This window comes from Amblyomma mixtum, chromosome 1, assembly GCF_055824585.1.
Source record: "Amblyomma mixtum isolate Tamu chromosome 1, ASM5582458v1, whole genome shotgun sequence".
Taxonomy (NCBI): Eukaryota; Metazoa; Arthropoda; class Arachnida; order Ixodida; family Ixodidae; genus Amblyomma; species Amblyomma mixtum.
The window spans coordinates 167,428,000-167,500,088 of NC_143012.1; the positions used below are offsets into that span (position 1 = coordinate 167,428,000).

The 72,089-nt window shown below is 47.0% G+C and overlaps 1 protein-coding gene across 1 annotated transcript; it reads left to right on the forward strand.

The window, feature by feature from the left end:
- Positions 1-3,352: 3,352 nt before the first annotated feature.
- Positions 3,353-29,951, forward strand: LOC149369710 (putative 4-coumarate--CoA ligase 1). The gene is made up of 9 exons (XM_089559302.1): positions 3,353-3,475; positions 9,885-10,086; positions 10,962-11,065; positions 13,745-13,947; positions 14,581-14,749; positions 17,295-17,576; positions 19,553-19,697; positions 24,359-24,628; positions 29,535-29,951. Exons 1-9 carry the CDS (start codon positions 3,353-3,355, stop codon positions 29,651-29,653), a joined length of 1,617 nt encoding a protein of 538 aa, XP_089415428.1. The 3' UTR covers positions 29,654-29,951.
- Positions 29,952-72,089: the final 42,138 nt, after the last annotated feature.

The following is a 72,089-nucleotide window of genomic DNA, read 5'->3' on the forward strand; positions in this document are numbered from 1 at the left end:
TAGGCCGACAGCTCACCAAGGAGAGCCCTGTACGGAGGTATGTGCTCTAGAATATCATTTTCTGTCATGCTATATGAAAACCAGCTGGGGGGGGGGGGGATCTCACAAGGGATTTATAAAGTCGCCGACAGTTACATGGCTACGGAGACAACATGAATAGCAACATTTATCTGCCCACCCACATTTTGGGTTTGGCCGAAGTCGATTTTGAGACTAGGTCAGGCCTATCTTCCACCCGAGCAAATCGAGACACCGAGAGTCGAAGTTAGCTAAGTCATTTCAACGGGAAATTTCATGTGTCCTAACCATATCTGGGACATGCCCCATGTGCCGCACCATATGTCGCCATTTTACCTTGCAGGGTCATTCCCAAATTAATCTATGTTTGGTGCCTCACACATCATTAAATCTTCCAAGGTCATTCTAATTCCAAATTTCTAGCGGCCCTACACATGTTTGGTAAATGCCTCATGTGACATACCATGTGGTGTCATCCTTACCCTGCTGGGCCATTAACAAATTTGGCTTCCCTATCCTGCAAGGCCATTAACAAATTTGGCTTCCCTTTGTCCATTGCCATTTGTACCCATTTCCTTAATGAGCCTCGCTGCGGCTTCATCTTTCTCGCGCAGAACATCGGCGAAATTGCTAGGTGTAGGCTGAAAGTGATTTGGCACTAAAAAACAAGCATATCTAAATACCCAGATGGGCAGACTGAAAAAGAGACTGACTTTTGAGCGAGAACCAATCTCAGCATTGAAGAACAGGTAGAGGCTATGAGAAAAGCAGAACCTCAAAAGTTTGGGATCGAGACATATACCCCAGTCGCAAAGGCAAATTTGCAGTCATTTTCTACAAGTGGCACTCGCGTTTAGAGTTACTCGTTAAATCGCACAAGATAAACTTCACTGACGCTCTTTTAACAACGAACTCACCTCAAAGAGCTACGTGAACTAACATCACTCGGTTTTCACACATTTCAAGCTGCCCACGTGCGCAGCCTCAGTATCCTAGAAGTGAGCTTCCCTCTGCGCTGAATAATCTTGTCTAGTGCCGGCGTAACCTATCCGTGTATATCTCCGTCCGCCGTCTGTGAAGACACCCGCCGTGCAGTAAGCTGCGAGCGGGGCCCTTCAGTTTATTCTTGAACTCACTGACGTTGGCGATCACGACCGTGTTTTTTCGCGTGAGGCGTATGCGCATGGGGATCCTGAAAGGGCCAACTTATACCAAGAAGGCACCAATACTGCACCTAAGTTCTGTTCCCCGCTACTGTATCGGAGCCATTGAAGGAGAATTTTCGGCACCCAGGAAAGCCGACGCTCCATTATTTTTTTTTTAATGCAAGAGGATTACTTGGTTCATTGTGCGAAAACTCCGCCGTCATGAGAGACCAGTGGCCGAAACGCCGAACAGTAAGCCGCCAGCGTCCAAGGCAACGCGAGTCTATAGGTTGCCCTGGGGTGTCTGTTACGGCCTTAAGACTGCTTACGTGGAGGAATGCGAAAGCATGCGTTTTCAGGAAAGGGCGCAGTAGCTCTCATATCTCGACATCTCGGTGTACACCTCAGCCGGGCCTTAAAGCATGTTGTTTTTGAGACTGATGGAAAGATAAAACGGAAAATGCGAGGGCCTGCCCACTGGCTGAAGCTGAGCCACAACCGCTGCCACGTGCAGATAGAGGAGTGTTGAAAGATGTGAAAGATTTTCTTGAAAGAACAGCCGCGCGTCGCAACAATCACGTCTGCCGAAGCGACGATACCCCAGTCCCCTTAAAGCATGCAACTGAAGGTGCATGTGTCATCGGTCCGAACCCCTGTCGCAACCAAGCCTCCAACCACGTATCGACATCTCGGTAGGCACCTCAACCGCACCTTAAGGAAAAATGCAGTCTCAAAAAAATTTAGGCGAGCACTTTGTTGACCTAAAGTGCAGTGAGGCGAAAGCCTTAAGCGCGGTGTTGCTGCTTGTGTCACTGATGTGTGGTTAAGATGTTAAGGTTAGCCTCTAAGAGTGGAACGCGACAGCGTCTTACAACGCCGCCAGGGAATCCACAGAACGGCATCGCCCGTTCGGCTGTACGCCTTGTTCGTCGGTAAATTGGTTTTTGAGGAAGGGAAATGTATCTGTCTCTCATATCTCGGTGGGCACCTGAACCTCGCCGTAAGGGAAGGGAGGAAGATGGCAGTGAACGAGGACACCGTATTGACTAGACGCGCCTTTGTTCACTGCAAACAATCTAGCTGGCATGGCGGAGTCGTTAGCGTGCTCGTCTCGCACTCCCGAGGCCGTGATTTTTTTCACAAAACTCGACCAATCTACTACTCGGTTTTATTATAATTTTTTTATCTGACTACAAAAGCGTGACACCTCTGCTGACAACATTTTGTCGACAACCTCCTGTCGACAACAATGACGCATTAAAGGCTTTCGACTTAAATGTCGTTGTTGCGACTGAAGCAAGAATGAAAAGGTAAGTGCACGGCCCTGCTCACTGCCTGGAGCAGACACAATCGCTGCCGCGTGCAGAGGAGAGTTGAGAGGGCTGAAGAAACAAACGCGCGGCGCAACAACCGCGTCCGCCGAAGCAAGGATTCCGGCTGTAACCGATACCCCAGTGCTCCGAATCCCTTCGTCTATATGTACTGCCCACTAGATGGCCTCAATGTGGCGTCAATTTTCGCGACAACATTCGTACCAAAACTGTGACAACCGTTTCTAGTATAGCTTACCGGGTGGTTCCGTTCCGGGTGTCGTTGCGTATAGCTTACATGTGCTAGTTGAGCTGGTGGATAGCTTACGAGAAGGTTTCGAACTGACCGAATATGCGCCTTCAGTTCTGTGCCGTCTCAGACTCGTTGCCTTTTCCACTAAGGCGAGGTTGTGGTGTGTACTTAGACATTTAGTGCGCCATTTCCCTTACTCAAAAACAAATTTTCATATCAAAATTGCCATGCAAAAGTTCGTCGTACAGCGTTCCACGTGGTGTTGTACGCGCTTGTGTGTCTCTGGGTGCTATTTGGGTGGGTGTCAATGCACCCAGGGACAGTAATGTTTTCGAATTCCCATAAGTAAGGCATCCTATGTGTCTTCTGAAGTTATTCACACCTTTACCTGAACAGCTACTGGACGGTCATAGCGCTCGCGTTTTTCATGCTCTAAAGATGTGCAGAGAAGAATGCGCTTACGCCACTGGTTTACATGCGATGCGTTATGTAACCCGCTATTGAGATACTAAAATTAGTTCTGCGCTTAACGCGGCCTCCCATTTCGGTCGCCTGTCTGTGGAGAAAAGCTAGAGCATGGCATGGCTACGTTGCAGAACTTTGCAGCTGCTCCTATTTCGGAAAAGATGAAGGTCCGCATCGAAGACGACGTCGTCTACTCTCCGTATCCGAGCATCGAGATCCCCGTGTGCTCCTTCTACCACCTGGCCAGAGAGAAGCTCCTCACAAATCCTGATAAGACAGCGCTGGTGAGCACGACCGTTTCTCTCTATGACGTGTGTCTATCTCCGCCATCCTAGAGTTGCGCGAATTCAGAGCTAGTTTTAACTGGGCGAGGTGGCGCACGCTATAACGGCGGCTTATGGGTCAGCTATCTACAAAAGTGCTCAGTGAGAAAGAGGCCCTTTATTTCAAGAGCCTTATTGTTTAAGTTTATTGGTTTATTGGGGTTTAATGTCCCAAAGCAACTCAGGCTACGAGGGACGCCGTAGTGAAGGGCTCCGGAAATTTCGACCACCTGGGGTTCTTTAACGCGCACTGACATCGCACAGTACGCGGGCCTCTAGAATTTCGCCTTCATCGAAATTCGGCCGCCGCTGCCGGGATCCAACCCGCGTCTTTCAGGTCAGCAGCCGAGCGCTGTAACCATTGAGTCACCGCGGCCTTATTGTTTAGTAAGTTCTGTACATCAACTGCCCCCAGTCATAGAAACCCGCTAAGCTACTGTTAACACCCTACGGTTTTGTAATCCCGAACTACTCTCTCCGTTTTTAGTTCACCCTTGTGCTGTACGTTTTTCTGCGTGCCTGTTCTTTTCAGCTGATACCGTCTGTGCGGCTGAAGCGTAGCATGATCCCAGACCCGACTGTTTCGTCTATTATCTATTTCTCAAAATTGCTCTTGCTTCCAGAACCGCTCAAGGTTTCTTAGTAATTAAGCCGCTGATTAGTGACTGGATGAGAACAGCTCAAGGTTTTTTAGTAACTAATCCACTGATTAGTGACTGGATGAGTGACTCTCTGAAGAGCACCAACGTGAAGGCTATAGTACTTCTGAGGCGCTAGAGTTTAAAAGGTAAAGTTAAAATAAAGCCAGCACAGTGCAACTTCATTAAAACATCTGCCTTGTCATAGTCAAGGAAGTGGAGCCTATAGGTTCGCCTTTTTCTTGGCACATACTGTATGTTTGCCTATTTTGAATGAACATTTTATACGATACGTATGAAAGCGATCACTTGTTAGTTGTATACAGGTGATCCTCAAAAGCATTGATGCGCATCTAACCGCGAAGTTAGAAGCTTTATTTAGTGACCAGGCACTGTTAGGAGCAGAAGCCAGTTTGGGCAACATAGTTTCTGAAAGTTTAGAGCAGACGAAGTCAATAAAATATTCGCGACTTTATCCCTGCTGCCGCGCATCTATCTATTCCCTGGTGGTCAGCAGTATTGCGACAGAACTACAAAGTGTGGTTGGCGCCAGAATGTCATCGTCATCATCATCAGCCCGGCGAGAGCACTGCAGGCCAATGGCTTCTGCCATGTCTATCCAATTAACCCTGTTTTTTGCAAGCTGCTGCCCCCGTATCCTTCAGGCTTCTTAATCTCCTCCGCTCGCCTAACTTCCTACCGCCCCTGCTACGCTTTCTTTCTCTTGGAATCCACTCCGTTACCCTTAAGGACCAGCGGTTATCTTAACTACGCATTACGTACCCTGCGCAAGCCCATTTCTTCCTAATGATTTCGAATAGGATATCATTAATCAGCGTTTCTTCCCTCGTCCGCTCTGCCGTCTCCAGGTCTGTTAACGCTACACCTACCATTTTTCATTCCACAGCTCGCTGCGCTGCACTTAAGCTGAACCCTCTTTGTTAACCTTGACGCTTCTGCCCCATATGTGAGTACCGGTAAGATACAGGTGTTGTATACTTTTCTCTTGACGGAGACTGGTAAACTGCTATTCATTATCTGAGAGAACCTGCCATATGCTCTCAACCCCACTCTTATTCATCTAGTTATTTTCCTATCATCCGCATCAGCCGTGACTACCTGGCTTTATAGACGTATTAGTGCACGATTTCCAGCATCTCGCTAGGAATTGTGAACTGCTTTTCCTTGGGAGACTGTTGAACATTACATTGGCTTTACACATGTTAACTTTAAGGCCTGCCGTTTGCAGCTTATCTCCTGAATGACTGAGCACGGGAATGTCAACAGCGAATGACAGACTACTAAGGTATTCTCCATTACCTCCTAACTCCAACTGTTCCCAATACAGGCCTTGGAATACCTCCTGTAAACAGGCGGAGAGTAGCAAAGACCAGATCGTGCCTCCCTGCCTGACATCCTTCATTATTAAAATTTTATTGCTGACTTCATGGAGGACTGTGATAGCTGTGCAATCATCATCGATAGATTACAGTGTTTTCACATAAGAATTTTCAGCGCCCTGAATCAACAATGCCTGCATGAGTGCTGAGGTTTCCACTGAGTCAAGTACTTTCTCGCAATCAACGAAGGCTACATACAGGGTTTGGGTATATGACACGCATTCCTCTTTCACCAGATCGATAGTGTGGATATGGTCCGTTGTCGAGCATCCTATACAAATTCCTTTCTGATTATTTGGTTGATTGAAGTCTGATGCTGTGCTGGCTCTATTAGCTGTTACCGTAGTAAATACGCTGTAGGCAACGGACCGTAATCTGATCGGTGCGTAATTTTATTGCGAAAGCAATACTAGTTCCACTTTCAGCCCGTCGCGTAGCGAGGCAGGTAGCTACCATATTAGCATATTGGATTGTATAACCGACGCATCGCCACAAGTCTAACCACAAGCACCACCACCAGCTACACTACCAGCTGAACCGGGGCGTAGCTACGGATATTGCTTTCGCAATTACCGAGCTTAACCGAGCTAAGCCACTGCCATTTTTTCAAGTCGTTGACGTCTCGTTGCCTAAGTATTAAGAAAATGCTGGCGTTCTTCCAAGATTCTGGTGCGTTCGAGGTCATAAGGCATCACGTATACATGCTGGCTACTTTTTTTAGCACAATCTTCCCTCCGTACTTCAACATATGTGATGTTGCCTGATTCCCATCACCTCCTTTCACCGCTTTGCATTGCTCCTACTTCCTCTTTCTTTACTGGCGGCATGTCCCATTGCTGTGCGTTACTGCCTCTCAAATTAACGTTTTGATTATACTGGCGACTGTATGCATTTGTGTGGAATTCTTCAGCTGCTTAAACTATATTATCCATATTGCTAAGGACATTGCCCTCTTTGTCTCTTAACGCAAACATCTGTTTTACCTATGCCTACTTTCATCTTCCCCGTCTTTTGGCTACCTCCGTTCCTAATAGCACGCTTGATTCTCACACGCAATATATTTCCTTATGTCGGTTACCTTGCGCCTATTTATTAACTTTGATAGCTGTGACAGTTCGATTCTAAGGTCTAAAGTTTGACTTTATAAAGTTATAAGTTCTAAGGTTAGACCCTCTCATGCTTTCGCAGTTCTTAATCAGATCTTTCGTCTCCTCAGATATCTTTCCAGTATTCGGTGTGGAATGTATGGAAGCAAAAACCTATACAATGAAACTCCAGCAATTTCTGAAGGTACTCCGCAATCAAGAACTATTTCAAGTATGGAAAGCAGAGAGCGAAAGTGCGCTATATTTTTCTGAACGGCGCAAAACACTATAACAATGTTATGTATCATCCACAAACAGCTCAATGAGATGTAAAAAAGTGTTAACATGTCAGTTACACCCCTTCACAGTTGCTCTTCAGACTGCCTGTGGGGTACAAAAAAAATATAGATGAAGAAGCATGCGTACTGGGGCATTGTAGGGACGTACAGTTTACAGTTCTTGAAGCAACATCGAATAGTTCTTGTTGAGCAAAACCGCAGTCGAAAAGCAAAGGTTTCCCAGAAGTGGCAGATTAAAACATCTTTTGATATTTTGCTTCTGCACATTAATAGAGCACTGCCTGCAACGAAAAATGGCATGAGGCCCAGACGAAAAACAGTAAGAAATGCTGGCCCATCTTTGTGATCCCTCCGTAGAAGGACATGACTTTTCGAGCGCAACGATTCAAAGAAGTTACATCACTCTGTGCTCTCTTTGGCTTCTGTGAGTGCTGGCTTCTTGATTTAGGAAATGAATGTTTCACAAAGCGGTTATATTCTTGCGCCTATACTACGTGACATATACCTAGCTCATGGTACAAGACAAGAAAAAGAGTTCTCAATCGGAGGTTCACTATTTCGAGAACTCCCACCAGTGATATAATAATGTTTTCGCAAAATAGGCTAAAACGGCCTACTCTCTCAGCCACTCTTTTGTAAAGAATTTGCGGACTGCCGGATACGCATTCTGAAAGCGGGAATTTCTTTCCTTGACGCCACTCTCATTCATTCTAGCTCTCCTCTTCGTTGCCATTGTTGCCCTACCTATTAGGGCAGTCGGTGGCGTAATATGCGCGGCAGGATATCTGTTTATGTTTACGAAAAAATAATACATGGAATGTTGTCCCCATATGAAGGCTGCAACTTGGCTATACGCGTTTTAGCACTGTCTTTCAGAGCGTTAGGATTTGGATTCGCTTCCAAGATTTTGCAAACTGTATGGTTAGAGTTGGTTTGGAATCAGGACGAAGATACGCGTTGGTTCTGGTCACCGGGTTCTGGTTAACTTGTTGTGGTCGGACTGCAACGGTTAGGCACGCTTTTGCTATGCCTTAACTGTGGAGGCGCTGATCTCTGAACAGAGCGGTAGTTTCCACAGAATCGAAGTAAAGCTTAATTTCACCGTTTTGTGGAGGAGGAAACCAAGAAGTAAAGCGGGCACGTATTTTTCTGTCAGAGATTCCTCTTGCCAGCTCCGCTTAGAAAAGCCATGGCTAAGATCGCCAATTCGCAAGCAGCGGTATTGCTTGCATTAGTGTTTTTCTTTTGGGGTGCCTTTCATACAGCACATCTCATTTTCCTTTCCAATGCTCGCTTTATGGTTAGTTTCATGTAGAATGTTTTGTTTAACACTTCATCTTGGCTCTATAGTTAAACAAGGACATGTAACACGGCTTCTTAATGTGAAAGAATTTCTAGGCTATGTCGGCAGGTTCGTGCCTCCAAAACGTGTCCGCAAAACAGTTCCGTAAAACGTATCCGCACCAGTTGTAACCTTCTTAGAAGAGGTAACATACAACGAGTGGTTGTAATCGAAAGAGGATGATGTGAGGATGCTGTGCAAAAAATTAATTATGTAGTTAATATATTCGAGCCAAAATGTCGAAAAAACTTCTAAATATCGTGGATGTCGATATAGTGAGTGGACGAGAAAACAGCCGTGGACGGCAGAGTAGTGCAAAAATAATCGAAGGAGTGAATATAAAGTTTGTAATGAACTGAGATATATTTGATGAGCGATAATAATTCGATCAAAAAGTTTCACTGACATGGATTACATAATTAATTATCAGCAAAAACCGTTGGACGGTTGAATGGGCTGCACGGGGATAAATTGGACGGGAAAGCAACCACGGTGCAAAATTTGGAAAACCGGAAGGGTTGATTTAGATAAAATAAGGTATAATGAGAGTAAATAGATCAACCTTTAATTAAAAATAAGATGATTGCGTAAATTCAGTACTTAAATTCAGAAAACAAAAAGAAAATGATAAAGAGAGGCAAAGAGACGCGAGGAGTGCCGGGGAGGCCTCAATGCTTTCGAATTCTCCCAGTGCGGGTCGCCCCAGTATCTCTAATTTTTTAGTTCTTTTAATACGAAAGCATTACTATTCCCATTACGAGAGAAACCGGCCGCGTCTGTGTGTGCGTGTGTACTTGAATATGATACAGAAAATCCGAGCGATGGCAAAAAGGGTGGCAACAGCAAGCGTCCGTATGGCGCACATATTAATCCGAGCACAGCGACTTGAGGCAACCCTACACCTGTCGTTCATTTATACAGTATATACTCGCCACTGGCCAAGCTCCATGTAGCGCAAGTTTTCCCAACATTCGAAGCAAAGTTGTGATGCAATCATTCATGGTAGTGCGTTCCGGGTGGCGTCAATGCACTAAGGGAGATCAATGAGTTCGCATTAGTGCACGTAAATGGTCGTAAGTGTCTCTGCCGAATTTTCTTCTTTACAGTAATATTACTATTGAAATAAAGGACGTCTTACAAGGCGCTGTGCCGCGAACGACTAGCAGTACAGTCCAGATCCAGTCCAGCAGCAGCGATCAATCCAGAGCACTCACGATGGCCTGAGCGTTCGGCGCTTGTCGTCGTCGTATTCCTTGAGCGCCAGCCACTATGGCTGTTACGGAGCCGAAGGCCTGTTTTACACTATGCTAATCGTTTGAAGCGCTGCCTTGCTGCGCTGCAAATATCTTCGTCACTTTCGGGATCTAGCAATGCAACATGGGTTGAAGAGATATCATTTGTCGCTACATGCAGTATTTGCTGTATCTGCATTAATTTCCCTTTTTATTTTTGGAGCACTAAGAAAGAGACGCTCAAAAGAGGTTGAATGCTTTTTCAGGCCGATGTATTAAGACTTTCGCTATCTCAGGAACCAGCGGTGGCCCCGCTCTAAGGGGAGAACATTGTATTTCTTGCCACTTTAAAGCTCCTCTGTCGCCGGTTGCAGGTGGATGACGTCACTAGCCTCACTCGTGCGGAGGTGCTGGCGCGCATGCAGCGGTTCGCCATTGGGTTCCAGCAACATGGCGTGCTCCCGGGTGACCGGGTCTTTGTGCATCTGAAGAACAGCGTGGAAAATCTGATCGCCATGTACAGCTGCGTTCTGGCGGGAGCGACGATCGTCCTGGCTAAAACATCGCTTACCGAAGGTAAGACGTCGACATAAAAACGTATCGTCTTTTAGGCCGCGTGAGTGCCAGGAACAATAGCATCTCGTGCCCAAGCAAAGCCCGGATTTAAGAGGGCGGGAAGACGTCAGGCGTGGAACAACGGTGCAAGCCTCCTGAGGCGTGTCCAAAAAAAATAGAGCGACTGTTACAATGGCGATGCAAAAAAATATTGTCATCGGTGATCAATATCCCAGGGCAATTAGAAGCATTCACTTATTCACAGAGGATGCCTTCTTTAGCTCCACTAGGTTGAGGAGGCTGGGTCTATTACAGTCGATATAGTATGGGCTTTCTTCGTCGGTGCTGCAGGACCCTTTTCGTTTCACAATGAAGCCTCCTAACCTCCAAAGGTGAGGAGGCTTCAGGCTTCAGCTTGCCCTACAGTACCTTAGAGACTTCCTGCGGACAGCTGCGGTGTATACTGCAGCCTGGCAAAGCGAAGCGTGCGCTTGATGGCGATAGTGAGCGGGACTGATCACTCGGCACATACGTCTCTCGACGTTGGTAGGGATCGGTTTACCGTGGTCGTCAGCCGGCACGGGATCGTAGCGCGTGAAGGCCAATACCATGGATTCGCATTCACCTGTATATGCACTGACGAAGGATGTGGTCGGCGTAGCCACGGTAGAAGCCAGCGGTTGATCGTCAGCTTGGCCGTTGAGCCAGTTTAAATTGTTTTCTGCCCTACCAGCGTACTCTGTTCCCGCAGTCACATCGCCTGCGCTAAGCTTACCACATGTTGTACCGCTGCGGTGAACGCCTTGTTTTACCGGAGTGATTTTTCCAGGAATTATTTTCATCTATTGCTCCTTGCCTTAATTCTCTTATAAAAGTGGCTCCACGTTCTTGTGCAGGCGAACTCCGCTACGAAGCACAAGACAGCGATAGCACGCATGTCCTGACGGATGAACAGTACACTGAGAAGGTGCGCAAAGCAGTTTCCAGCTTGCCGGTGAAGGTAAGTGACAGTATCGGATAATCTGCTGTATGTTGCGAGGCACAGGAAAAATACTAGAGGGAGTCTACGTAAACTATGGGAGAATTTTGTCACTACTGGCATCAAACATGTTCTTCTGTATGCCTTCCGGTATAGTGTGGAAAGGGCCGTAAGGAAAAAAAAGACGCGGTAATTGTTTAGCGGTAAACGTTAAGCTAGAGCGGGATCTATTTGAAGAAAGGAAACTAGCAGTGGGTGTCTCACGGCGGTGAACAGCCATTTTTGAGTGAACGCCTAAGCCTCGGTATGAGAAAAGTTTGGTTTGGAGTACGATGTAGTAATGCTGAACTTCGCAGTGATTTCTCATCGTGCCGTAAGAGAAAAGATGAATGAGGCACTCTAAGGGAGGAAGAGGCACCATAGAGGGCGGCGCCAGAAATATTTGGACCCCCTCGGGGCTGTTAAGGGTGCGATGACATCGTACCGTGCACGGGCGTCGTTATTTTCCACTTCGTCTTCATCTAAAAGTTGGAAAGGAGAGGACCGTTAAAAAAGACAAAGATAAAAAAAAGCGGAACAGTGTCGGGCTGCCCACCAATATCGAACACTTGTATTCCAGAACTTCCGCTGATATTGCGAGCAGGGCGCGAGAAATTTCGCATTACGCGTGTACGGCAACGAGTTTGCCTAAGCCAGGATTAGATCTCGAGATCTGATCAGCAGCCGATCGCCATAAATGCTATGCCACGTAAGTTTTGGCACGAGGAGCCTGGCTTCAGCGACAACGCAATGTGCAAGTAGTAAGCCGTGAGAGGAGATTGGTTGCCATAAATTATTGTAGGACGACAAATAGCCAAAGTTTTGTGTAACGATCTCAGCCGCCTTATGAGGCTATGAGACCTTTCCTTCCAAGACCTGCTTCTTCCTGAACGTAATCTCATAGCCGTCCAATTGCAGCTACGGCCGGCAAGGTCAAGTAGCTCATGATACAGCTAAGTAGCTAATGATGTTTGGTCCTTGCCAGTAGTACTGGAGCGCACGGCGTCGAAAGTTAATAGAGTTGTGCGTAGGGCAGCCATCTTGCTCTTCCAAGAATCAAAGGTTAGAGCGGAAGCCGCAAGTATTCCATGCTTTGTGCACTGGTTAAAGTAGTTGCTCGCCGAATTACCTTCTTTTGGGTAGCGAATATTAGTCATTCTAGAAATATATTGCAGCAGCCAGTGATGTACGCTGTCAGTAATGTGCCACCTCCAACAATAGGTACCTCAACGAGTTATAAATTCTCGCCATGTCGATGCGTGGCGCCACCTGTTGTGATCGACGTATATTACATGCGCTTTAATCGAGAAATACTCAGCTCAACTAAGAAGAGAACAATGTAATAATATGTGCGACCTCATGAATGGGCACTCAGGAAGCAAAAACGTCTGGCATTTATTAAGACACCTTATAGACCCAATTAGTATCAAATCAGCGGCGCAGAAAAATCTGCTCCGTATAGCCCAAGCCTACCAAGCAAGCCATGACGAGTTTCTACAAGAGCTCCAGTGCACATAAATTTACACGGACAAAAACGCTTCCTCATTTGGGGACTATCTGGGAGCGGATAACGCAGGCCTAGACGAGGAAATCACAGAACAGGATGTCCGGCTTGTGCTAAGTGTCATAAGAACTACCTCGGCGGCGGAAGAAGACGGGATCACTTATAAGATCCTCCATAACCTGGATGACGCGTCAATCACAGCCATTACCAAATATTTCAGTGAGTGATAGAACAACGGTACTGTTCCAGCCTCCTGGAAACATGCTAAGGTCATATTCATTCCCAAAGCGGGCAAGAAACTCGATCTTCAAAATCTTAAACCTATCTCGCTAACTTCTTGCCTAGGCAAGGTCCTAGAACACGTAATTCTCAACAGACCCAACGCTTATGTCGACAGCGAAAAACTCTTTCTTACTAACCAAATCGGATTCAGACCTGGCCTCTCGCACAGCACACGGGCGCCGTTTTAGTTCCGCCTCTATCGAAACGCGGCCGCTGCGGTCGGGTTCGAACCCGGGTACTCCGACTCGGTAGGCGAGCACCTTAACCACTGAGCCACCGGGTGTTTGCTCTAATTGCATCAATAGAAACAATAGGAGAAAACTTGCCGCAAAATTGCCTGCTATTAGTATGAAAAAAAAATTCACGGAAAGTGTGCACTCAGACAAAATGAAACACCACAAATCAAGAGAAAAGTAAGTAAACCACTTAACTCCGCGCAGCAGTCGAGTGCTAAACGCTGTGGAGATTTCGCCTGCTCTGTAATGATCCGTACTGCTCTGTAATGCTCTGTAATGATGAACCAAATGATCGCGCTTCACTGATGAAAGCTTGAAAGCCTAATTAAAAAAACAATATCTGATTCTAATCGTGAAGCACGCTGCGCGCACGGGGTTCGGAGTCCATACGTATTTCAGGGTTTGTGGGGCCGACCGAAGCAGATAACACGGCCCGTGATAACAGCTAGCCCCATGATAAGCTATGCGGAAAGGCAAACGTCGTCGCCTATATATTGTTGCCTTGCTGTATAGCTCGTACAATTCAACTCTGTGCGCCACCGCCCTTGATTAGTTGCTGTTACCTGGTACGCTGCGGAGTTTTAATTCATCGCGTTACGCTTTTACGAGAACGTCGTCTTGCCTGTCTTCTTGGTTCAGGGTCTCTTCTGCATGGGACACTCTGATGGCTTCGTGTCAGCCTCGACATTTGCTGAGCTGGACGAACGAGAGTTCCAGGAGAGCCCCGTTGCCGATCCCCAGAAAACCGTCCTTGCAGTGTGCTACACGTCCGGGACCACGGGCCTGCCGAAGGGCGCTGAGTTTACCCACTATAACTTCGTCTCCTGCTTCTACAGCATCAGGTAGAAACCTGTGACCGAATTGTTCTAGTAGCGTGCGTCTGTAAAGTTATAGTAAAAAAAATCACTTTCAGTTCGCCGTAAACTAGCATAGCAAATGTATTCAATAGCATGCTGTATGCAGGTGTTGTGATAAGAGCCTTCATCGTCAACCTGATTAGGCCCGCTGCAAGAAAAATGCATATCATATATCTCTCCAATTATTTAATTATCTACATGCATTGTTTTCTCGCAGAACAAGATATTACAGGAATAGATACATATAGAATCACCATGATATATTTATAATTGTGGGGATACGGCGGCTGCAGCCGGCACAGGGCAGGGCTAATTGGAGAGGCCTTGCTAGAGGCCTTTGTCCTGCCTGCATAGCACGCAGTCAGGCTTCTGTGATGATTGGATTGACGCACGCCAACATAAATTTGTCGTCAGTGTTTTTTTCAATAACCAGCGCATGATGAGCGTCGATGTAATGCTAAAGGTAAAAGCGTTCGGGGTTTCATGACTTCTGACTTCGTTACCAGGCCTCACTACCTCGGTATATGTGAGCCGTGAACGATGCAGTCGCCGCTTGCAGGAATATCTAGCTAACCGAGGTTTTGCTTTTCCGTGATGTCGTGCCATACTTCCATGCAGGCCACTTGTTCCCTGCGGAGAAAACGACATCATGCTGGGAATGAGCCCCATAACACACACGTCGGGGATGCTGTACACAATGACCTCCCTCCTGGACGGCGCCACATGTGTTGTGGCGCCAATGATGATGAGGCCCCTGCAGATCATGGACATTGTAGATAAGTACAAGGTATCAAAGCGAAGTTTGCTACTGTTCTAAGCCACATTATGCAAGCTGACGCGCCTATTTTCCTTATACTCAAAAAAGAAATCACAAGACCGGTCCCATTTGGCATTATTTCGTATGCATAATTTTCAAATGTAAGGTTATAGTCGCTTGCTACCAGGGTAACTATCAGTATCAACCGAGTCAGGTCTTCTAGGTGTCGGTAATTGATTTGCAATGAAATCTGTCCTTTGCTAGGCACGGCCAGCACATTCCCACAAACTTCACAATCTCATCTGCCACCTATCTACCTGCCGTCTTGTGCCACATCTATCTTCTTATGCAACTTATTGTGTCTGCCTGATGGACCGCCTTTTTTCTCATCCGTGCCTATACGCCTTGTAAACGGCTATTTATTCTCTCGAATATGAGAGTGGATATATTTCGCGCCTGCTTTGTTGTCTTATTCTGCTCTCTTGCTGTTCATTAACGTTACACCTGCCTTTCTTTTGCAAACCTGGATATATTCTTTGAAATTTGATTTTAATAATTCTCGCTAGTCCCCGCATTACACAACTATTGCATACACTCTTTTTCAGGCAGCTGTTCATTGTATTCTACTTCCTTGCAGTTCACTTCCACTTTGCTGTAAACGTTTGGCTGCTATTCTTCTCATAATGCTAAAGATCAGTTTCATTCGTAACAACTTTGAGTCCAACAGTTTTGCTCTGTGCGACAACGGTAAAAGCCGTGTCCTCCAGAAAATTCAGAGTCGGCTTTGTATTCGTCAGCATTTTCAGCGAAAAATCGCGGGCATGGCTCTGGTAGATGGTCCACTTAGGTGACGTCACCTTGCGACGTCATCCCTGGCTGCCCACCGTAGCAGGTGTCAGTTAAGGTAACGATTGATCACTCGGGAAGAGTAACCTGGGCAGCATAAGGCCCGCTGTGAGCACCTGCCATCGGAGGGCAGTGGCGCATCACTTAACCTCTGCACCACTGTGCCAGGAGTTGGTTGAGGACTCCCAGACATCTATGAATGTAAAATCGAGAGCGGCCAACTCTGCATACATGGGAACTGAGCCATTACGCTATCGCGTCATGCCCTTAAGGCAGAGCTTAAGTGTCCCCTCTAATTTTTTTTACTCAGTTACAGGCTGCGATACCTCTCCTAAGTTAAATGGAATATGTATTCAATCATGTATTTGGAGGCTATGAGAGCATTCTTAATTTAATTTGTATTCCCACTTCTCTGCACATCAAACTGACGGCTTCTTATAAATATGGAATAAATATTTGCGGAGCCATCTTGTCACAGTGCTCAACACCACTCTTGAGGCGCTTTACGTTTAGAGGTTAGGGCTGGGTACATGCGAACAAATATTCGCGGCAAATTTTAAGCCAATGGTTATTTTTCTGTGGTTGTTGCAAGACAAGGTATGGATAGGGAACACTTCCGTCTAATTTAATTGCCTGCAGCTGTCACCACGCTGTCACCATATAGGTTTGAAATAATCTGCTGTTTAAACATGGTCTCAGTGTGCCGAGTTTTCAGAAAGCGGCAACAGTTGGGCGGTGATTAGTATTTTTGAGTAGGAGAGCGACAAGGTAGTTCTTATATTGCGACAAGAAGGCCGGCGCTGGAAATAGGCACAACGGAGGCGCAAAACGAGGCGCGGAAACTTGCTGTCCGCTTTGGGCTTGCTTCTTATTGGCTACGATATGTTTTTGTGAAAATATTATGTAGACCTAAGTTAGTTATAGCTTTTTAACAATATTTTACTTGTCTGACAAAGCAATTGTATTTTTTACCGACATGAGTTTATACAATTATTTGCAATAATCAGCGTGCATATTTGGGCCTCCTCCGTTCGCTCGGCATAATATAGAGGCAGTAATACATAGCACTCAGCCCCTGCGCAGTTTTTTAATGCTGCAATTGCGCGTTTTAAACGGCGTCTTCAAACACTTGCATCAAGGCACTGTTGGTTATAATATTGACGAAAGCTTTGAAATATCTGGCGCTTCCCATTAGCGTCACATGGGGTAAACAATTATTTGAACTTTGCTTTATTCCCAGCATTCGTGTTCTATGCTTCAGAGTATTCTGCCGCATAGTTTTGCGCGTGTGTATTTAATTAGTTTGCACCGGTATTAAAACCGCTGGCAGTTGTATTAATTGCGTTGACAGTCGGATCAAGTTGGTTGGCGCTGGCATTTTTATAGTTGGCTTTTTGATTAAATATGCTGTCGCTTAGATCAAATGGTTTGCACTGAGATTAAATTACATGGAATGCAGATTATACCAGTCCACTCTAAGATCATTTCCGCTGACATTAGGATTAAATTTAGTGGCAAAACCTCCAGTACCACACATTGGCGTAGCCGGAAATATTTTTCAGGGCGTGTTATACACCGCCGGCAAAAAAATAACAACAAAGCCGGCCCAACTTTACTGTTCATGTTGTAGTTCATGCGCGTTTAGGCGCGGTTTTTTTTTCGAGGTCATGTGGTGAAGTCGAGGTCATTCACCACTTAGCTTATTGCATGAATCTCCGTTTCTACGCAGATCACAGCGGCACTGCTGTTCCCGCTCCAGCTGCAAGCCCTGCTGCTCGAGATGCAGCGCAGTGGCCGGGGTCTGCCCACCCTGAGGGGCATTGCCGTGGGCGGAAGTGTGCTCCCAACATCCGCCGCCGAGGCAGCTCGCAAGGCCTTCGTCGGCGTCGAGAACCTACTGAACCTGTACGGCATGACCGAATCTTGTGGCATCGTTACTGGTCAGCCGAAAACCGGGAAGCCGCACACTGGAACTGACGTTGGCGTACCCGCAACGATGGTTGAGGTCAAGGTACGTTCCTATGCACTGCTGTTTATGGACAGCATAGCATAACGCGCCTTTACGGCGTCAAAATAAGCCTGCCCTTGACTTAGAAGCTGAGCAAGGAATCCTCGGTGGGCATTTTTTTTTCCTTTCTGATGAGTCTGTCCGACGGATGAAGAAAGAAGAGATAGATGGCTCTTCATAGATTACAAGGTAGATAATAAATGTGCCAATTCTTCCTAGGGAACTATTCTGAGAAATCTTAGAACTGATTCATGCGTTTAACCTGTTGATGGCTGTTCCAGACGACAATGACCTTATTACAATTACAACCAGACATTACGGCATTTAAGGGAAACTGAACAATTTGAAGAACGCGAAGGAGTCGAATGTCTGAAACTTGCAGGTAAAGCACGCAAAGTACTTTTGTGCTACCGTTAGGCAGTATCCAAGACGTCATATCACCGCTTGTCAGGAGAAGAGTACTTAAAATACGTGAACGTGATTTTCCCAATGAGAAGACTGCCGTAAATATCTTACCAGTACTCCCTGTTCAGTGCATCATTACTCAGCGTATTCATGTACTGTTTTTGTTAGTTCCAATGTCTTTTTACCAAGAGGGCATTGTTGTTTCTACACTAGACTGCTAATAAAATGCAGAGGTTATAGTTTTATTTCTGTTCCTATCAGGCTTGCCACCGTATTTTCCAGGTTCATGTCATCAGCCATTAAAATAATTATTCTACGTCGTTTTCTGGCAGTAAGGATGTTCAGGGGGATGCTGAGACGTTCCTCTTAAGTTTTCACGTCTAAATCACCTGTTCTTGATGCTGTGAATCGTTCTTGTTGCAATTATCGAATAATCATGAAAAGACTGTGTTCCGTGCCTTACGTGCTTTTAAGAAATATTTTTTCACTCTTGTGTAGATCACTAGAATGTCTGAGCACTGCGCGCATACATCTTTCACGAATTGATGTGCGATAGACATGCAACTTGTTAGTACAAAGTGTGAAGGACGGCTGTTGTTCCCACAGAGTTATGTATTATCCTTTTGTCCATGAACTCGACGTGTTGTATCTTACGCGTTAACCTGAAATGTGCTGGACTGGTAATGAGGGAGAGGGAGAGGGTAGAAAGGGGACTGAGGAGCAACAGGACAGCAAAAAAAAGTGTGCAAGCTTGGCATTTAACTTCACGGCCGCTGGGGTAGGAGGGGTCAGAGCGGTAGCGGTGCAAAAGAAAAAGTCTTGCTTGTGACTCAGTCCCTTTGCTGCAATTTTACTGAGACCATGAGCCTGGGAAATAGAGAGACAGGAGTGTGAGGCAGGAATAGTGGAGACCAAATGCACCTCTTCGCCGTCACTGCTTCATTAAGTGGCGCTACATTATTCTCGAGGTACCCACAAACACCCGGCAGCTATTCATTGTCAAACAGATGACGTTTAATACAGAACAGCTGTTTTCCCAGTTGTCCCTGAGTACCCCACTCTCGCACAAGCTACTGCCAGCGCCCCCTAGAAAGCATCCTACAGTTACCCATCTGCTGAGTATCCGCTGCTCGCAGACATATTTCACTGCGGAACAACGATACCGCGCACAGGCAGTGGTCCTTACACAATTCGCCTATTTCAAAAGTAACTGCGTTACCCACAACGCTTCTTATGCTATCCGGACATTTAATGTTATCCAGAAAAACATAGCGGTGCCCTCAGGGTCACGTGACGCACGTTGTCCTTCCATTTGATTCGGACTCGCGACCGCAGCGTCACCGCCCGACCAGGGAACCACGCTCGCCGTGATTACTTTCGACTGGTTGCATTTGGTACAGGCTGTACCGGCCAGCCATGAGAAAGATACTTCTTTGTTTGTGGGTGCTGGCCATGCAAATAAAAAAAACTGAACATATTTCCAATCTTTGCTGGGAGCTCTTTGGTGCTTTCATGAATTGTATCGCGCATACCAAAGTCCCTTTTTTGATGTGATTTTTTTTGTCAAATTCTAGGTCGTAGACGTGGTCACTGGTCAGAAACTTGGACCACATCAAACAGGAGAGATCTGCTACCGCAGCCCATCTGCGGTCAAGAGTTACTACAACAGGCCCAAAGAGAGTGCCGAGCTCTACGACAAGGAAGGATATCTGAAGTCAGGTGCGCAGTTGCTGGCATGATCCTTTCTATTTTTTTCTCCAACTGAATACAATGATGAGTACAAAAACAAGGGATTGAATAATTTTTACTGCTATAAGGGCATTATTCACAATTTGTTTTATTTTTACGCTTAGAAAAAGGGTCAAAAGCAGTTTGGTCACACAAAAAATCCAATAGCGATGGCTGCAAATATAAAATAGTCCTGGCGGCATAAATGAAGCATGAACAAAAGTAATAACAGAAGAGCAGAGAATTAGCCAGATTTGGTAAGAAAGCAAAAATTTTGTGGAAGAGTTTGCGGCAAACTTCAGCGCCTGTTCGAACTGTAATTAGAAGGTAGAACAAACCCTCTTTCAACTGCCACGAAACATTGAGATTTATCGCGCCATGGGATTTTTTTTTTATTGAGAGCATCTGACCCGAAATAAGGCGCAGCGATACTAGGCGAGTGCTCATCAAAACAAAACAGGTGATGTGATGCGGGAGCGAGATTGATATGGTAGCTCAACATCGGTGTTTGTACCAAGGGAAGAAGTAAATTAAGTCCCTGAAATTTTGCCAGGGTTGCGAGACCAGCTTGATAATCGAAATATAATTTTTTAGCAGAGGTTGTCAAATGGACACTATATTTGCAAAAATACTCGCTCCGTGCTTCTCTTGTCGTGTGCTGTGTTGACGCGTTATTTTATTTAAATCCTACAACTTTCAATATTTTTCTCAGAAAGACAGAAAGTTAAGCGAGTTGGTTATAATAGAAGTTTGAAAAATTCCGCAAAAACAGAAGTGGACGTAGGTCAAAGGGAAGCTTGACTGGCGCTCGTCATTGTGGTTTTTCTTCGTCGGTTCGTCTCTTTACGCGTATCTTGAACCATGAACCATTTGTCATACACTACGAAGAGGTACATAACAAGCAGTGTACCGTTTCTGGTGTACTTTACGAAGATATTTTCACGTGGAGATGACGATGCCTTGAACTGACGAGGTTGTGGACGTGGCAAACGAACTTTGTTTTGGGCCTACCCGCTGCCGCACATACATAAGCAAATTGGAGGCAGCATTTACACAAAATTGTTCGCCTGTCGTAGAACCGAATTATAGCCGCTGTCTTCAGAGGTCAATTTAAATCTGACGAAGAAATTTTGATGCACGGCGAAAAAAGCAACCACTATGATTTCGCACATCAAATCAGTTGCGCGTGTTTGCAACCATTGGAGTTAAATCTAAGATTATCTCGCTTTAAAAACAAAGTGAACTAGCCGCGTACCGGCAGCTTTGAACAAGAAAAAGTAAACACTAAATACTGAAAACGCAAACACTACCGTACGCAGCTAGTGCAATATGATAACCAAAAGAAAAACCACCGACGATTACGTTACTTCCTAATGCGAAATTTGAGCGCAGCAAATAAGCTGTTTCACCTTTTCGATAGATTGAGGCAAAGAAATCGAGCAACACATGTATGCGCTATCACAGAATTTTTTTTTTTTCACACGTATTCGCAATTTCGGCTCGGGCGGTGCACATATACAGATCCGCCGCCACCGATCTGGCTCTCTGATTGCCACCGCACAGGGGTTGCATTGGAGGAGGAGCGAAGAAAGGAATTAAGTTCGAGCCGGCGCTTTGACAACCGGAGACTCGTAGGAAGAGGGGGGAGGGGGGCGGCGTGTACACCCAGCGGCAAACGATGGGGGCAGAAGCGCGCGCAGCAAGCGGACAACACGATAAATGGAGGAGGGAAGAGATAGCAGCGACTGACTGATGCCGCTGACGCCGATAGCGCTAGGGGGATGAAAGGGGGGCGGAGCTGGTTACGAGGCTGACGCCGACGACGACGCGAAACCCAGGAACGGACGCCAAAGAGCTGCGCTCTAAAAATTCAAAGACTTGGGAGACGCTTATGGGGACAGGGTGGGCCCTATTCTATGCTTCTCATGTGTTTTCGGGCATGTCTTGGTACACTTTTCTTAACAACACAAAGAGATGCCGCTTACCTGTTGGTATAGTTTTTGTCGTTCCTTTATGCGTTTTTGACTAAGCGAAAACTATATAACACAATTTGAACACAAATGTTCTACGACTTTTTTCCTCGAGGACTACATTTTAACCAACTTTTGCGTTGTTTCGGTCTGAAAAATCAAAACAAATAATTGCACACTCCTGATTTTGCTTCAATATGCTCTCACATAAGGTAGAGTCAAAGAATTGGCCTTCTGCTTCGTTTTCTTTTGAAGATGGTGGTACGGTCGCAACAAAAAATCTTGTATCGGGATAAATGACTTTAAAGTAGAAAGTAACTTCATAACGAAGTTTTTCGCTTTGCCAGCAATTGTAGACCAACTTATTCCCATGTCACGACCTCCATAGTCATTATTCAACTCATCTTTGCGCTTCTTCACAAGTTTCAATTCCTGGCCTTTTTTTTTTACTTGCTGTGCTCCTCCGCCAGCAGAAAAAACTTATCGCCGATCAACCTCTCTGAGCTGGCAGAGTGCTGCTGCTTCAGGTTAGCCTAATGGGTTCTACAACCTTAGTTCTTGCTATGTGACAGGATCTACTCTTGACATCTTTAGTGCATGTGGCACTAGAGAGGCATTTTTTGGAACTTGCTTGGAGATGATGCGATGACTAAAATGCTCTCATGGAGCCTAAAAGCGCCAAGATTTTTCCTAATTATATTTTACTCTAGTTAAACTAGGAAACATTCAGTTTCAGTCACAGAATTTTAAATCAGATGGCTAATAAGACATTACCTCTAAAAAAAGGTGACCTGGCTGTTCGCTTGCTGCTTTTCAAAAGTACATAGGATTATTACACATTGAACGAACGTAAAAAATCGAACTTTTTGGGGATTGTTTGCTTACCCTGTCCCCCTAAGCTTCACCTTAAGAGAGCGAGGCGATAGCGCCCGCTCTGTAGTTATACCATCTACTCGACAGTATCACACCGCACTGCTCCTACAGACCCCCGTGCGCAGTGGAAACTTTTCACTACGCTTCCTCACAGACGGACGAGGACGTCACACCCACGCACAGCGCTCCTAGTGTCCTTCGCCAGAAGTGGAAAACTTTCGTTCTCTCAAGCTGTGCAAGGCCTCCACCGCTAGCTCCGCTGGAATTTTTCAGACACTAACGACGCGACGGAGCCGCGGCAGCCCTAGACTCTGCCGACACCTATGACGCCGGCTTTTTCCCGTCACGAGGTATCTAACGCTGTCGCTTTGAAATGCGAACAGCAGTTCCATCAGCGCGTTTAGTAGAGCTTCAGGCGAACATGAACAACTCCTGGACGTGCACGGTGCCACTGCGATACTGCATCTCCATCGACCACCTCTTCGCAGCAATTTGCCTAGGTCATCGAAGTCGAAGAATTAGCTTGTACGGGCCGACGTAGCGTCCCAAAAGTTTTAGACTCAGTCCGCGCCGAATCGGCGTCCAAACCCAGACTCTGTCACCTCGTTCGTATTTCGGGTCGCGTCTTCGTAGGTTTTAGCATCTCGCGTCGGTGCGCTGCTAGTCTGAGGCGTTGCCGGGAAGCCACCGGACTTCCTCTGCACGCTGAAGGTATCCGGTGACGTCGACGTTGTCTTAATCGGTAACGTTTAGCAGCAGAGAGCCGAGCATGGTCGCTGCCTCCCTCCCGCGGACTAGCCTCAACGAAGTCGTCTTGGTGGTCTTTTGCACTGAGGTGTTGTAAGCGAAGACAACGTAGGCTAGAATGACGTCTGGACTTCTGTTTGGCGTCCACGTAAATGGCGGCAAGCATGCCGCCATTGGTTTGGTTAAGTTGTTCTGTGTTTGTCTGCGTAGAGTACGCATTTTTCCTCCGGTGACATGTCTCACTGCAGCCCACGACGTCCTGCGTCAGATACGCTGTGAGCGCTGTTCTCCTGACCATTATAAGTACCTCTGGGAGACCGGCCGTGCCACAAGAGAATGCATTCCACAATATATTTTGCGACGAACAAAAATAATGCAAAAACGTTCGAACTAAAACAGTTTAAATTGAGTTTTAGATCACCATATAGGAGGCTGTAAACGACACTATAATTGCCCACTGCGCATAGCAAGATGCTCTAATAAAGAAGACTTATAGGCTTACTCCGTAGCACGTCGCTGCTTGATTCATAACTTTTAAAACAGAAAACACTCCAGGGAGCTTATGATGTCAAGTGCAAAGAATCTGTGCGGCATTATGTCTTCCGGCTGTACTCACTGCCGCTTTCGACCATTGAAATGCCGCACTATGAAGCAGTGTTTCAAAGACGAAATTTCTATTGAAGATTAACGCGTGTAACCTTTAAAAAAATATAGTAACACATACAATGTATATTCATTTGTTTGCGCATGTTCCATTTCTGGAAGATTGGCGTTTCCCATATACAGAATGCTAATGTCGTTTAAAACAGCTTTTATTGTCTGTGCAGTGTTGATGTTGTATTCTTGCTATCTGACCAAAACTATACTTATCTGCCTACAATGTCTTTGAAAATTATGGAGAGCAAATTATAGAGAAAACCACTATGCTTGGATATTATTCTCTTAACCGTGCGAGCTGTATCGCATACAGCGCTACAGAAGCCGTGGGGAGCAGGAAACCATTTCTTTTGCAATCGCTTTTATAGCCTAGCTATGATACGAACGACCCAATACTCCTTGCAGGTGACGCTGGCTACTACGACGAAGACGGGCGGTTCTACATAGTCGACCGACTGAAGCAAATGATTAAGTGTATGTCCACCCAGTTCGCTCCAGCCGAACTGGAAGAGCTGCTGCTTCGCGAACACGCAGCCGAAATTGCCGAGGTATCCGTAGTGGGCCTACCGCACAACGAGTTGGGTGAGGCGCCCGCAGCTGCCGTCGTACTGACTGAAGAAGGTAGCAGGCGTGACCGCCAGCAGCTCGCCGAGAACATCAAGGCCACTGTGGAACGTGAGTGCTCCATGCGGCAGTCCAACCCTCACCACTTCATCATCTCATAATCATCCTGACTCCCCTTACTGCGGAGCAGATACCTATCCCATGTCTCTCCATTAACCCTGTCCGTCGCCAGCTGCAGCCACCGTATACCAGCAAGCTTCTTAATCTCATACGCTCAAACTAACTTTCTGCCGCCCCCTGCTACGCTTGCCTTCATCTTGAAATCCATTCCGTTACACCAGCGGTTACTTTGATTTCGCATTACATGCCCTGTAATGCATGTCCATATCAGTTATGGAAGCGGCACTTCCTATGGCGAGGCTGCTTCCTTTTGAGGCTTCTGCTGCTCATAGAGTAGGCTTGCATGCAAGAACGCGTCTGTGCGTTGAAATCGCACCAGTGATCATGTGTTGGAAGAGAGACACGCTCACATAAAAAAGTCCCTACGCCATGTAATCATCCCTCATAATGGAGTGTTTCGCCGCATGCTTTTTTTGTATGTTCATTATTTTACCACGAGCACTGTGCTACTCTTACAACGCAGCAAAAGCAGGCATTTTTGTCTTCAGCATTTGAAAACGAAACCAATACTCTGCTATACAACACCCAATAGCCAGCTCCCCACCACATCCCCCCCCCCCCCAGCTAAGGGGCTACCCATCCAACCACCCACCACTATCATGAATAAACCTATTCGTCTCTGCCCATCTTCACCCTCCAGAAGCGCCACCTACCACTAACCCACTTACGACCACCCTCCGCATGGCCGCGACGCACCTGAAGCCCATGCACCAGCGGAACGAAAACGACACGGCGGATCGCATTCAAAGACACTGTGTAAAAGGCGGCTACCCTCCAGAAGCACCACTCACCATCCAGCTCCTCACCAACCCTCCTTCATTGTAAAATAGCGCCAAAGAGGACTGACGAAAAACAGATAGACAAAAGACAAGCGCTTGTCCGGTGGCCTTTCGCTGTCCGCTCGTCTTTTGCACTGTTTTACAGTGAACATATACCATCTAGCCCAACTCAGGTTTTTCTAAACCCCACCAACGTAGCTAGTTGGCTACCCCCCAGACAACCCTCCACAGACCCACCCCACCATCACCGTCCAGAAGCATCACCCACCCTCATCCACCGTAGCCCGCCTTCTCCCTCGAAAAAATACGGCCGTGTACGGAGCCTCGTCCCACAAACTTTTTAAATTGTTGTGTTTTACTATCCGACGTGACATGTTGGCTATGAGGAGCGCCGTAGTTTAGGGCTCCGGATCAATTTAGATCACGTGGGGTTTTTTATCGTGCGCTGACATCGTACAACACACGGTCGCGTTCAGCTAAGTTACATCTCCTCCGAATGACGGCTGCCGCGGCCGGAAATTTACCCTTGTCCTCCTGCTAACTAGAGCAATGGCATTCATCGTATTATAGCTGCTGCAGGAAGCATCGAGAATAAACCAACTGCTTTCACAGAATGCTCGCATCAGAAGTCTGATCGTGCCGTAAATTTTCAGTGCGCTGGCATTAGAATTTCCATGTTGAAAAATCTGCATCTCCATTCGCTTGGAGCTTCGGTTGGCGGGTTGAAAGACAGGGAGAAATATGCACTCCACTTTGAGAGGAGGGAGAGAGGAACAACTACGGAGAGGGAAGACGTAGATTATAAGGAGGGGGCGAAGGGCGGGTGGCATGCTGCAGACAGGGCAATCCCCCATCGACTTTCGGCGAAGACGAGGGAGATGCAAAGTTGAAAAAAGATTAGTAGAGCGTGCAGAGATGGGTGGGGACGCATTGAGGTTGATGCTTTTTTTCTTGTCCCGACATGTACACAGAAAGGCCAGAGAGTAGCGTCTTCAACACTCATAAAACCAGAAACGTGACCCATTCAGGGAACGAAAACCCGAAGTTTGGCTGAGTAACAGCAGCGCGGCACTCCTCTCCTAGGGGCGGATTTCATAGGCGTTGACCAAACACGCCGCCGCCGCGGCGCTTTGACTTACCGTGTCCGCGTGCTGCTGGCGTCGGTCTCTTCACCGTGGCCAGTTTTAGCATGGAGTGAAGCGCCGCCGCGGTGGCCTAAACGGCTCTTGACAGCAACGTATCGACCCAGAGAAGCGAACAGTTTGAAACAAAACTACTATGCAACTGGTGTTGCAGCTTTCACACCACCAGTGAAGCAAAAACATGTTCCTTAATAAGCCGACAGCCTGTTTGCTGCCGCACGAGCATCACTGAACCACGAAGTTCTTGCGTGTCCGTACTCCCTATACCATGCGCACTTTCCTGTTTTTCTTTTCTTTTTTTTTAATATGAACGTGGGAGCGTCGACCACCGAGCTGATACGCGCCGCGTCACGGGGCTCAGGGCCAAAATGTGGCAGTAGACGCGCGTGCGCGCAGCGAACAGTTTGGTGCAAGTGTCCCCTGCTAGGCTATTCCGGGAAACGGATCCAAACCCCCTTCTTTTTGGCAGGTTATTGTCTTCCCAAGCACCACAGGCATCGGCACAATACTGGGAATGGATGGTTTCAGTCAGGTCTTTTGTGAGACCGGCTTTGCAAATACATTTTCATAATTTCACCGACTAGCTATGCTGCTGGTATTCTTTCTTTTTAGAGCGCGGCCAGGTGTAGGAAACTTCCATAAACACCATTGTCCAGTTAATCCAGACATCGGCGCCAATTCCTCCCATAGCGGGTGGAGAGAAACCAACACCAGCGTCGTATCGCCGTCATGGCGACGGAATCCAGAAGAGAGCTGAACAAAAACTTCACTCTCGAGCGGGATTCGAACTACTGCCTACGAAAACAAAGGCACTTCGTTTGCCGGTGCCGAAGACAAACGGAACATCTCGGCAGTTTTTGGTGGTTCTGAATGTGCAGAAATTTATTCCTTTCTACACATCAGTTCTTCAGTCACCAGGTTGTGCTGGAATAGTTGAAACCGAAACGAACTCGAGTTTCCAACCCCTGGGACAGCTCTTAGGCGCCCGTTTTTACGCTAGGCGGCGTGCCTCGGCGTTAGCCGAGCGAAATAGTGCATCGGAGGATGAAAGAGATAGAACGCAGAGCGCAGCGGAGGACGAAATACAGCGATAGCGAAGAGAGCGCGAAGAGGGACGCGGAGAAAGAGGGAACCGCGGCAACATGAAGAGTAAAGAATGAATGATTGGTTATCAGGAAAGGAAAGGCGCGGTAACGATACCGCACATAGACACCTAAACCGCACAGTGACGTGCAATTGAAACAGGAAGAGAGGAGCCGTAGAGGAGGGCTCCGGAAAATTCGGCAGATGCACTTAAGACTGCTTGCATGCCAGAATGCGAGAGCATTAAAGTGCTGAGGCATGATAGGTTGCAGAATGACTATAAGTCAATGATTATGATTACGAAGCACGACTATTCAAACTGCGCAGGGGCGCTCGAAAATATTATTAGCAAGAAGAGGAACCGTACGGTATTTTTTTTTTATTAACGCTGCCATGAAAGAAAAGGCAACGTGGAGCACGGTAGGAAAGTCATCTGATCATATTAGTTCGCTTAATTCTTCTCACTTTGCTGCACACAAAAGATGGTACAAAGTTGCTTTTTGTAATCTGTTCTCAACGGTTTGCAGAAAACGAAACAGAAAGACATGTCAGGCTCAGAGCAAAGTGAGGCTGCTGTCCATTATTCGAAACGACCTATCAGATGCTTTGGTTTATGGGGTTTAACGTCCCAAAGCGACTAAGGCTATGAGAGACGCCGTAGTGGAGGGCTCCGGAAATTTAGACCACCTGGGGTTCTTTAAACGACCTATCAGAGGACGCTTGTTCTTTTCATTGAGCACATACACACGTATTCCCGTGCATTTCGCAGCTGTGCTCTGTGATATCTTATCTTATCGACTAATAGCTTATCGACTCTGTAGTCGACGCTCGCGCTTTCATGTTAAAAAATTCGTTGTGTGTACCTAGGCGTCCATGCCTTGGAAGTGTATTAAAGTTTAACAGTTGCAAAAGAGGGATTTGTTGCGCAGCATCTGCTCCGAAAGAAATGAAAGTATTCGAAAGCTGCTGTTGTTTGCCATACTGTGTAAGCCTCAGTTCACACTGTTGACTTCATGATGTTTGATAACAAACTAGCCCGCCGGAACGGCCTAATGAAGTGTTTTGATCAGGGAACTTTAAAATGCAAAGATAAAGAAGCCTTCGCACCGGTTCCCCGATTGTTCTTGTTTACAAACCGCTGAGCTCAGAGAGCACCGGTGATGTTATGGCTGCTCATATAAGTGGAGACATGGGGACTGAGGTGAACAAGATAATAAGAAATCAGATGGAGTTCGATCTCATTTGGTTGATACTAATCCAATCTTAGCTGAAGCTCACCTGCCTACCTTAAAAAGAGTCTAGATATGCGAATGAGCTTTCCAGTAATTCCGTTCGCAGCCGAGGAATTGTGGCTTGAAGTGCTTCAAGGGTTGCTAAGAACTGCCAGAGACCAGCGGAAAGAGTAGCGATAAGTGCAACACCAAGAAGTGAAAAGAGCGGAATGAAGGAATGGAGAAACTAAACGAACACGTTTTCTCGCACCAAAATAGATATATATATCTGATGCCCTGAGCCAGGTATTGTAGTGCACATAGCTGACAACTCGTCTATTAGAATAGCAAAGAGAATACCAAAAGCAGGGAAGGTTATTTGAGGTAACCGATAGCTGCACTGAATGGAAAGAGCTTAGGCGCAAGTTGGGTAGCCAAACCAAATCAAGAATATGTGAACTAGCCTTTGTCCCGAAGTGGAGTGAAGGATAATTATGATGTGTCTATCATAGTGTTTCTGGGGGAGGTTAGCCGCCGACGGAGGGGTTGCTGTCGAGAATGCAAGTTATTGGCGGCACCATGTATGCTACGAGAACAATTTTACCTTGTTTTTTTTTTTCAGGTAACCTAGCTGTCCACAAGCACCTCTACGGGGGCGTCTTCTTTTTGGAATCCCTACCAAAGACGGAAACCGCCAAGGTTAACCGACCAGTATTGACCCGCTCTCTCCTTCAAGCCTAACAGACCATTGCTAAATGAAAAAAATGTTTTGCATGCGGATAGCACACGTCCTCTGATCTGCGAAGAGCTTTGTTTGAAGCGCAAGACGAGTTGCTCCAGACTAGGCATTGGCCACTGGAAAGCCACGTCACATTCAGAACTTTTCTTTGGTAGCGAGGCTACACTGGTGGAAGACAGAGTTCATAAGGGATCAATGGCACAGACCTTTGTCTTACTTTGGGCGTAGTTTGGGTAGTGGTGACAATATCGATTAGAATGTAGCAATCAAGCAGTTACCAGAAGCAGCCACAAAAATTTGATCCATCTTCGCACTGTTAGCTACCTGGTTACATTTGCATTCGCCTTGTTACCCTTCTCTCTGCTTTGTAAATATCGAAAATCGAGGCAAATAAATACCAAAATAAAGAAATTACATGTTCTTTGTGCTTACATTCAGTCGCATATCAGGTGCCTCAAAAGAATACAAAAAGGGCAGTTAGGTTTGTGTTTAATAAATTTGCAAGGCTACATTCAACTCTAAATTTATGATAGAAAATTCTATACCTACCCTTGAATCCCGCCCAAAGCTGGTGGGGATTCCTTTTTCTGCTTTTTAACAATGAACGAGTTGCCTTATATAACGCCAGCAATAACACGGCACACGTTATTATCCTGATTGATTGCCGCCCTGTTATCGCGGCAATTTTGTTAAAACTTGAAACGCTTAGCTAGTCCGTTACAGTTGCATTCGCATGGCTACTCTTGTTGCTGTTTTGCAAATATCTAAAAGCGAAAAGAATAAATCCCCATCCAAAGAAAGTACTGTCTTTTTTATTTGTTCTTGAGTTCAGTCCAATATCAAGCGCCACAAAGCAACAGAAAAAGGGCAGTTGGTTCATATTTAAAGCGACTATGCAATAAATCAATTAAGATTAAGTAAAGCACACGGGTGGTAGCCATTCCATCACTCGTCACCCCAGCGCACGAATTTTTGAGCGAGCATCAATAACAACGAAGTCATAGAGGATTAAAAATTACGCTCCTCATCTCCCCCTCAATTCGTACACGCGGGGCGGTAGAAAAAATTAAAGAAAACAGCTCTGGGACTGGGCCCCGCCCATGATTACGTCATTCGCTGACGTTCGGTTTGCGACTTCCGGTTGTCGCACCCAGCGCCCCAGCAGCAGCGTCGGCAGCACCTCTACGGTCTCTCTTCGCCTTGCTGTGTTGAGTTGCGTGCCGGATTCTTTGCTTGTCACTGTGACAAAGGCACTGCGAGTGGCTCCCGAACTCCCGACAGAGAGAGGCGGCAGAGGCAAATTGAAACAACATGCGCCAAAGGCAATGCCCTGGCTCGCGCTTGCCCGAGGGTGTCGCGCGGCGGCACGAGCAGACGATTTTCACGGCTACCGGAAGTGTGCCCGTGAAGTCGTGGCTGCCCACGTCACGGGAGGAGTGACGTTTATTTTCACGATTTGATTATCAAAATTGGTCACTACGAATACACCAATCGGCCCGCGAATTTGAAAAAACACGGTTTTTAAATATTCATAATAAATTGCTGGCTCAGCTCCGAAGACTCATATTTATTTATTTATTTATTTATTTATTTATTTATTTATTTATTTATTTATTTATTTATTCAATAAACTCCTAAAGGCCCTCAATCGAGGGTATTACATTGGGGGGAGCAATGACACACAACGCAAAATAAGAATGTGCAAGCACCAAGGTGCAAAACATAAATACAAAAAGCACATGTAGAAAACAAAACAAGAAACAAGCAAAAAACCTGTAGTATACATTGTAATTTACACGAAAAAAGAACAGATAGCGTTTTAGAGGCAATAACAATCGCAGGAACAAAACAAAATAATAAAACAGCTCAATGCAGCAAGTGGTACAATCAATTAGTAAAGCTAAACAGACATTTGGGTTATAAGGTCGTGAAACTTGTTAAGATCCCTTTCAGAAGCGATGTGTGATGGTAGATTATTCCAGTCGACTATAGTACGTGGTACGAAAGAGTTAGCAAAAGAAGAAGTGTGGCATGATATGCGTTTAACTTTCAGCGGGTGGTCGCGACGTGGAAAAAAAGATTCAGGTGATTGAAAAAAATCGTTATGGAGCAAAACATGATGGTAAAGTTTATGGAAAAGGGTCAAGCGTGATAGTTTGCGGCGATGTGATAACGTATCAAGTTCGGCGCGAGCCTTTAGTGCGTGACGCTAGTATGACGAGAATAATCAGAAAAGATGAATCTAACGGCAGGGTTTTGCAAAGATTCCAAGTCATCTATAAGGTATGCTTGATCCGGGTCCCAGATGGCCGACGCATATTCGATTTTAGGCCGTATTAAGGTAACGTATGCTAGTTTTTTTAGGTGAAAAGGCGCTTGTTTAAGGTTACGTTTTAGAAGACCCCGAGAGCGGTTAGCAACTGCAAGAATATGGCTAATATGGTAATTCCATGTTAAATTGGACTGAAGGTGTAGTCCCAAATACTCGTAGGAAGTAGAAAGTTCAACCGGGTTATTAAGGAGAGTGTAAGATGTCGGGATGCGGCAAGACTTGCGAGTGAAAGAGACAAGTTTAGTTTTAGAGGAATTAAGGGTCATTAACCAAGAAGAACACCAGTTACTAATGGAATCTAAATCAGTTTGCAAAGATTGGCGGTCAGAGTCGTTAGAAATGCTACGGTATATAACACAGTCATCAGCGAATAATCTGATTTTGGATGATACGCAGGCGGGTAAGTCATTTATGAAGATTAGAAAAAGTAAAGGTCCCAAAATGCTTCCCTGGGGAACACCGGACGAAACGGGTGAGGAGGACGAAAGATGATTATTGACAGAAATGAACTGAGATCGACATGCAAGAAAAGCTTTAACCCAGGCAATAACATCGGAATGAATGTTCAAGTGGGTTAGTTTGAGCAAAAGTCTGTGATGGGGGACCCGGTAAAATGCCTTAGAGAAGTCAAGGAATAGCGCATCGACTTGTTTGCTTGCATCCACTGATGAAAAGAGGTCGTGAGTGAAGCCGGAAAGTTGAGTGTCACATGAAAAACCCCTTCGAAATCCATGCTGGAATTTGAATATGATGTTGTGGTGCTCAAGATAGCTGATAATATTAGTGTAAATAACATGTTCCATTAGCTTAGATATGGAGCTAGTTAAGGATATTGGACGATAGTTGAGGGGATTAGAGTGGTCACCAGATTTGAATATGGGTATTACTTTAGCTACGCGCCAATCGCTAGGAATCGATCCAGATGATAATGACTGAGAAATGAGTGATGACAATACTGGATAAATGCTCTCAGAAATGTTTTTCAGAATCTTGTTGTTAAAGCCCAGCGGATCAGAGCTAGAAGTTAGTTTAACATTATTCAGGAGGGTTTTAATTCCTTCGTCATTAATAACTATTTGGGGCATAGAAACCTCAAGAAATCGATCTAGGCTGCGAGCTGTAGTGATGTCTTCTAAAGTAAATACGGATGAGAATGCTGAAAGAAAGATCTGAGCACATTCGGATGTAGGAATTGGCGTGTTATTCGAGTCAGTAAGGATAATGTCATCAGAGCTTCAGGGATTAATAACGCGCCAGAATCTTCGTGGGTTATTGGTGATGATTGTTGGCAAAATATTGCTGAAGAATTCCCTGCGGGTTTTTTTTAGTAATACTTGGTATTTTTTATCGCTTTGCTTATACCTTTCAAGAGAATGAGTCGTTCGATGCGCTTTGGCTTGCCTGTACAGACGTTTTTTCTTGTTATTAGCTCTACGAAGCCTGAGATCAAACCAGGGTACACTTGGGTAGCACTTTATCGATATAAGAGGAATGCACTCATTGATGAGGTTAGTAAGTGTAGTTTTGAGCAACATCCAGTTCTCCTCAACAGAATGAGAGGACCAATCAGAAAGGTATTGCACTGAGAAGGAGGTTAATTCGGAGTTCATTTTGTGAAAGTTAGCCCTGTTGTAGCATCTTATCTTTTTTGGAACAGTTTTCCTTTCGCTGAACAGATAGTTGATGTGCCCTGTGATAATGTTGTGATCGGAAAGGCCTTCATGATGAATGACATCTGAACAAATATTTGGGTCACTGGCTAAGGAGGTCCAGAATGTTTGAAGAATGCACCGATGACCGAGTAGGTTGAGAGATAATTTGAGATAACGAAAAGTCGAGACACGTCTGTATGAAGGCATGGGCTTCTTTGTCACTAGGAGGGGCAGACAACATATCCCACCTGATGTTAGGAAAATTAAAGTCACCGAGTATGAGCAAAATAGAATTCGGGAAACGCGCACACACTTCACCTAATAGGCGATGCAATTGCTCAGCAAAACCGTCACACATGTCAGGAGGACGGTAAAACACTCCAATTATAAGGTTAGCAATGCCGCATTTCAAAAAAACAAACACACATTCAATGAAAGAGGTGACTATTACAGGTATAGCTACAATTTCCTTCTTAATTGCAATGAGGACACCGCCCCCTCTCCGGAACTACCTATCGCAACGAAAAATATTAAAGCAGGATTCAGTCAGCAGAACACTACTGTCTGGGATAGCATCGTGCAACCATGTTTCCGTTAAGGCAACAATCGTGGCGGAATTAGAGTCAATGAAGGAAGAAAGAGCAGCGGCTTTAGGAACAACGCTTCTGATGTTAGTGTAAAGAAAAGAAGTGAACTTAACTGAACGCTCGGAACAGGGTGGAAACGAAGATGAAGGACCGCTTAAACGACTTCATGTACTTGTGGAACGGGAGATACGAACTGCACAGCTGGTGTTGTGATCCCACTGATATACATCTTTATTGATGTGAAGTTTGTCAAACACAAGCTTAGTTTTGTCCCCCTCTTTCTTTACTTCTTTACAAAAATTCAGCAAGTTCCTGCGCTTTTCGCGAAAGGCAGCAGAATTATCAGGAGAAACACTAAAGCCCGAATCTTTTAACTTGTGCCCATTGCTGAGAACGTTTTCAATTTCTTTACTGCTGTTAAATTTAGCGATGATGGGCCGCGTCCTATCTGAGGAATGACGCCCTAGGCGATGAGCACGCTGAATTGAACCAACAATGATTTCGAGTTCGCGACTGCAGAAATCAGTCACGAGCTGTTCAGAAGTTTCCCAAGATTCAGATTTATCAGTATCCTTGATGCCATAGAATAGCAAATTAGACCGCCGGGAATTGTTTTCAAGATAATCAATTTTTTGCTCCAATTTCGACAAATTACCATTACCGTCGCTTGGAGGCTGCTGCGAAGAAAGAGACACAACCTTTACTTCAAGATCATGAACGCGTTTGCTCAATTGATCTATATCAGTTTTTAGGCTGATATGAATGAGAAGAACCTTATTTACAGCTTCAAGAATACTGGTGTTATTGGTCTCAAGACGTTGAACGGCATCAAAGACGGAATCCAGCTTTTCTTCCTGGGCCTTCGTCATCGGCCCAGGATTAGCTTCTACGTCGCCGCCGAGCAAAAGCAGGCGCCAAAGATGCAACAAGTGCGCACGAATTCCCTTCAGACAATTTGGTACATTGGGAGGCCACGACACCATCACTAGGCAAACTTTATTGTCGCGATAACAGTTGGTTTTCAAATAACTAACCTGTGAAAACATTGGGCGTTGAAGCGGATGCACAAAAGTGGTGTCGTGGCCCAAGGGGTCCGCGGGAAGACTGCGCTTATGAAGAGGGTGGTCAGCTGATACCGTCGCCAGTTGCCTGACGACAAGCCAGGACGAGTCCAAAATTGGCGGTGGGTTGGCAGGTAGGTGGCCGGTTGAAAAGCTGCAATTGCTTGATGACGCTTCAGTGCAGGATGTGATGTCGGAGTGCCAACCGTCCAAGCACAAATCGCCCGGAACGGGCAGCGGGACGGACAGCAGCTGGTGCAGCAACAGCAGCAGGAACATCTGTGAAAACATTGGGCGTTGAAGCGGATGCACAAAAGTGGTGTCGTGGCCCTTGGCGTGAAGGCTTCTTAGGCTTCTTCTACTTGGCGTGAACGCTTCTTAGCATCATTTCTAAGCACTGAAAACATTCAGACGCGACTTTAATTCGTTGCATAGCCCCTTTAATGAAATTCCTAGACTAGATTCGCCCTCTAAATTTACGACAGAAAATTCTATACCACGCCGAAAGAAGCTGAGGATTCCCTTTTGTGCTTTTTACCAATGAACCAGTTGTCTTATATAACGCCAGAAATAACACAGCACACAAGACATCTTCGTCCTATTATCACCGGCACCCTAGTATTCTCAAACAGGAAAGTTTAAACATTCCTTTTTTCCTCTGACAGTATCGGATGTAACGATGGTTTGCAGAAAGCTGTGCAGTGTGAATAGAAGAGACACTTAAGCTGTGCTGACTGTGCTGACACTTAAGCTGTGCTTAATAGGCTGACTGGCATATATGTACAAGGTTATTCTGTAGTTTACATTCATACATACTTAGGGCTCCTCATACCCCTGCTGGGGCAGAGGTGCAGTGGTTAAGCGATGCGCCACTGCCGTGAGATCACAGGTGCTCGGAGCGGTGGGCCTTGAGAACCTCAGGTTGCTGTTCGCGAACGACCAACCATTAAACTGCCGCCTGCCAAGGTGGGCAGTGGGCTCACAATCCCGTGGGCAGATTGCAAAGTATTATTCATTTAACCATATGTTAGTTCTGCATGAAAGGTGTCCCAAATTATTTCCAAAGAAAAACAAGGTAGTGTCATCAGCGTAGATAATTGTGTTAGGGGTATGTGGAATGCCTATAAAGTAATTAATGTACGTAATAATCAACAACAGTCCCAGTATTACGCCCTTCGGAACACCATATGTTATCTCTTTTAACTTGAAACAAAAACCATTAAGGTATGTGTATTGCAATCTGCCAGATAAATACATGCGAATCGAAGCGAGCGCTACGCCCCGGATGCCGTAGAACGGGAGTTTTCGGTAGAGAATATTGCGCTTTTTCGAGTCGAAAGCCTTCCTGAAATCTAAGAACAATCCAGCGGTAAATTGTTTATTCTCGAAATTACTCAACAGTTTTTCTTTAGCATTCAGTTATGCCATTTCTGTAGAGTTATTTTCACGAAAACTGTATTGCACTTCAGCAAATACTTTCTTCTCTTCATGAAATCTAGTTAATAGCATTTTCAGGAGATGCTATAAAATTTTTTAGAACACAGGCAAGACTGAGATAGGGCGGCATTGTTTATATCATCATGCCGACCTCCTTTATGTATAACTACGATTTTGGCTATCTTCATGCTATCATCGAATATACCGCTAGTTAAAGCTTCATTACAAATATCACGCAAAAGAGCGCATAAAATATCAGCAACAGCTATGATCGGCTAAACTTCGAGGTCATCCACCCCAGCTGCTGTGCTTCACTTTAAGGACACAAGGAAGGACGAAATTGCAGTTTCCGTGCTGGGGTTAATTAAAATAGAGTTAAGGCTTTCAGCACACATATAGTTTTCTATTTCCTCTTCAGCGCCACTAGAGTGTGAGTGTGCATCAGCGCTCAAAAAATGGTCGTTAAATTTTTGCGCTATGGAAGTATTGCAGCATTAGTTACCGTTAAGCATTAATGTGCTAGGAATCGCATTGTTCCGGAGGGAAGTACTGTAATAAGATCTTTTTTCCAAGCCGCAAGTCCTCTCGGTCTTATATTGCGAGCGTCCTAACCATGCTGTCTCGTCCAGCGATGTAAGTTATCGCCAATATTACTTTGCTTTGGTAGAAATTATTAAACGATAGTTAAAAAAACCTACTTTCCATCTAAGCAGGCGGCGTAGTTACTGGTCATGAGAATAACGTCCCGTCGAGTGTTGAGCTCCTTGAATATTCGGTAGGAGGAAATGATTTAATTTCATCACGCATTGTTTACTATTCAAAGCTTGAACTCTGTTTTGGGGCGTTATAGTTCATGCTGGTCAAATGTTTAGGGTAAACCCCCAAAGTGGAGTAGATTGGTAATAAGGCGGTAATTATTCATTGGCATCCGCCAAAGTGCAACCATGCCGCCGCGGTGGCTCAGTGGTTATGGTGCTCGGCTGCTGACCCGAAAGACGCAGGTTCGATCCCGGCCGCGGCGGTTGAATTTATTTGGAGGAGAAATTCTAGAGGCCCGTGTACTGTGCGCTGTCAGTGCACGTTAAAGAACCCCAGGTGGTCGAAATTTCTGGAGCCCTCCACTACGGCGCCTCTCATAGCCTTAGTCGCTTTGGGACGTTAAACCCCATAAACCGAACGAACCATACGGCTCAAAGAAAAGTTGTACAGCTTTCTCTAAAATCTCGCAGTTAAACAAAAATTCGTGCTGATCCGGGATACGAACCCGGAACTGGTTGGTTTGGTTTATGAGGTTTAACGTCCCAAAGCGACTCAGGCTATGAGAAACGCCGTAGTGAAGGGCTCCGGAAATTTCGACTACCTGGGGTTCTTTAACGTGCACTGACATCGCACAGTACATGGGCTTCTAGAATTCCTCCTCCAAAGAAATTCCAGCCGCCGCGGCCGGGATCGAACCCGCGTCTTTAGGGTCAGCAGCCGAGCACCATAACCACTGAGCCACCGCGGCGGCGAACCAGGGACTACCGCTTCACCGGAGCAGTCGCCCTACCAACTGAGCTAACCGGGACGGCAAAGCTTATGATAGGGCGAGAGCGAATTGATCAATAACTCGAAGTGGGAACAGTGTTGCTCATATGTTTAGAGGAAACCGCCAAGGTTTAGAGGTTTTAGGGGAAACCCCAGACCAGGATAAATTTTTCTTTGACTGCGAGGTTTCCGAGAAAGCTGTACAGCGTTCCTATGTAGCCGTACGGCTGCGCTTGGGTGGATGACAATGAATAATCTCTCCCTTATTGTAGTTCATGCTGGGGGCAATGTTCTGCCCTTTACACCATTTGACAGTCTAGGCCAGACAACGCTTACCGCTGTGCGAAACCAGGCATTGAGAACGACAAGTAAGCGCATTCTGAAGCTCCCTCTATAATGTCCACATCTGGTTTCTTTTGTTCCCTCGAGTGGCTGATAACGAGATTCCCACGAACAATCGTAGAGTCACTGCTATCCCGATAACGACGAACTGAAAATGTCAGCTATCGGGGTCTCTCTAAATTGCGAGAGACGCCATCAGCGCCGGCAGATCACCGCTAAGGCACTGTGTTTGCAGATTTCCTGGTAGGCAGTGCCCGTGACTAGATGTTTGGCATAAAACAGCACTTGTCGAGCTTAAATAAATTAAATTAATAATGTTTCAAGAGTGTGAAATATGCTCTGCAATGCTTGAAATGGTGGTGGTGGTGGTGGTGGAACTTTATTTCCAGCGGATATAGAGGAGCGACCCGAAGTCGCCCACCGCTTAAACGGCGGCCGCTATCCCTTGGGCAGCGGCGGCGTCTTCAGCAAGCTGGAGGAGCTTGATCTGTGTCCTCGGGTCGGGGCTGAGCAATAGAGCCTCCCAATGATCAGAGTCGGTAATGAAGCGACTCGCGGGTAGGGACTGCGGGCAGTTCCAGATCAAATGGTGACAAAATTTCTGCAAAAACATTTGTTTGAGTGGTACATATGAAACCTCACATAATTCTTCTTGTCTGCTGTATGCAGAACTTTATTCTTGCAATGGGATCTTCTGTAAGATGAGTCACACCATTCAAAACAGGAAGTTGAATGACAGGAAAGCTCTGTCCGAATATCCTCACTCGTCCTATGCACCAAGGAGGCACAGATTTGAAAGCAATACTGAGTACTACATTCAAGTCTATCTCTATTCATAAATCACTGGGGTCTAATAACACAGAGACCGATTTAGCCTTAAATGGAGCTGTTATAAGGTCGAAAATTTCAAAATGAAAAAAAAATTCAGGGGGCACTTTGACTGTCTAAAATGCGTAGAGGCGAAAGCTTTTTCCGCACCACTTTGCCTACGTGACACAGGTGACGTCAACACTGGATGACGTCACAAATAATTGCTGACGAAGAAATGACAAACTACTAATTATTGACTAATTACTGATTAATCACTTAGCACTAATTGACTGCTAATTAATGACGCTTAAGCTTCGCCCTTAAGAGTGGAACGCGACAGCGTGATGCAGCACTGCCAGGGAGTTCACGGAACGCCACCATCCGTTCGGCGCGATGCCTTGCCCTTTGAACGCAACGCTTTTTGAGGAAAGGAAATGGCGCTGTAATTCTCAGTCATCTCGGTGGACACCATAACCGCACCGTACAGGAAGGGGGTTGTTGGTTGGTTGATAAACATTTATTAAAACAGTCTAGGGGCCGAAGGCCCAGATCTAGGGGTCGGCCAAGAGAGAGAGAGAGAGAAAACTTTATTTACAAAGGAATTCGGGGCACGCCCCAGGGTCCCCGCACGACCCCACTGCACTCAAGTGTTTATGTTCCTGAGGTCCATAACACTGGCAGCACGGCCGGTGGCGATGGTCTGCACGGCCGGGTCCTCCGAATGCAGCAGGGTCTCCCAGTCCTCCCAGGTCTTGAGGTTCTCTAGGTCCCGCGGGGGAGGGTCCGCCGGGCAGAGGGAAAGGATGTGGAGGGAAGAAGCGAAGGGTTCTGGGCATAGGGCGCAAGCAGGAGTGGGGAAGGAGGGATGATAGTGGGTTAGGGTAAGGGGCGAGGGGAGAGTATGTGTTTGTAATCTGCGCCAGAGTGTTGCGTGTCTGTTATCTAGGGAGGGGTGGGGCGGGGGGTAGAGCTGGCGAGAGGCTCTGTATGCCTGGGTCAGCTCACTGAATGAGTGCATGCGATCCTTCGTGAATCCCCGATCCGAGGCCACCTGAGCCCGGTTTAAAGAACCTCGGGCTAAAAGGTTGGCGGCCTCGTTTCCGGGATTCCCGGAGTGCGCAGGCACCCATATCAGCTCCACTTGGCGGGGCGGGGGTGCATCGGGCGAGTCCAGTATGCCAAAAGCAGGGACATGAACTCGGCCTCGAGCAAAATTTAGAATCGCAGTTTTAGAGTCAGTTAAAACATACCGGGCTTCCGTGCGGGTTATAGCAAGTGCAATGGCGGCTTCCTCTGCAGCCTCTGGGGACGTATCTGGAGGGAGAGGTCAAGACTCCTTGGAATCTGGCAGCCTCTAGAGCGAGACCGATGAGCGTTCGTTGGTCGTCTAGAGTAGAGCTGCGTACGAGCCTCCCAGGTATGTTGTGTGGGTGTTGGCATGTGTTGTCGTGGACTACAGGAAGGGGGGAAGTGGCAGTGAAAGAAGAAAGAGGACCCGTAATGAACAAACTGAAAATTTTATTTCAGGAAATTAAATTACGGAGTAACTGTCTCAGATATCTCAGTGGACGCTCATCAAAACTCCGACAGATCTGTCGACACGGCTGCCGGCCCGGCTGCCGACACGGACGCAGACACGGCTGCCGACACGGACGCAGACACGGCTGCCGACACGGATTACTAACGACAGCATGAGGCATTAAAGGCTTTCGCCTTAAAATTGCAGCCATCCCTACAATCTGCCACTTTCCCAAGCATACTGTGGCGATAAACGCACCAGAATCTGTGTCAAGAAAAAAGCCATTAAGTAACACACGCTTATCTATGTTCGAACAAAGTTTTTAGAGCGCAGCTTTTTGGCGTCCGTTCCTGGGTTTCGCGTCGGCGTCGGCGTCGGCCTCGTAACCAGCTCCGCCCCCCTTTCATCCCCCCAGCGCTATCGGCGTCAGCGGCATCAGTCAGTCGCTGCTATCTCTTCCCTCCTCCCTTTATTGTGTTGTCCGCTTGCTGCGCGCGCTTCTGCCCCCATCGTTTGCCGCTGGGTGTACACGCCGCCCCCCTCCCCCCTCTTCCTGCGAGTCTCCGGTTGTCAAAGCGCCGGCTCAAACTTAATTCCTTTCTTCGCTCCTCCTCCAATGCAACCCCTGTGCAGTGGCAATCAGAGAGCCAGATCGGTGGCGGCGGATCTGTATATGTGCACCGCCCGAGCCGAAATTGCGAATACGTGTGAAAAATAAAAAAAAAATTCTGTGATAGCGCATACATGTGTTGCTCCATTTCTTTGCCTCAATCTATCGAAAAGGTGAAACAGCTTATTTGCTGCGCTCAAATTGCGCATTAGGAAGTAACGTAATCGTCGGTATTTTTTTTTTGAAGCGAAAAGGATCATTAGGCTAGGAAGGGAAAGGAAGGGAAAACTTTATTTACTCTAATGTTTTTCCTGCGGTTTGGGGGCATCTTCAGAGACGTCTTGGTTCTACCCCCAGGAGCCTTCTCTGTCGAAGTCGTGCGCCTCTAATCAGTGGTCGGGTGCTCTCAGTCCAGGGCTCCGCTGGCCACTGCCGCCCGTTGAGCTCGCTGTACCAGACCTTGTTGGTCTTCACAGCGGTCGTTGGACAGCAGAGTCTCCCACTGCTCCGCACTCGGGTTTTGTATTTTGGGGACCACGTCTATGTTTTGGCAGGCCCATGTGATGTGGTATAGAGTAGGTATTTCGTCGCACCAGGGACATTTATTCGTGTATATCGTAGGGTGCATTTTGTTTAGTATATGTAGGGCAAAGAGCCTGTTTATAATTGTCTGCAAGTGACAGCTTCCTATCTGCTGAGAGGTTTTTGCGGTGGGGGATATCCCATTCTTCTGCTAGTCAACACCGAGGCTAGAGTGGGCGCCGTCGTCAGAAAAAGCTACAGGTGCGCATGCGCAAACTGCGTGACGTCACGGTGGACACCCGAACCGCGCCGTAAGGGAAGGAAAATGAAAAGAAAATTGGTTTTAAAGAATTGAAACGACACCTGTCTCTCTCATATCTCGGTGGATACCTTGAACTGCGCCGTAAGGACCTTAAGGAAAATGCAATGAAATGAAAATTGGTTTTAAGGAAAGGAAATGCCTGTCTCTCATGTCTCTGTGCACACCCGAAAGGAGGACGTCACACGCTGCACAAATGAAAAAAATAAAGAAAAGACAAGCAGTGCGTGAGGAACGTCTCATATATCGGTGGACACCCGAACCGCGCCGTAAGGAAAAGAAAATGAAAAGAGAATTGCTTTTAAGGAAAGGAAACGACTCCTGCCTCTCTTATATCTCGGTGAATACCCGAACCGCGCCGTAAGGGCCTTAAGGAAAATGAATTGAAAATTGGTTTTAAGGAAAGGAAATGCCTGCGTCTCATGTCTCTGTGTACACACGAAATGAGGACGTCACACACTTCACAAATGAAAAAATAAAGAAAAGACAAGCAGTGCGTGAGGAACCTCTCATATATCGGTGGACACCCGTACCGCGCCGTAAGGAAAGGAAAATGAAAAGAGGATTGCTTTTAAGGAAAGGAAACGCCTCCTGCCTCTCTCATATCTGGGTGAATACCCGAACCGCGCCGTAAGGGCCTTAAGGAAAATGAAATGAAATGAAAATTGGCTTGAAGGAAACGAAATGCCTATGTCTCATGTCTCTGTGTACACCCGAAAGGACGACGTCACACGCTGCACAAATGAAAAAATAAAGAAAAGACAAGCAGTCCGTGAGGAACCTCTCATATATCGGTGGACACCCGAACCGCGCCGTAAGGACAGGAAAATGAAAAGAGAATTGCTTTTAAGGAAAGGAAACGACTCCTGCCTCTCTCATATCTCGGTGAATACCCGAACCGCGCCGTAGGGGCCTTAAGGAAAATGAAATGAAAATTCCTTTTAGGAAAGCAAATGCCTGCCTCTCATATCTTTGTGTACACCCGAGAGGAATGCACGCCGCAGTACATGTCTCTAAAGCAACTGTATTCACTATACGCGCGGCTCCTCCTCCGCCTTGCCGCAGTTTTTCGCTTCGAGATACCCAGGCTTAACCTTAGCTAAGCCACAGCCATATATTTTTAATCGAGTAGTGCTGATACGCACACGACAAAATTAAACAACGACGCAGGACGTCAGACATCAATGCATATTAAGGAATATACGCAAAGCGATTATCACGAGGCAAAACAAATTACGCATTTTGCTATAATTAGCAGCATACCTTCCCACGTTCTCGCTAGTGGCATGGACAGCCCTTGGTTTCCGTCTGATTTCTCTGGCATTGGGTCGAGAACCGAGGATGCCTACTATACTTGAGACCGAACACGCTTATTAAGCTGGGATTTCGTTGCACTTTCCTAATTACGAAGTGGTCGCCCTGGTGGATCAGTGCTAATGGCGGCAGGCTGGTGATTCGAAACGAACCGGGTCGATCCCTACCGCGGCGGTCAAATTTCGATGGAGGCGAAATTCTAGAGGCCCGTGTACTGTGCCAAGACAGTGGACGTTCAAGTGGGGAGCCCTTCACTACGGCGTCTCTCAAATCTCAAATCAAATCCTAATTACCAAGTTGCTGGCTGCTGCGATATTGTAGCAAAAAGCTTCACTAGGCTAGTCAACAAAATGCAGGCAGCGCCGATAAACAACTCACCAACACCGGAGCAGTGGGAGGCTGGGCTGTGCAGCTCTAAGCCTGAAGAGCAGCTCAAGCTGACCGACACGGCTCGCAAGATTGCAAAGGCCGCTGGGGCCCTGGACTAAGGGCTCCACCTACGCTTCGAGAAAGAACCCTTGTAGTACAATAAAGTTTTTCATTCATTCATTCAACACCGCGCTTCCCGTTAGCCGGAGCCCAGATTTGCCAAATTGTGCGAATGCGCGAAACCGAGTGACGTCACGCACTGCGCACGTCGCCGCCGTCGCTGACACAAGCAAAAATAAGAAAGACAACAAAATTAAATATCAGAAATTAAAAACATAAATGAGAGAGAGACAGTGCGCCAGGACACACTCATATCTCGGTGTACACCCGAATCGCGCCGTAAGGGAAAGAAAAGGAGAATAAAATTGGTTTTAAGGAAAGGAAACGACGCCTGTCTCTCTCATATCTCGATGGATACCCGAACCGCGCCGTAAGAGCCTTAAGGAAAATGAAATGAAATGAAAATTGCTTTTAAGGAAAGCAAATGCCTGTCTCCCATATCTTGTTCTACACCCGAAGGAATGCTCACCACAGTGCATGTCTCCAAAGCAACCTTCCAAGACAGCACCGTATTCAATACATGCGCGTCTCCTCCTCCGCCGCCGTACAAACTTTGTATCGCTAAGACAATACGTTTCGGAAAAGCCAGAAAGCTATACCCTAAGTGTAACCGTAAGTATAACCTTAAGCTAAACCACGAGCACCGCCGCTGCTTTTCGCTTCGAGATACTCAGGCTTAACCTTAGCCAAGCCACAGCCAATTTGAATTTCTTTGGAGGAGAAATTCGAGAGGCCGTTGTACTGTGCGATGTCAGTGTACGTTAAAGAACCCCAGGGGGTCGAAATTTCCGGAGCCCTCCACTACGGTGTCTCTCATAGCCTTAGTCGCTTTGGGACGTTAAACCCCATAAAACCAAACTAAAACCAAACCAATTTTTTTGTCATTGTTAACACAGAGAGTATACTTTCTGTTCTAGTCGTTCTCTTGCATTCTAGTACGAAACAAAAGACTTGCTAATACATTTTTGATAGCTGTTTTGCAATGCTATTTTCGTGACACGGCGTGCCCTATATTTTTAGTCACATTTCTCTAGTGGGATGCTTCCACTGTAATTTCTTCATAACCGCAGCAGTGGTCTTGTGGTTGAGCATCCGCTTCAAATGTGGGAGGTGCGTGGTCCCGCTGCCGCCGGGTACCCAGCGGTGATACAAAGCTTCCTCTGGCCTGGTGCACGGCCTAATCAGTGCGAAGTGCTTGGGAAATGGGTCATTGACCTCGCATTGAGCAAACGAAAATGCCTGGCGCCGTGGCGCTTTTTGGCCGTAGATGCCGTTGCGCCATACAAATTCACAGTCATCATGTATTTTCTTCATGATATGCAGTCTTCGATATTTCGGGTGGGATGTCGTTGAAGAATCAGACAATTGTTTCTTTTTCTCTTGTTTACAGTTTGCATAATTGTTGCCCCCCTTTGGTCACGTTTGTAGCAATCCTCTTTCCCCTGGTGCGTGCTTTTCATATGAATTGATGTAGTGGTTCGGTGCTTTCAGAAATAATTCTGGATGGATGGATGGAAAAAAGTTTATTGTTAATAAATTGGTGTTCGCGACCCTTACGGGTCACTGGGCGCCGTGGTCCATCCTTGGTCCAGGATGCCGCACTTGACTGCTGCCATCGTGGCTCGGCGCACAAGGAATCGTTGCGCTTCCTCGTCCTCGCTGGCCAGCAAGTGCTCCCACTGCATCACACTCGGGTTGTTTATTCTTGGCTCTAAGTCAGCCTTAGGGCAGTTCCATGTGACATGTTCTAGTGTAGGTTTACCTTGACACCACGGACATTCGTCTGCATATTGTGTAGGGAAAATCTTGTGTAGTTTGTGCAGGTGTGGGTAGGTACCGGTTTGTAGTCTGCGCCAGTCTACCGCCTCCTCTTTGGTGTGCCTTTTGTGTGGGGCTGGGTAGCGTTTCCGCTTACCCCTGTAATGATCGAGTATATCTGAGTACGTGGGTGTAACTCGGTCAATGGTGCCTGTGGTGCAAAGTGCTGAGTCTGCTCGGTTGACGTACCCTCGAGCTAACTCGTCTGCTGCCACGTTATATGTGGCAGCAGCACGTATAACGCTGCCACACTATACTATGTTTAGTGTTTTTGTGTCTTCTCGTCGTGTGTAGAATATGATTGGCGATGCTGTCGTTCCTGCCTCTTGTGTAGTTTCTACATGCTTGTTTGGAGTCCGTCACTATAGTGAGGTTGTGTCCTGTTGCATTGCCGTGCGATGGCGGCTTCTTCAGCTGCTTCTATGTTTGTGTTGTTTATTGTTGCGCTGGTTATTTCTTGCCCTCCTTCGTCTGTTACAATGGCGATCGTTTTGCGTTGGTATGGGTACTTTGCTGCGTCCGTGTAGACTACGTTGGGATTGTCGCTGAGTTCTCTGGTGAGTGCTCGGACTCTGGCTTGTCGTCTTTCATGGTGTAAATTCGGATCCATGTGTCTCGGTATTGGTCTTACTCGGATGTGGTTTCTGTCTTCATTATTAATCTGTTCCTAGTCTCTTTATGTACCTAGAGGTAGCCGTAATTTCTCCAGTAGGTGTCTTCCCGTTCTGGTTTGACTGAGTCTGTCTAAATGCGCACTACGTTGCGCTTCTCGTAGTTCGTCGAAGGTGTTCGATACTCCCAGGGCCATTAGTTTTTCGGTTGGTGTGGACATTGGAAGTTTAGGTCCGTTTTGTACGCTTTAAGTAGTATGGTGTCGAGTTGAAGAGTGTCTTGCTTGTTTAGTTCATGGTAGGGGAGGCTGTACGTTGCCCTGCTCGTGACGAGGCCGTCTATGAGTCTTAGGGTGTCCTGTTCTCTCATCCCCTTCTTTTTACTGCTGATTCTTCAGACGATTCAGGCGAGTTTCTCTGTTGTATTCTTAATGGAGGCAATGGTTTTGCTACATCGTCCTGTGTTTTGCCAGAAATAATTCTGAAGTCCAGCGCTTTCGTGTGCCAGCCTTCCCTCGTGGTCGCGTGGCTTAGAGAGATACGCAAGTGCATGAAGTTGTCCTCACCGTCCCTTTGATCGTTCTTTCATTGAAGATTCCAGTCTTACATCACACACAGCTCTGGCACAAAAACTCTTGCCAAAATGAGTCACAGCGTAGTCGGCGATAAAGACATGCGCGTATATTTCGGTTGCCTCTGCTCTGTTGCTCAGTGTTGCTGCGAATCCGAACGTTATTCTTCGCACTTTTTTTTTCGCGAGTTCCTTAATCCCTGTATGACAATCACCGCTTCGGTGGTCGCGTTTAAGAACTGCCGCGTCATATCACTTGACCTCAAAGCTCGAGTCAATAAGAAACTGTTTCCAAATAATATTTCACCCTGCAGCAAGTCCTGAAGTATGTAGCGCTTTTTGTTCACACCCCAAACAATTATTTCCCCATTGCTCGGCTCCCCTATTTCGGATTTTGGGCTTTTCACAGCGCGTGCAACGTTTGTTCCCGCCAGGCGCCTTGAGTCCCAAGGTGATGGTGCGTGGCGCTATCACGGACTCTTAGCCACAGTACAGAAACTGTTATCCACACCGTGGCGATAGGTTGCAAGGTGGAGGCTAGAAACCATGAACGGTTGCGGTGGAGGTCGTGGTCAAGCCCCGCCTGTTAAACTCCCTGTCTGTCTACTAGCGGGGGCTTCGTGTGCATAAGACGGTGAAGCCCAGGTGCCTGGCTAGGAACCGCCAAAATGCACATATCGTATGGATAAACTGATATCAAACAATTTGACCGGTGCCTGAAAAGGTCCCGCACCGAAGTACTTCTCGATAAGACTCGCACTCACTCTGACCACTTCCCACACTTCCTCATTCCACACTCCCAGAATGACAGTGCTCCAATATCCTCAATATTGTCACGAATATTACACAGCACACAGAGACACAAGAACTGCTCCAGTTCTGATGCAGCTCAGAAGTGGACGAAGAAGAAGTGCTTCGCCATCTCGCTTGTGACGAGGAAGAAGAAGTGGTTCGTCTTTCTTTTTCACGAGGACTACCGGTGACGCCCATGGACTTGTCGACGGTTGAATGACATCGTCGGCGAGCATTTCGTCCACTTGCCTTTTAATGGCTTCGCGTTCCGTCGAAGAAACGCGGTATGGGCGCTGGCATACGGGTGGTGTAGTCTCGTCGGTGATAATGCGATGCTTTGCGACAGGCGTACGACCGACCCTGGAGCTTGTGGCAAAACAACCCGCGAAGTCGGTTAGAAGCGCCGAGAGAAGAGCCTTCTGCTCAGGCGCCAAATCGGGATTGATTCTGACGGACGGGAGGACAGGGCATGGTGGGGCCTGGTTTTCAGGGCTTGTCTCCAGAGCGCACACTTGAGGCACCACAGCGAAGTCATGCAGGAAGGCGACAGCCGTGCCCTTGGCGAGGTGCTGCAACTCGTTGGCAAAATTTGTAAGGAGCACACTAGCACAACCGTCTTGTAGTTGGACGAGCCCGCGAGCGATGGCTACTCCTTTCTCGAGCAGCAGGGGTACGTGGCTATCAGCGACACCTTCGTAGTCGTGGAATAAATCATTCCTCACGAGAACTAGCACACTGGACCGGGGTGGCACCATTACGTCGTCATCAACAAGTCGCAGAGCACTGAAGCGTGAATCGTCTGTGTCAGTGCGTGCCACGGCCCGTTTCGTCGAGAACGTGACCCGTGATTCGTGGAGGTCAATGACAGCACCGTTCGTGTGGAGAAAGTCAAGACCGAGGATCAAGTCCCTCGAACACTCACGGAGGACTACAAACTCGCCGACGTACACAAAATCACGGATATCGACACGAGCTGTGCACCTGCCGGCAGGGATAATCACGTGACCCCCAGCAGTGCGAATGCTAGGCCCCGACCACCCCGTCAATACTTTCTTCAGTTGTACGGCAAGGGCCAGGCACATGACAGAATAGTCGGCACCAGTATCCAGCAAAGCGGTCACGTCGATTCCGTCAATTTTGACGCACAAATCGGAGGTAGCGCGTCGGATGCTGTCGCTACTCGCTCCCGGAGAAACATCGTCGCGTGGTAGTGGCGCAGGAGGATCTTCACAAGTCCCGGCATCAGCGGCCTTGCCTCCAGAGGCCGCTGGAATCAGTTTTCCCGGCGTGGACTGGGAGAACGGCGTCCGGAGTAGCCTGCGGCTTGACGGGGGCTTGGAGAACGGTAGCGTCGCGGCGACAGTGATCGAGCCTCCTGGTGGCCTGACGTGATGTGGTTCTGGCGCGACGACAGATGGAATGCTATCTCCTGCGGTCGTTCCCCGTTCTGAGGGCACGGGTCATCCGGCGCGAAACCACGCAGGCCCACGCAGCGGTATGGGCACGCCCTGTAGAGGTGACCCGCCTCGCCACAGTGATAGCAGAGGGGCCGACGATCCGGGGCACGCCACACTTCACTCTTTCGCGGCCGCTGATAGGCTGGTGGAGCGTCACCACGAGGGGAGCTCGACGAGAGCACTGCTGGAGTCGCGGCAGTGACGTCGTACCCAGGGGCCTGGCGCAGGACGGACGCATACGTTGGCCTTGCATCAGGCTGGCGAGGAACCTCGGAAATCTGGTGCTGTTGTGCTGCCAGGCGCACCTCGTCCCGGATGACTTCGCTCAGTGGCGTGAAAGATGGCGTCTCGGACGGCGTACGGAAGGCCTGCAGTTCCTCTCTGACGACGGATCGGACCAGCTCGCGTAGAAAGGCCGCGTCGATACCGGGAGGCATGGAGATGGGATCAGGCCCGAAGGTGTTGACGTCGCGATTGTACTGGCGGGCTCGCTGTTCCAGTGTCTTCTCCATAGTTGCCGCCTCGGTGAGGAACTCTGCCACAGTGCTTGGTGGGCTGCGCACGAGTCCTGCGAAGAGCTCTTGCTTGACACCCCGCATGAGGTGGCGAAGCTTCTTGTCTTCTGTCATGTTGGGATCCGCGCGCTTAAAAAGGCGAGTCATGTCCTCGTAGTACATGCGTACACTCTCGTTGTGGCGCTGGTTGCGCGAGTGTAACGCAGCTTCTGCTCGCTCTCGACGATCTGCATTCGGAAAAGTGGCTTTAAGATTGCGGCATAAAGCTTCCCAGGACGTAAACGAAGCTTCATGATTTTCGAACCATGTCCGAGCCGACTCTTCAAGTGCAAAATAGACATTGTGGAGCTTACGGTTGTCACTCCAGCCGTTGTAACGGGCAACCCGTTCGAATATCTCGAGCCAATCCTCGGCGTCCTCGAACACGTCGCCATGAAACGACGGGGGTGTTCGTGGCTCATGACACAGGATGTGCGCCGGGAGCGTGGTCTCAGTTGCCATGGCAGCTGGTGCCTCCAAAGGCCGGGGTTGCGTCGCCCTGGTTGCAGCCGGAAGGAGTCCAAATTCAGGGGACGCTCCACGGAGGCGGCGGTCGCGGCGCTGGTGAACTGGGGTGAGATCCGTATTGGTCGGTAGCCTACGCGGGTCTGGAAGCGTACCCCGCACCTCCACCAGATTTGTCACGAATATTACACAGCACACAGAGACACAAGAACTGCTCCAGTCTGCCGAGCGGTCACCAGCAAGAAGACGAACCACTTCTTCTTCCTCGTCACAAGCGAGATGGCGAAGCACTTCTTCTTCGTCCACTTCTGAGCTGTATCAATATCTCTCTTCCTGACTACAAAAAACTCTCGAAAAATCTATCAGGAAAAGCTACAAAGTAAAAAAAGTCTCCTCTATAGTGATCTACTGGTCGAGGTTTCAAAGAAGACACCCTCATGAAACAGCAGCAGTTTGCCAACGTACATGTAACCATAACTCCACAGCGTCTGAACACCATCCCAGGTGATATTTAAGCCTGACCTTATCCGCGAGACTGAGTCCAACCTCCTCGAAGGCTTCCGCGAGCAAGGTGCCATTGTCCTTGCCCGCATTAGAATAATGCGGAACTATGAAGAGATAACGACGTCCCACGTTGTGCTCACTGTAAGAGATCGGTAGTGTGCGCGGGATCTTCGGGACCGGTGGTTCTCCCTCACGACCCCGCCAGCTGCCGTCTTCAATGGACGCAAACGGCGTGAGGGGGCGGCCGGGGCGCTCAAAGCGAAGCGTCTCCTTTCTCGGAACGCGGCCGCTCGCGAAGGCGCCGGGAAGTACGGGTGTCCCCCGCCCAGCGGTACCGATTCGCTCACGTGCTGGCAGGAATGTGTATTTGTGTTTGTTTTTATTTTTATTTTGTGGTCGAGAGGGTGATTTACCGTACAGTAGTAGGAGGGCTGGCCAGGCTCTCGATAAACCAATCATGTGAACATTGTAACATGACAGGAAGCCACGAAATGTGGGCCGGGCCTTTAGGGCTTTAAAACCGGGCCCCAAAGCCAGAATAAGGGTTCTGCGCTAAGGTCAGATGCTATGCATCTTCGGCTACGCCGAGTAGGGGCCTCCCCTAGTGTTAGCCAGTTCCACCTTTTTGTTGTTTTGTATCTTTTTGCTGTTTAATGTCTCTAGTGCCTGAACTTGTATGCAGTGTAAATAGCTGTACATAAATTTCAACTATTCGCTTTATCCCTGCGTCTCAACTCATCGTGAGACCGTTTCTGACGGGGCACCTCTGGTGCGAGGAAGGAAGATAGAGAACCCGAAATTTACTGGCGCAGTCGACGAGGATCCTGCGGCCATCGGAAGACGGCGCAGGAAGAAGACTGAAGGCAGGGAAAAAGGCGACGACAAGGCAACAGGTCAGCGTTCGAGAACGGACCTGCAGGGAGATACAGCGGCAAAGACCACGGCAGTAGTCCAGCGACGCGAGACTGCGTCCGGTGAAGGAAAGCAGCGTGTCGAGAACTCGACGGTCACCGGCGGGTCACAGCAACTGACGACAACGTGCACAGGACCAGCGGCGTGCGACAGCTCATCGCAGCGTCCGGTGAAAGTGGCGGTGGACTCCGACCCCAAGGAGCTGGCAACGCGGATCGACGCATCGAGAGTGTGAGTTTCCTTCGTCGCATTGTTCACGTCCCTGTGCATGTGTTCGAGCCGGTAGGGCAGTTGAGGGGTACAGACGGCGGTATGGAGAGCTATGCATGCCGGCCCTCGCTCGATGTGAGGTACCGGTTGAGTTAGCGAAGGCGCGCTTAGCGGACCTTCAGGCTCAACTTGCGAAAGTAAATGGCGGAAAGGCGCTGCTTCCCGAGGAAGAACCTCAGGATGTTAAGTGTGTCTTGAAGGTAAGAAGCAAAACGCCTGCAGGTAGAGCTCGAGATCTCTAAGATCAAGGAGAGTAGAAGAGCCAGTGAATCAGCCAGGGAGAACTGCTCCGAGTCCCGAGAGATAAGGCTGCCTGTGCTGGAAGACAAAGGATTATGCTTGTCATGCACAGGTCAGGTAAAGAGCAGTGAGGACGCTGAAAGCAATCAGCCGGTATGCGGGAACGGATCTTTGTTAGGAAACGCCGCAAAAGGTTCAGGAAGTGAAAACAGGATTCCTGAAAGACGCGGAAATATCACAGCTTTTCCGCCACCGCGGGCGGCTAGCAAAGAACAGGAGCAGCCCAATTCTCATGATCTACGGCCAATCGAGACTAAGCTGTCCGATAGCTATCAGGGCAGCTATATAATTCCTGCAGGCTCTATGAATGAGAGTGTGACCTCCGACACGGAGCTAGTGTCAGGAAGAAGTCTAACGTTGCCGCAACGGCAGACGGTGTCGGGCAGGTGGAGGAAGTGCCTCGTAGCGTTAGTGATGTTAGGAGCGTTCCATCCGAGTCAGAGAACGGAGGTGGGCCTGTTGCGCCTACCGGGCGAGGCGCCGCGCAATTGTCGAACGCACCCGATGGGCGTCCGACCAGGTCCTTCGAGGAGAAGGAAATGCGTGACGACTTGACTCAAGGCAAATGCGGATCAAGTGACTATGAGTTACCTCATACAGCCTCAGAGTCAGATGATGCCGTGAAGCCGGCAAGCGCCTATAAAGTAGGGAGCGGCAATTTCAATGTTTGCCCTTGCAGGAACGAGCCAAATGGCTCGAAGCGAGGCACAGTACCAGGAGACAAGGGCGAGGCTTTCAAGTTGAAAATCGGTGCGAGGAACAGTACGCTCCGTGCTACAGGTCGCCAAATCAAGTGTAGCAAGACTGACCGTACTGATATATATGGACGGGCCACGGGCTATGCTCCTTGTACAGCACGTTCGTACCGGCGCGCCGGAGAGAGCGTGCCCTTAGGTGCGATGTGTGATCAAGGATTTGCACATATCGAGGATCATGACGTGTTTGATCCTGGAGGGCACCAGCTGTTGAGTTCTTTCCCCGCTGTGGCACCAACGTAATGAGTATAGTGGCCATTAGGCGTTCATCCTTATGAGACACGTTGTGGCTCGAACGCACATATGGACGCGCGGTACGACTAAGGAGGCTCACGTGGCCGCTTACGGACCCAATATGAGTGCCAATGAACGCTCCGGTTGCGAGTGTCTGTGTGCATGTGTGTCCATTCGTGAGGACGAGTGTGTACTTGGAGGGGTGAATTGGGTGCAACCCACCAACTTGGACGCCGTGTTACGGCGCACGGCAAGCATGCCACTGTGTGTATTTGAGTGTGCATTTTGCTTATGTTTTCTTGGTGCCCCTAAGCATTTTGCGTAATGTTGTGTTGGCGCCCGTGTGCATTTTTGCTTTTGGTTTTGTTGATGCCGGTGCTTGTGTAGCTGCGGTATGTCACCCACAGGGTGGTTTCGTGACCGACACCGATCCCTTCTTTGTTGTAATTCAAAAAGTTGCATTTGAGCCCTTTGTAGAATCTTGGGAAGGGCGTGTAAGGGATCGGTAGTGTGCGCGTGATCGTCGGGACCGGTGGTTCTCCCTCACGACCCCGCCACCTGCCGTCTTCAATGGACGCCAACGGCGTGAGGGGGCGGCCGGGGCGCTCAAAGCGAAGCGTCTCCTTTCTCGGAACGCGGCCGCTCGCGAATGCGCCGGGAAGTACGGGTGTCCCCCGCCCCGCGGTACCGATTCGCTCACGTGCTGGCACGAATGCGTATTTGTGTTTGTTTTTATTTTTATGTTGTGGTGGAGAGGGTGATTTACCCTACAGTAGTTGGAGGGCTGGACAGGCTCTCGATAAACAAATCATGTGAATATTGTAACATGATTGGAATCCACCAAATGTGGGCCGGAACTTTAGGGCTTTAAAACCGGGCCCCAGAGCCGGAATAATGGTTCTGCGCTGAGGTGAGATGCTATGCATCTTCGGCTCCACCGAGTAGCGCCCTCCCCTAGTGTTAGCCAGTTCCACCTTTTTGTTGTTGTGTATCTCTTTGCTGTTTAATTTGTCTCTAGTGCCTAAACTTGTATATGCTGTAAATATTTGTAATAAATCTCCAGTAATCCTTTTATCCCTGCGTCTCAACTCATCGCGAGAGCGTCTCTGACGGGGCACCCCTGGTGCTAAGAAAAGCTTCAGTCTTCCAGTTGAACAAACCGTCTCTGGCGGCGCACCTCTGGTGCGAGGAAAGAGAACCTGTGAACTTTACTCTCACGTTTAACCGGACACTACTCTCAGAATCAGTAAACGCGGAATTCATACATTGTATTGCTAAGTAAGACCCGATGGCCCCAAACAACGCAGATGTTTCAAGAGTAAAAAGTACGGGCACGGCTTAACTACCTCTCGCGAGAAACTCTCCTGTGCAAAGTGTGGTGCACGCGAAAACAGTTCAGTAAACACTTTTGTCTGGGCGAGTTGGTTCATAACAGCAAATAAATGAATGAACTCGCGCAAAGAGACTGAAGAAGAACACGAACGAGGGCTGAAGACAGGACAGAGCACAAATTCCTGTCCTCACGTCTCTTTCATTTCCTTCTTCAATCCCTTTGCGTAAGTTTACTCCTTTAGGTGCACACGAGCATCCGACCGAACACTGCAGTGCCACCCAGACAGCATGCCCCAACTGTCACCGGCCACACGCGTGACTGCTCAAGAACTTGCGAAAATTTATATAATCTGAAGCAAATCATGCGACTCAAGGTAACTGAAAACCACTTTTGCTGAAGCCCGGAAGAAGCTTTCGCTTCACTCCTCAAGATCCTATGCTCACGCAGCGCGCCGGGGGGCCACGCGGTGTTTAGTCTTGATGTAAATGCAGAACAGCTTTGCTGATGCGCGCCTATCTCGCCCCCCCCCCCCCAAGCTGCCACCAGCTGCAGCAATCTTCAACATCCCAGAGTGCCATTAATAAACTATGAGAGAACAGCCAACAGCCACAAAAACCAAGGAGCACAGGGGATTTTTTTTAATTAATTTTTTTTGTGGTGTTGATCAAGTAAGAATATTACTGAATATGTTGTCGCTTAAAGCTAATTGATTTGAAAAGCAGAAGAAAAAACAACCACATGCCGCCGGTGGCATCCGAACCCACGACCTCCGAATGACGCGTCCGGTGCTCTACCTCTAAGCTACGGCGACGGCTGTCAAACCTTCTGCTTTCGGGGGTATTTATGTTTACAAAATAACCTAACCTTGAGAATGTTCATCAGCGCCACCCACGTTCGTAAGCGGCGGACGTGGAACGTCCTGAGTTACCGCTGGTGTGACGCAGAACGACATCGAACGGCGAGGGTGGAAGCTGTGTGAGAACCCTCTTATGCTTCCCATGGCGTCAAAGCTGCCAGAACCGAGGCCCTTGCTAAGCAATTAAGCAAACAAAAGAAGGGGAATGAGGGGCTCGTTATAAATATGAGAGAGCAGCCAACAGCCACAGAAACCAAGGAGCACAGGGGATTTTTTTTTAATTAATTTTTTTTGTGGTGTTGATCAAGTAAGAATATTACTGAATATGTTGTCGCTTAAAGCTAATTGATTTGAAAAGCAGAAGAAAAAACAACCACATGCCGCCGGTGGGATCCGAACCCACGACCTCCGAATTACGCGTCCGGTGTTCTACCTCTGAGTTACGGCGACGGCTGTCAAACCTTCTGCTTTCGGGGGTATTTATGTTTACAAAATAACCTAACCTTGAGAGTGTATGGGACTTACCACTGTCCTGTTTGTTTGAAGAATATAGGAGAAATAAATTCGAGCATAAATAACGCAAGGAAGTTTAAAGAACAGGCGGCTGACTGGAAATGGGCAGAGAGCTCTCAGAGTTGCTTCCTTCAACAATTTCACAGTTTGGCACTTACGTATTGCAACCCTACCTTCCATTGCAGATCATCGGTGCAGCAAGGAAATGCATTCCTCAAGCATATGGCAAAATACAAAACAAACATATACCATGTCGGACTTCACAATGCAAGGAAGCTCATGACAACCAAACTAAGGCATGCCCAAAATTTTGCAGGTATCCAACAGTAAACAACTTATTAAATTTTAAGCGGACAAAAGCCAAGGGCAGGCGCATCCCTCGTGAGCGGAAACGTAAATGTCTGGGAATCCTTTTTCTCGTGGTGCATAGCCACACGTCACACGCTGGCTATCAGGAGCTACGTAATTTTGGGCTCTGGAATAATTAACACCACGTGGGGTTCTCTATCGTGCGCTGACATCGTACAATAGACGGGCGCATTTAGCTAAGCTCTGCCGCCATCGGAACACGGCTGCCGCGGTCGCAAATTAACCCGGGTCGTCCTGCTCAGCACAGCAAAGGCATTCATTGCAGTATAAGTATCGCAGGAAGCATCGAGATCAAACTGCTTTCACAGAATGCCCGCTTAAGAAGTCTGATCGCCCCGTACATTTTTAGTGCACTGGAACTAGATTTCCCATGTCGAAAATTGTGTCTCTCCGTCCTCCCGGAGCTTCGCTTGGCAGGTTGCAGAACAGAGAGAGAAAGAAAAATACCCACTGCACTTTGACAGAAGAGGAGTGGAGAGAGAAAGAAATATGGACAGGGAAAACGTAGATGGCCAGGAGGGCGCGAAGGGCAGGTGGCAAGCTGCAGACAGGGAAATTTTCGATCTACTTTCAGGTTAGAGGAGGGAGATGCTATGTGGAAGAAAGATTAGGGGAGGGTGAGAGGAGATGGGTGGGGAAGAGTGGAGAAGGGGACGGCGTGTCAAATTAATAATGGTGGATTGGACACTGGAGCAGGGCAACAGCGCCTCAAAATGTGATGCGCTCACGCTCCGGAGCTGCCAGCAGCAGCGGATGCTTCATCCTGGTGGTCGCTGTTGCTAATATACTCTGCCGTGTCAGTTGTACACAGTTTGTTTTTGCTGCTCCCTCACACTGACGGTGAGGTGACGCTCATCATACCTGCATAGGCCTTTTGAAAAACGCATTGAAGGTCATTCTTTTTTTCTCCTTGCGACATGTGCACAGAAAGTCGAGAGGGTAGGGTCTTCAACACTTATAAAACCTCAAACGGAATCCATCCACGGAACCAAACCTGAAATTTGGATGCGTGACGACAGCGCCGCACTCCTCTCTTCAGGTGTATTTCATAGGCGTCGATCAAACACGACGCCTCCGCGGCGCTTTCACTTACCGTGTTCGCGAGCTCCATGCGCTTTCGCTCTCCTCGTGCTACTCGTGCCGGTCTCTTCGCGGTTGGCAGTTTTGACGGCGACTGAAGCGCCGCCACGGTTGCGCAACTAAACGGTTCTCGAAAGCGTCTTATCGACCCAGAGAAGCAAACATTTGGAAAGAAAAGAACTATGCAACTGGCACCGTAGCTTTACCGCGACCGGTGAAGAACAAGCATGTTCGTCAGGAAGCCGACATTCTATTTGCTGCCGCACGAGCATCACTAAACCACGAAGTTCTTGCGGCGCAGACATCTGACAACATGTCCGTGCTTCCTATACCATGCACACTTTTATGCTTTTTTTTTTAATATGAACGTGGGAGCGTCGACCACTGAGCATGTATGCGGCGTGTCACGGGGCTCAGGGGCGAAATACGGGAGCAGACGCGCGTGCGCGCAGCGAATAGTTTGGTGCAAGTGTCCTCTACTAGGCTGTTCAGGGAAACCGATCCAAACCCCCTTCTTTTTAGCAGGTTATCGTCTTTTCAAGCAGAACAGCTATCGACCCAATATTGGGAATGAATATTTTCAGTCTGGTCCCGTGTAGGACCGGCTTTGCCCATACATTTTCAATATTGGGCCCATTAGCTGTGCTGCGGGGTTTATTTCTCTTTAGAGCGCAGCCAGGCATAGGAAACTTCCATAAACACCATTGTCCAGTCAATCTAGACATCGGCACCAATGCCTCCCATAGCGGCTGGAGGGAAACCAACTGCAGCGTCGTATCGCCGTTATGGCGACGGAATCCAGAAGAGAGGGGAAAAAAACTTCATTCTCGAGCTGGAGTCGAACCACTGCCTACGAAATCAGAGGTACTTCGTTTGCCGGTGCCGAAGACAAATGGACCATATCGGCAGTTTTTGGCGGTGCCGAATGTACAGGAATTTATTCCTTTCTAGACATCAGTTCTTCAGTCACCAGGTTGTGCTGGAATAGTATAAACCGAAACTAACTGGAGTTTCCAACCCCTGGCACAGCTCTTAGGCGCCCGTTTTTACGTTTGGCGGCGTGCCTCGGCGTTAGCCGAGCAAAATAGTGCATCGGAGGATGAAAGAGGTAGAACGCAGAGCGCAGCGGAGGACGAAAGACGGCGATAGCGAAGAGAGCGTGGAGAGGAACGCGAAGAAGGAGGGAACGGCGGCAACGTGAAGAGTAAAGAAGGAATGATTGGTTGTCAGGAAAGGAAAGGCGCGGTAACGATACCGCACATTGATACGCACCTCAACCGCACAGTGAGGTGCGATTGAAACAGGAAGAGAGGAGCCGTAGAGGAGGGCTCCGGAAAATTCTGCAGATGCACTTAAGACTGCTTGCATGCCAGAATGCGAGAGCATTAAAGTGCTGCGGCATGATATGTTACAGAATCTAAGTCATGATTATGATTACGAAACACGACTATTCAAACTGTGCAGCGGCGCTCGAAAATATTATTAGCGAGAAGAGGAACCGCAAAGTACCTTTTTATTAACGCTGCCATCAAAGAAAAGGCAACGTGGAGCACGGTAGGAACAGCATCTGATCGTATTAGTTCGCTTAATTCTTCTCACTTTGCTGCACACAAAAGATGGTACAAAGTTGCTTTTCTAATCTGTTCTCAACGGTTTGCAGAAAACGAAACAAATCAGGCTCAGAGCAAAGTGACGCTGAGTCCATTATTCGAAACGACCTATCAGGGGACGCTTGTTCTGTTCATTGAGCACATACACACGTATTCCCGTGCATTTCTCGGCTGTGCTCTGTGATATCTTATCTTATCGACTGATAGCTTATCGGCTCTGTAGTCGACGCTCGCGCTTTGATGATAAAAGATTTGTAGTGTGTACCTAGGCGTCAATGCCTTGGAAGTGTATTAAAGTTTAACAGTCGCAAAAAAGAGGGATTTGTTACGCAGCATCTGCTGCGAAAGAAATGAAGGTATTCGAAAGCTGCTATGTTACTCATTGCTCTACTAATCGTCTCTTTTGTTTCGACGTGAACAACGATAACTGAGACACACACAGTAGGAGAAAGAAACAGATTAACACAGCACTGTTGTTTGCCATACTGTGTAAGCCTCAGTTCACAATGTTGACTTCATGATGTTTGACAACAAACTAGCCCGCCGGAACGGCCTAATGGACTGTTTTGATCGGGGAACTTTAAAATGCAAAAATAAATGAACGCCTTCGCACTGGTTCCTCGATCGTTCTTGTGTGCAAACCGCTGTGATCAAAGAGCACCGGTGATGTTATGGTTCCTCATATAAGCGCAGACATCGGGACTGAGGTGAACAAGATAATAAGAAATCAGATGGAGTTCGATCACATTTGGTTGTTACTAAACCAATCTTAGCTGAAGCACACCTGCCTGCCTTAAAAAGAGAGTAGACATGCGAATGAGCTTGCCAGTAATTCCCTTCGCAGCCGAGGCATTGTGGCTTGAAGTGCTTCAAGGGTTCCTAAGAACTGCCAGAGACCAGAGCAGAATGAAGAGCAGAAAAAGCAGAATGAAAAAATGAAAAAAACTAAACGAACACGTTTTCTCGCACAAAAAATAAAAATATATATCAGGTGCCCTCAGCCAGGTAATGTAGTGTACATAGCTTACAACTCGTCTATTAGAATAGCAAAGAGAATACCAACAGCAGAGAAGGTCATTTGAGGGAACTGAGAGCTGCATTGAGTGAAAACAGCTTAGGCGCAAGTTGGGTAGCCAAACCAAATCAAGAATATGTGAACTAGCCTTTGTCCCGAAGTAGAGTGAAGGATAAGTATGATGTGTTTATCATAGTGTTTGTGGGGGAGGTTAGCCGCCGACGGACGGGTTGCTCTCGAGAATGCAAGTTATTGGCGGCACCATGTATGCTACGAGTCCAATTTTACCTTGCTCGTTTTTTCAGGTAACCTAGCTGTCCACAAGCACCTCTACGGGGGCGTCTTCTTTTTGGAATCCCTACCAAAGACGGAGACCGCCAAGGTTAACCGCCCAGCACTGACCCGCTCTCTCCTTCAAGCCTAACAGACTATTGCTAAAATGAAAATTTTTCGCATGCCGATAGGACACGTCCACTGATCTGCGAAGAGCTTTGTTTGAAGCGCAAGACCAGTTGCTCCAGACTAGGCATTGGCCACTGGAAAGTCACGGCACATTCAGAACTTTTCTTTGGTAGCGAGGCTACACTGGTGGAATACAGGGTTCATAAGGCATCAATGGCACAGACCTTTGTCTTAAGGTGGGCGTAGTTTGGGTAGTGGTGACAATATCGATTAGAATGTAGCAATCAAGCAGCTACCAGAAACAGCGACAAAAATTTGATCCATCTTCGCACTCTTAGCTACCTTGTTACATTTGCATTTGCATCATAACGCTTCTCTTTGCTTTGTAAATATCGGAAAGCGAGACAAATAAATAGCAAAATAAAGAAATTACATGTTCTTCGTGCTTACATTCAGTCCCATATCAAGTGCCTCAAAAGAATACAAAAAGGGCAGTTAGGATGTGTTTAATAAATTTGCAAGACTAGATTCGCCTCTAAATTTATGACATAAAATTCTATACCTACCCTTGAATCCCGCCCAAAGCTGCTGGGGATTCCTTTTTCTGCTTTTTAACAATGAACGAGTTGCCTTATATAACTCCAGCAATAACACCGCACACGTTATTATCCTGATTGATTGACGTCCTGTTATCGCGGCAATTTTGTTACAACTTGAAACTTTTAACTAGTCTGTTACAGTTGCATTCGCTTGGCTACTCTTGTTGCTGTTTTGTAAATATCTAAAAGCGAAAAGAATAAATCCCAATCCAAAGAAATTGGTGTCTTCGTTCTTTGTTCTTCCTTTCAGTCCTGTATCAAGCGCCACAAAGGAACAGAAAAAGGGCAGTTAGGTTAATATTTAAAGGGACTATGCAATAAATTAATTAAGATTAAGTAAAGCAGACGGGAGGTAGGCATTCCATCACTCGTCACCCCAGGGCAAGAATTTTTGAGCTAACATCAATAACAACGAAGTCATAGAGCAATAAAAATTACGCTCCTCCTCTCCCCCTCAACTCGTACACGCGGGGCACCAGAAAAAATTAAAGAAAACAGCTCTGGGACAGGGCCCCGCCCATGATTACGTCATTTGCTGATGTTCGGTTTGCGACTTCCGGTTTTCGCACCCAGCGCCCCAGCAGCAGCGTCGGCAGCATCTCTCCGGTGTCTCTTCGCCTTGCTGGGTTGAGGCGCGTGTCGCATTCTTTGCTTGTTCCTGCGACAAAGGCACTGCGAGTAGCTCTCGAACTCCCGACAGAAGGAGGCGGCAGAGGTAAATTGAAACCATATGCGCGAAGGCAATGCCCTGGCTCGCGCTTGCCCGAGGGTGTTGCGCGGCGGCACGAGCAGGCAATTTTCACGACTACCGGAAGTGTGCCCGTGAAGTCGTGGCTGCCCACGTCACGGGAGGAGTGACGTTTATTTTCACGATTTGATTATCAAAATTGGTCACTACGAATACACCAATCGGCGCGCTAATCTGAAAAAACACGGTTTTTAAAAATTCATAATAAATTGCTGGCTCAGCTCCGAAGACTCATACATGGTGTGAATGCTTCTTAGCATCATTTCTAAGCACTGAAAACATCCAGAAGCGACTTTTATTCGTTGCATAGTCCCTTTAATGAGTTTCCAAGGCTAGATTCGCCCTCTAAATTTACGACAGAAAATTCTATACCACGCCGAAAGAAGCTGAAGATTCCCTTTTGTGCTTTTTACCAATGAACCAGTTGTCTGATATAACGCCAGAAATAACACGGCACACAAGACATCGTCATCCTATTATCACCGGCACCCTAGTATTCTCAAACAGGAAAGTTTAAACATTCCTTTTTTCCTCTGACAGTATCGCATGGGACGATGGTTTGCAGAAAGCTGTGCAGTGTGAATAGAGGAGACACTCAAGCTCTGCTTGAAGGGTATATCGCGATAGCGTAGTAGGATGACTGGCATATATGTACAAGGTTATTCTGTAGTTTACATTCATATCTACCTAGGAGTCCTCATACCCCTGCTGGCGCAGAGGTGCAGCGGTTAAGCGATGCGCCTCTGCCGTGAGATCGCAGGTGCTCGGAGCGGTGGTCCTTGAGCACCTCAGGTTGCTGTTCGCGAACGACCAGTCATTAAACTGCCACCTGCCAAGGTGGGCAGCGGGTTCACAATCCGGTGGGCAGATTGCAAAGTATTATTCATTTAACCATATGTTAGTTCTGCATGACAGGTGGACCAAATTATTTCTAAAGAAAAACAAGGTAATGTCATCAGCGTAGATAATTGTGTTAGGGGCATGTGGCATGCCTATAAAGTCATTAATGTACGTAATAAACAACAACAGTCCCAGTATTGCGCCCTTCGGAACACCATATGTTATCTCTTTAACTGGAAACAAAAACCATTAACGTATGTGTATTGCAATCTGCCAGATAAATACATGCGAATCAAAGTGAGCGCTACGCCTCGGATGCCGTAGAAGGGGTGTTTTCGGTAGAGAATACTACGCTTAATCGACTCGAAAGCCTTCCTGAAATCTAAGAACAATCCAGCGGTAAATTGTTTATTCTTGAAATTACTCAACAGTTCTTCTTTAGCATTCAGTAATGCCGTTTTTGTCGAGTTATTTTCACGAAAACTGTATTGCACTTTAGCAAATACTTTCTTCTCTTCATGAAAGCTAGTTAATCGTATTTTCAGGAGACGCTCTAAAATTTTTTAGAACACAGGCAAGACTGAAATGGGGCGGCATTGTTTATATCATCATGCCGACCTCCTTTATGTATAACTACGACTTTGGCTATCTTCATGCTAACATCGAATATACCGGTAGTTAAAGCTTCATTACCAATATCACGCAAAAGAGCGCCTAAAATATCAGCAACAGCTATCATCGGCTAAACTTTGAAGTCATCAAACCCAGCTGCTGTGCTTGATTTTAAGGACACAAGGGAGGAGGAAATTGCAGTTTCCGTCCTGGGGTTCATTAAAATACAACTAGGGCTTTCAGCACACATATAGTTTTCTATTTCCGTTTGGTTTGGTTTATGGGGTTTAACGTCCCAAAGCGACTAAGGCTATGAGAGACGCCGTAGTGGAGGGCTCCGGAAATTTCGACCACCTGGGGTTCTTTAACGTGCACTGACGTCGCAGAGTACACGGGCCTCTGGAATTTCTCCTCCAAAGAAATTTCCTCTTCAGCGGCACTAGAGTGTGAGTGTGCACCAGTGCACAAAAAATGGTCATTAAATTTTGGCGCTAGTGAAGTATTGCAGTATTAGGTACCATTAAGCATTAATGTGCTAGGAATCGCATTGTTGCGGAGGGAAGTTGCAGTGTTTGTATCACGATAAGCAAACGGCCAACTCACGGCCACGTTCCGGTATTTGGGCACCGCCCCCTTGCCCGTCTGTATCTCGATATAAGCACATGCCTGTTGGTTTTCGCGGGGAGTCGTCGACCAGCGGGACGCGCGGTCTGACGGCCGGCTGACAATAAACCCGAGTTCTTGTTGTACCTCGGCTACAGTGTCGTTTCCCTTAGCAAGACACGACAGAAGTACTGCCATAAGATCTTTTTTCCACGCCGCAAGTCCTGTCGGTCTGATATTGCGTGCGTCCTTACCATGCTGTCTCGTCCAGCGATGCAAGTTATCGCCAATATTACCATGCTTTGGTAGAAATTATTAAACGATCATAAAAAAACCTACTTTCCAGCTAAGGACCCAGTTGAAAAATCCACCAGAATGTTCTGGTGTGTTCTGGTGTTAACACCAGGATTTCCTGGTGTGGCTGGTGTGGGCACCAGGCCAGCCTGCTGTGCACACCAGACCATCCTGGTGGTGCTGGTGTGCACACCAGACCGGTGTGGTGGTGTCTGGTGTGCACACCAGACCGGTGTGGTGTTGTCTGATGTGCACACCAGACCGGTGTGGTGTTGTCTGATGTGCACACCAGACCGGTGTGGTGTTGTCTGATGTGCACACCAGACTGGTTTCATGTCGTCTGGTGTGCACACTAGACTGGTTTCATGTCGTCTGGTGTGCACGTACACTAGACTGGTTTCGAGTCATCTGGCGTATATGATCCAGCTCAAGCACACCAGACCTGTTGCTGTATTCATGTGCGGGAGCCGAGCGCCACCAAAAAGATCTGTTCGGTTCATTCTAGTTTGCATGATGTACCAGATACAATCTCAGGCACATGCCAGACATGTGGCCAAGGATTATTTCATGCACTGACCAACATGTAGGTTGGTTTGGTACTTACTGAGGTTAATGAAAGATTTCTGTCCTGCTTAATTGCATAGTCCATTGTTGCAACTATGGGTGTTCATGTCTTCACACCACAGTCAAACCGTAAAAAAGTCCAAGGTAAATTGTGAGGTGCATTTGCATATCATACAGCATATAATTTAGTATTTATTACTATTACACTAAGGATGAATGGCAGTCTGTTTATTATGTGGACAAAAAAGGCACACTTTTTTAGCTTCCAGGTATAGTTAAATGCTCATATCAGCCAGCACAACAAAAAATTTGTATCTGGTGTGACTATGAAAACATAAAGGCATGAAAGCAGGTTGAACTAAAGCTTGAAAGAAATTAAAACACATTTATTCTCAAAATTCAGCATAGAACTCCTTCGTTTCAGAGTTGCAGTAGTGCCTTCGCGAAATGGGCATTTGGGAAAGTGCCCCTGAAAGCATCACAAAAGAACACCATCAATTCATTCCCCTGAATTGTAGCAATGTGGGGCCTTTCATACAGCCAGGCAGCTTCCACACTGCTTACCAGTGCCTTTCACAGTGATCAAGGCAATGAAATTACTGGAATCAGAATGGTGATAAGGAGGTGGGCTTTTGTGCAGACACAATACTTGACGGGCAGGTGGGAAAGTACTGAAGTGCTGCCAGCTGCATTAAGCACAACAGCAAATGCCAGCTCAGTTGATAACAAATTTTGCAAGGGCATTTGAAGACAACTTCACACAGCACTGTGCATTTGCTCATCGACGCAATGCCAGAAACCATAAGGAACAGCAAGACAGGAACAGGCATGGCTGAGTTGGCAACAGTAAAAAGTGCTACACGGCAAAACAGCCGAAAACATCCTAAGCTCCCCCTGTGCTATAGATTCTGCCTGTAAGAGCTTAATTTTCTGACTGACATGAGAGCTGTACATTGTTAAGAGATGAACAGAATGTGAACTATCAAGTTTAAATGGCCAACGATTATTTCGTGCACTGACCAAACACCACCAATTGCATAGCTGCTAAAAGGAGCATTTTGCTACTAGTTTACTTGTTTTAACACCCGCTAGGTGAGATGCCCCAGACAACTTTTTCATCAACAGCCAAACAAAGTCTCAAGGTCAGCACATGTAGGTAAAAAAACATGCAAAAGACATTTTACATATCATTATATAAAGGGTCTTGGAAAACAATGCCCTTCCAAAGTTACATGCACTGAAAAAATTCCCCACTGTACATTACCACTGAAGGTTATGGAAAGATGCAAAGGAAGTGCAAATACACTGTAGAGAACATCTTCAGCATGAGTTGCTGTTTTTCATGACAATGCCTACTTCGAAGCATGAAGGACAAGAATAAAAAAACTCGTGCTCAGCAGCAGAGCAGCAAATAATGCACAAGACAGTACACCGCAACTTGACATTACTTAATAAGGCACAATATTATATAAAAAAGGGCTCATATCACAGGATACAATGTCAGTCAGGTTATCCAGCTGAAGTAAGCAAAGAATAAAAATAAATGGGTGCAGTTTTCACTGGATATAAACGAATGCATGAGAACTGCTTCAAAGAACTGTTCATGAACTCGGAACAGATTGAAAACACATAGATAACAGTCCCTGATAAGTGTGTTCATTTAACAGAAATGAACACTTACAAAAAAGCTGGCTCATTCGGGTTGCTAAGTCATATATATAGGGATACATCTTGTAGAGAAATCATCAGCTAAACTGCATATACTGTGGGGCAAAGGCTTCTCCGAATACTAAGTTCCGAACCTCATGTGAAACACGGCACTGCAGGAGCATTCATGCTTTGGTTGGTCTGTCCAGCGGGCTCAATATTTAAGGCTACGTGTTCCCTTGATGGAGACAGTTGGCAAGTACGTATGTGAATTTTGTACTAAGCTGCCATTGAAGCATGTATGTGTTGACGTGTTGGCAAATGCAAAGAAAAACATGCCTATCGAAACATTTTCTTGCTGAACATGCACAAGACAGTGTACTGGATGCCACTGCCATGTGACAGTGAACATGCACAACAAACAAGACAGTGTGTTAATGATAATGCAACACGCTGCAACCTCAAACAACACTAACTAGGTACCTTGCAATGTGCTGCCAAGTTTCATGACATTTTGAATTTTGTAAAACGCAATAGCAAGTTGGCCACAATCATAAATGGAGATCAGTGAAAAAGTGGATGAGTGAAACTGCTATGAGGAAGATGTGCAACAGACTGGGCAAAGGGTATTTTGTCTATGTCGAAAAGATCAGCATCATCATTTTTGAATTTTTCACAAAGCTGTATTCGTGTCTCACATGCTGCATACATATCGTAAAACTGTGCTCAGAATGGCATCGCTTTGAACCAGTTTTGACCACTGGTTTTGTAGAAAAAGAGAGGAACAGAGCTGTAGCAATCACTTCATAAAAAGACCTCAAATATGGTAAATATCCATACCGCAGTCTTTTGGATGTATAAGACGACTTGCTTGTACACTGAAACTTGCTTCAAGAAGTATTATGTTGCAGTTCACCGATGAAAAAAGCTCAAAAGCTGAAGAAGTTTAAATTTTTGTTTCCCTGCAAAAGTGGGCCGTGTCGAACTGTACGCCCGTGCTTGTAAAAACATAACACCAAGGAGGCCTAAAAGTTAAAAATATGCTGAATGGTTTGTTTCATAGCTCGGTAGTATCCAGCATGCAAAAATATGGTGCACAGGGGCGGCATTTTCCCATTTGACAGCATTTGAAGCAAGTGGGATACAAGTGTCTTACTCAAGAATATTTTCATGCTGTTCCCTCATGGTACTGAAAATGACTAATCACTTTCATGAAGATTAGGCATCTTCACTAAGAATGTGCTCTCTTGTTCCACAAGCACACAAGATGAAACAACGCTTTCTTCGGAAAGCATGCAGAGAGCGATGTCAAATGGAGGGTGCTCGATTCTGAACAAAAAGGGCAGCTCAAACACTTCAGTAATCAATTCTTGACACAACAGCAAGATTTTGCTGTCAGCAGCAAACACCTTGAGAATTTTAACAAGTTTGCCGTTACTTGTTTCCAGGTAGCATGAACATGTTCTTTCTGCTTGTTGATAATGGGCGCTGTGTACAGTGAACCCCTTGACACGAGCTCTAAGGTACTCACTTACGCATGCCTCGGAACCAATGTTTTGCCTCAACAGTATTTGGATGGGTTCTTCATAGACACAAGGTGCCAAAGCTGCACCTAAGACACTAGATTTGTGCTGTTTAGAAATTTTACCTGAAATTAGCTCCTGCTGCTTTTTCAAAAATGGAGGAAGAGGTACCAGACGTTTCAAAGAATTTAGAACTCCATTCATAATGAATCTTTCTGATATTTGCCGAGGAACCCCTTTCGCAGCAGACACAAGCTTCAAGATGTCCGCGTTGCCCCCTTCAAATGGGAAGGTTGACGTGGCCCACAGTGGACCTGTCATCCTAACAGATTTCGCCAGATGTAGAAGTTGATGAACATTGAATGTTTGCGCACTTTCATCATAAAATATTTTCACTTCCTCCACAAACTGTTTCAGCAACCTTTCTGCAATAAAAGTGTCACTGCGTTCAACACTTTCTCTCAGCAGCATAAAAATGCCTTCTACCAGCAATGAAAAATGCCTAATATATCTATCTTGCAGAATGTTTTGAAGGCATGGCACACTGTAGTATAGCAACCAATACTTCCATTCTGTGGCTTTCCAGAATGCCCTCTCTGAAATTGGCCTTGGCAGTCTCGAGAAGCTTATTGGTGGCCGTGCTTTCAATATACGCTGATTTAGCTCGGCAATTCTATTTCCTACATACCAAGGCTTCCCAGTTGCAGACAGCCAAAGCTCTGTCATTTGTGCAGTCACACCCTCCAGGACACAATGCATATAATCGGGAGGGAAGCCCCAGACCAAGTCCAATGTTCCTAGCTTCGTAACTGGAGATGGCCCCTTCACTCCATCGACAGAGCACTTTCTTGTAACTCCAAGGGGCATGGCTGACAGCACAGTGTCGTGGGACCTTTCAACCATGGCACCGCCTTCAAACGTGTACTTTACTGTGCCTACAACAAAAACACAACAAATCATTAAAATCAAAACTCACTTCATGCCGCACAGATCAAAGCAGTAGTAAAGAACAAATGAAAATAATTAAAAACATGAATATAACACCGGCAAAGTATAAAACATCCAACTAGCCAAGTAGGCTGTTATTCCTTACTTTTACCGCTGGCAACCAATCTGCCATGTAAAACATATGCTGTATATCTGTGTCCTTCATAAGACTGAATGAAAGCAGGAGTCTCACCGTCAACTAAAGTTCCCTTGTTAAGACACCAAGTGCAGCCGTAGTACCCGTTGTACTGCTTTGCATTGAGCAAAGCAGCTCTGGCCGGTGAGTCGACACAGCAGCACACAATTCTGACTGCAGACTCCACAACTTGATCAGCAAAGGTCCACATCAGGCTGCCAACCTCTTGGAAATTGTCCACAAAGGTTTTCATGAAGAGATGTGCAGGTGGATGCTCCTTGCCGAACCACACTGCTCCAACCAAAATATTCTTCCACCGCAGAGGAACGGGAAGCTCATTGAGGGCAACTTGTATTGGCCACACAGAACCTTTGCTTGACTTAAATACCGGTGCACCATCAGTATTCATCGTCAAAGTTAGGTCACTCCACTTCATTTTGTGGTCGCTGCGAACTTTCTTGTAGAGCAGGCCATCTGTGATATCGGTGAAAGCCTCTGGGCATGATGAAGCAAGCTGAAGCAGGTTGCTTCCAACTATTTTGCCCATGCGTTTCAGGAGCTGTTGCAGTTGTCGCTTCAAGTTAAGAGTGATGAAAAAGCTCCCCTTCTTCAAAACCTCTCCTAGGCTTGCAACTTCTGAACAAATTCGGCAACGCCAGTGGCTGGTACCACTGCCATCAATTAAGAACTGGCAAGTCGGGCAGAAGGCATGAATGCTCACCATTTTTGACTGCTGAAGCCTCCACAGTTTTCGAAAACCATATTTGGTTGAAGGAAAAACCTCTTCAGCAAAGAGGGCGTTCAGAAGCTTGAGCAAGCTGTCAACTTGTGTCCATGGTAGCTTAGCTGCCACAACAAATGATAATATCAGGAGCATGGCTTGCAGTCGAGTTGTGGACTGGCCAGGAAGAGTCGTCTTTGAGTTGGCTGCGATGAAATCAGAAAGATCATCATCTGGGTCGTCAGCTTCCGCATACACATCAGGGTCTCCCTGCTCAGCATTCTGGTTAAAAGAGGCAGCACTTTCTGCTTGTTCAGAGAGCTGAGGTAGTGGCAGCAGACATTCTTCACTCTCAGTTTGTTCGTCTCTAACCTCAGCGTCCCCTCTTGGTACCTCATTTACTGCAGCTAACTGCAAAGAATAAACAAAAGAGGAATGTATTAGCTACATCAGACAGTGACGAAAGCCCGAGTGGCATGCTTTGAGAAATCTGGCCGATTAGTGGGTCAGCATCTTATCATGGCATGATGTGAGCCCAATTAATGCTGAATTGCTGCTCCATCCTCACACCGCTTGTTCTTTACCCAGATTGAGCATTTGAGACTATTCCAGCTGACGAAATGGGAATGGATGTGAGAGGGCAGCAGTTGTAATTGCGTCCACTGCACACAACTCTGCCATTGGCTGTGATAAGATGCTGACCAAGTAACCGGCTCCAGCTCTCACAGTGCTATAAAGTGAGCTTCACACACTGACATGAGAAGATTTGTCTGAACCGGTGTTCCGCTGGACAAAGAGAGAGACCTGAGAGATCCGCTATGTTGAGGGCTCAGTGTTTTTACTTTTTGTCATTCTTACTGGTATGCACAGGAATTTTCCATAAAAATTACTACGGGCTTTAAAAAGTATCAGTGCAATCCGTGCTGCTCACAGATGATGTCAGAGCAGAATTGCATGCATACTTCCCGGCATTTGTTGCATAATTAACCAAGTGTTGTCAGTAATCAGAGCTTTATTTCCTCGGATGTCTTTTATGCCATCGCCTAGGATGGTGAGAAATGACAGGTGGTGGCTAATGTACGACACGTAAACTCATGTTTGCCACATCTACATATAGTATGCCGATGTAGTCGACACCTCTCACACATTTATAGTGTTCAGTTGGAGTTCGTGTTTGACTGCATTTATGTTGATGAACTCTTCTATACGCAGCATTTTTCATTGGCGCCTGTGCTCAAGTCCCCAAATGATGGCGGCTACATCCAATTTGGCTGCTATTTGGCTGTATTTCAGCCTGGCTATGTTACAAAAGGCCCTCACAACGCAATATTTCGATCCACATTTCACCTCACCAGTCTCCTTCTGCTTCTGTTTCTTGTTTCTCTTAATTCGATGCTGCGGAGTGCTTTTTTTCCTGATCATTGTACACCCGCGCTGCCTTGCTCTTCTGCCACAATCTTTGATGCGACAAACTTTTTTGCCATGGTTTCATTCATCACATACATCATTTCCGTTTCCTAGCCCTGTTTCTCATTTCTGCATGCTGCGTTCTGCTATCAGCCGTCTGCATCCATCACAGACAATATTTTGGACGTTGATAGGCCATGTAAGTAATGTAAGCTCCGCCTTTTCAGGAACTCTCTTTAGATGCTTACCGCGCAGGTAAGAGCATGACCACTGCCTGCGGTGGGTGTAAGGACGCTAGGTTCTCGCGATTCCGCAAAAGAAAAAAATCTGACTTTAGCTTTCTCCGCCCCCCCTTTCACAAAGAAAAAATAGTGTGTGTGGTGGGGGGGGGGGGGGGGGCAAGTTGAAATACAGAATAAACGAATAGGTCCAAGTTATTCAAAAGGCAACGCTTCAAAGGAGCGCGGCACAGTCTAGCGAAGCAAATCTCCATTACGGTAATGCACGCACAACGCACAGCAGCAGCCGCGCCGTCATGATCCGTGCCGCCGGTGCTCGGCGTTTCGAGCTGTCCAGCTCCAGCACCCGTTTGCCCTTCTTTGCTGTCCCTACTTCACTCAACTTCTGCAGTGCCTTTTATTTCGCAGCGACGCGTACCTCTTTTCCGCATCCACACCCACAAATATGCACTTGCTCGCCCCGCGTTTTGCTTCAAAAATTCACTGAGAAGCGGGCTTCTCCTCACGACTCGCAAGCCTAATGGCAAAGGTCGATTTTGCAACATTGCACAGCTCGGAAAAAAAGAAAAAAAAAAC

Bases quoted from the DNA above. Each gene is read 5' to 3' on its own strand.
- LOC149369710 (XM_089559302.1), top strand. From the start codon at position 3,353: ATGAAGGTCCGCATCGAAGACGACGTCGTCTACTCTCCGTATCCGAGC. The intron at 19,698-24,358 runs GTGCGCAGTTGC...TACTCCTTGCAG, and splicing joins GGAAGGATATCTGAAGTCAG to GTGACGCTGGCTACTACGAC. The intron at 24,629-29,534 runs GTGAGTGCTCCA...TTTTTTTTTCAG, and splicing joins CATCAAGGCCACTGTGGAAC to GTAACCTAGCTGTCCACAAG.